Source organism: Mercenaria mercenaria, chromosome 17 (genome assembly GCF_021730395.1).
Source record: "Mercenaria mercenaria strain notata chromosome 17, MADL_Memer_1, whole genome shotgun sequence".
In the NCBI taxonomy this organism is placed as follows: Eukaryota; Metazoa; Mollusca; class Bivalvia; order Venerida; family Veneridae; genus Mercenaria; species Mercenaria mercenaria.
The window spans coordinates 58,104,056-58,176,144 of record NC_069377.1 but is presented as its reverse complement, the minus strand read 5'-3'; the positions used below and the strand labels follow the sequence as shown (position 1 = coordinate 58,176,144).

The following is a 72,089-nucleotide window of genomic DNA, read 5'->3' as shown; positions in this document are numbered from 1 at the left end:
TACTAAAAGAAAATAACAAATGATTATTCAGTCGAACAGACTGACACATAATTTATACTCAATGTAACTTTGATATTTCGTTCTATCAAAATACTATGGCTGTTTAAACGTTTCATTAATTTTACTTTTCATTCCTTTTTATCGATTTATATACCATTTCAGGCTTATATTTCTCCGCACATTGGTGTCCACCCTGCAAAGGTTTTACACCTAGACTAGCGGAATACTATCAAAAGTATAATAGTAAAAGCAGTCATGGAAAGCTGGAGATAGTGTTTGTCAGTTCTGATCAAAACGAAAAAGAATTCAACACGTATTTTGCAGAAATGCCTTGGATAGCACTGAGGTTTGAGGACAGGGATACAAAGGTAAGATCACATTTATTTCACGTGGCATTGGAACATGGTAAGGGTTAAGACTGAGGTTTATGTCGCCATTTACCAGTTTAAACTTTCTGTATGTGTTTTGCCACTGACCGTTCCAAGGATGTGTCCTAGTGTGTTCCTGTTCTCTATGTTTTTACCTTTTGTACGTATTTATATGTAAATTTATTCATTCACACGTCCATATGTGCACGGATGTATGGTTGCATTTTTGCACACTGCGATCTTGGGATATAGCTATACCTGCCTATTTTTGACCAACAAATCATATTCACTTGAGGATAAAAAACAAGTGTCGTAGAGCTGTTTCTGTAGATTTAAAATAATCAACGATTTCTGTTGTGTTATGTCTAATGATTAATTGTAGTGAATACATATACGGGAAAATGTACATGTGAAGAAATATCTGTTGCAGATTCTGTTACTCAAAACAAACGTTTGTTATCGCTATTTCAAAATAAAACAATATGACTATTTAGCTACAACAGATTACGAAATTAATCGAACTCTGACGTGGATACATGTTTTACATACGTATTCCGGGGCCTATGGTAAATGTAAAATGTTGACTAGGATTTATCCTGCATTTCTTTAAATGAATTGATTTATTTTATCAGAACAGAACAGAACAGAAAGTTTATTAACGAGTACACTACAGGTACATTGTTAAACATGATTTACATAATACAATTTTAGAGGTCACGCATACAATGAAATTGGCTAATATTATGACAACACATATGGAAAACTTTTGCAATATAAAATATAGACATAATTCCATCAAAGCAATACAAATGTGCTGAGCTGAAAAAGAAGAAGTATTTAGAAGTTATTAACTTAATCCTTAATTCATCATACAAAGTGTATCAATGTTCAAAAGTATATTTTAATGATTGTATGGACTTGATAATGCACATCTGTGATTTTATGCGTTAATAATGTCAAGAAGCTAATAACCAAGACCGTTTATCACTGGTGAAATTTCATACTGATATTTTGGTATGTCAGAACTCCAGCTATATTTGTCGTACCATTCGTTGAAAATTTATTTGTCACATGACGACTCCCTGTAACTCAACCCTGTATCCTAATGTTTTAATACAAACGTTATATACTAAGACGTGAGTCTTACTTTATCGAACTGTCATTCAAATATTATTTCAGGGCATGCTGGCAAAAAAGTATGGTATTTCAGGAATACCTACACTCGTCATTCTGGACAAGAATGGAAAACTAATTACCAATAATGGACGAGGACGGGTGGCAGAAGATCCAAATGGTGAAAAATCATGGAATTAAGAACAATTTCCGGACAAGCATCGTGTGCAAAAGATTATTATTTCCTGTTGCAAGTGAAATAAAGTGTGCTAAATTGTATTTGTTTCCCTATTAAAACAAACACTCACTTTGAATTAAATTGATTTCCGTTATATACCAGACATTACGACAAACTAGCATAACAATTAAACAAATGGAAAACAAACAAACAATGAATATTACATGTTTATTGTATTGTGCTGATAACATGCTGTACATTGGCAAACACTTCTCATATATTTTTGTCTATTTTCTATACAATTCAAATTGTGAATTACATATTTCGAAATTGACATTCATACGAGAGATATTCTAAGAACAATTAAGGTTTAATTACATTTCGTATTGTACTTGGATTCATTTACAATTTCACTTCATATTGGTTTTGTTGTATTGTTTCCTTTTTTATAAATCAAATATATGTATTCAAAAGTGAAATGATTTTGTCTTACTTTAAACTTTAATTTTTCTGACAGGTGTGCTTACTTTGGCTCATAAATATTCTATCATCAACTAGTTCACTTTATATTTCTGATAAAAAATATACAAATGAAAAGTCACCAATCTTTATGCCTCCATCAGTAACACATTAGGCGCTATGTGTGTCTGCGACCGTCAATTCGTTTGTCTGTTTATCTGTCCGTCTCTCTATGTGTGTGTTTGAAAAAGATCATGTCCGGCAGAAAACTTTGTCGTGTATGGTCAGATTTTGAAGTACCAATAAACACTTGACCTACATGTTAAGACAAGGTCCTAGATCCTTAATTTAAAGGTTAATATAACATTTATGAGTTCAAATGCTTAAGGTCATTTTTCTTGTCATATTTATACTTGTCTTATATATGGATGTATATTCTTTTTTTACAAGCATTCGCCAATTTAGAAAACGTCTGACGTTTAAACCCATACCCTCAGCTCATAAGTCAATGTCACACTTAGTTTAAAAGAATTTACATCAGTTTTCTTTTCCGGACGGTCTAAAAATTCTATATGCAGGGTTGTATATTGAAATACGTGGGCACAGCCTTGTATTATAATACCAAGGCCTGTAGCTCCAAGGTCAATGTCACATTTGGAGATCAAATATTAAAAGTCTTATTTATTGTCCGGTCTAAGACTTTTGTATACAAAGATGGATATTCAAATAGTTTGGCATGAACATTAACCTTAACTCCAAGGCATGTCTCATGCAACACCCACATCCATAGTTTAAAGGTGAAGGCTATACATACAGGTCAAATAGTTGAGGTTATTTTCCTGATTCTGTCCATGATGTCTGCATGGGTGTTCAAATAATTTAGCAAAACTTTCATCATGCTTTCACAAGACCCTTAATTCATATGTCAAAACTATAAACAAATCCAACATTAGTTTGTCAATTTTATTGTCCTATCTATATTTTTTTATACATGGATGAATATTTAAATAGCTTGGCATAAGCAGTCATTATAGAAAGGCAAGACTTTGAACACTACTCCAAACATCAAGGCCACGCTTTGGTTGAGTAAAAATGTTCTATGTTCAAAATACCATTACTCTCATGACACCCTATTCTGTGTGTCACATAACACGGGTACATGGACATATTTCTAGTTTCAGTGAAATCAATAGAAGACGCGGCTTTCACCTAGAATTCTGAACAGCTAATCTTTGTAAAACAATGCTTACCTTAGATTAACAATTCTGCACTGGTGTAATGGGTTTGTTTGATTTATCAAAGTTTGCATTTTAAAGATAAAAGTGTGCATTTGACATTAGTGACCAGAGAGCATCATAATGACATAACAACAGAAAACAAACATCTATACTTTTCCACAGTTCCAGTATTTCCAAATGATGTAACGTTCTGCTCACACTTTGTTGTTCTGCGCAATCATCGGTTTTGGATTGTGGTGTCTCTTTACAGAGAGTGTTTTATAACTTATAACAACAATTGTGGGTTTGAGACCTAAATGGTGGAGAAAGACCACAGGCACTAATTCTGGCACCAACATAGAACCAGTGCCTTATATGGCTTCCGCAAGTGATCCGATTGTGGCATGAACCTACAGACGTGAGAAATAAGTAAAACATTTTTTATCTGTTAGAACTATTATTGGTTTTATCAAAAAAAGTTGTCTACTATTTTTGTACTTTGTAGTTGGAAGGGTTAGTTCTGCATTATTTCCTGTGAGCCTACTTCTTTTATGGAAAAACATGAGGTCTTCAATCCAGAATGAATTTATTAAAATGATCAATACTATTTCGCAACTGTATAAACGTTTACCGTAATCAAAATGATATCGGCACAAATGATATTTAAGTTCATTATTTAAACATAAAAGTAAATATTAACCGAAATTTATTGTGGCTGTTTTGTGCCATTTCTTTATATCGTTCTGACGCAGCAACACAACGACAAACGCCGCCCCGCTTAATATAGCCCCGTCAAACGTCACCCCATCGGACGTCGATATGGCGGCCCGACGAACGATATATGACCATTTTGTGTCGATTCGCCGTAAAACCCAACTCACTCACTCACCCGACGAACGTCACCCCGCCGAATGTCGCCCCGCAAAACGTCGCCCAGCGAGTTCCCCCGCCCGGGCTTTGCATGCATTAGCTGTATTGGGGAAATAAAGAGCTATTCCTGCAAATAAAGAACTATAGCCTGTTAAAATAACTTCTTAGATAAGATCTTACATGACCCTTGCCAACCCTCTCAGCCAAGTGTGACAGTGACCTTTCAGATAGAGATCTGATGTTTGCTCACATTTCACTGAGGCAAGCATAAGGTACTTTACCGATATACTCATGCATATTGTCCCTCTATCTATCTATGTGTTATAAAAAATTCTTGCACTGATAGACTCACTGATGTATTGAGATTGAGGACGGGGTTAAGGGGGCGGCGGTAAAAGTGAGCAGTTTCCGTTGGTAAAACGTCGTTGGAGACTAATAAATATATCATAACTATTAAATCTTACTAACTTTTATCTCCAATTTACTTATACATAATACTATCAGATCATTCCGGAAGGCTAAATGACACCGTTTGGCGGGGCGACATTCGGCGGGGTGACGTTTGGCGGCGACGTTTGGCGGGGCGAAATTTGGCAGGGCAGCGTTTGGTTGGGTGAAATTCGGCGGGGCAACGTTAGTCGGCGCGCCATTCAGCGGGGCGACGTTCGGTGGGGCGCCATAATGACGTTTATCCGTAGACCTTAATAACAAAATCACACATTAATAAAGAAACAGCTAGAATCTGGTATAAAACTTTTTATTTATTTATTTATGTTGTTTTAATTATATTTGGATGGCATTTGGTTTGGCCATGACTGACTGTTAATTGAATATATGAGATATACGATGTATGCTTTAAATGCAAATTACTGACATATCTATAACTATGACAAATATCTATATACAATAGCGTAATTCGTTAATATAATGTAAAACAATTTGATAATATCAGCACTAGAATGCCCACTGAACTATAAGTGTCCGATAGTAAGTAGTATGCACATAATATAACATTACACTGTTTCACATAAAGTAAATGTCTGCACACATACGCACAACTTATTAATGTCCGTCAGCATAACACTACTGACCTCTGTTGTATTATTTAACTAACGTCAACCATAGTTCCGTGTATAACACGAGGCGTTGTGTGCGAGTCTCAAACTGTTGACATGGTAAACCAAACATTGTATCAGTGGGCTCTTTGCAGTCAGTCATGACGATTCCCTCTAACCTGTAACGAGAATCAAACCCAGAAGCACAGAAAAAGTACTGTAATAAACACATTATCTATCTATATAGTTATTCAGGAGCGGGTGGGTGGGTTTTGTCTTTTAAAAAGTTTGTAAAAGCTATAACAAAACGTGACCTGTTTCGCTGAAATCCAATTCAACAAGAAAGTTATCGTCTGCTACCATTATGACGTATAGCTGATGATGTCAAAGTAGCGTGGCTGGCCAAACCAATGCCCCAAAGAGTTGTCTCCCATCTAAGTCTCCGGATAAAGTCACTATTTGAAGACAAGCCTCAAATAACTGTACTTATCCGTAGACCTTAATAACAAAATCACACATTAATAAAGAAACAGCTAGAATCTGGTATAAAACTTTTTATTTATTTATGTTGTTTTAATTATATTTGGATGGCATTTGGTTTGGCCATGACTGACTGTTAATTGAATATATGAGATATACGATGTATGCTTTAAATGCAAATTACTGACATATCTATAACTATGACAAATATCTATATACAATAGCGTAATTCGTTAATATAATGTAAAACAATTTGATAAAATCAGCACTAGAATGCCATAGCTCGGACAGAGGTTCGAAAGACACCGCGGATCGAGCCCTGCCAAAAGGACTAGGGCTATTTTATCAAATACCCCCAAAACAACCCTAATTAATGTGTATTTTTTTCTCGATAATTTACTAAACATTTTGTATATGATGGCGCCCCAACATAAAGGGACCCTCCCAAAAGTCTTGTGGAGAAAAGAATATGCAACATATTTTAAGCCTCCGGATATCGGAAGTTTTCCTCTGGATATCAGAAAGCCTAGCCTCTGGATATCAGAAAGCTAGCTAACTCCGGACTTCGGGAGCTGGGCCGGATATCGGACTCCGTGGTTCGCTAAGATGGCCGACCAACAGGTTATGGCTCATCTTCAATCATTCATATATATCACTAAATAAATTTAAAGAATTTCGGATTTCGAAAGACTGCGTAACTCCGGATTTCGAAAGCTGGACCGGATATCGGACCCCGTAAATCACTTAGATGGCTAACCAATAGGCTCATCCTCAATCATTTATTTATTAGCATTAGATAAAAAATACTCCGGATTTCGAAAGGACTGAGCATCTCCGGATGTCGGGAGCGGAGCCGGATATCGGACTCTGTAATTTATTGAGATGACCGACCTGTAGCCTCATATTCAATGATTTGATAACTAGCACTAGATAAAAAATAAGACTTCGGATTTCGAAAGGATAGAGTAACTCCGGATTTCGTGAGCTGGGCCGGATATCGGACTTTTGTAAGTTGCTAAGATGGTTAAATGGAAAGACCGCACATTATACTTCAATTCAATTTTATTATTATCCTATAGTAATTTCGCAAAAATCGATACTGATGTACAGAATTCTTAAATATCTAAGTCATGGATTTTCAGATACATAATAAAAGTGCTTGGCAAATAGATAATTATCTAAATGTTAATATTCCACGATCTTTAGTACTATGACTCACATGAACTTATATGTGAAACACGAAGTTTTACACTCTCTCTTCAGGAAAACATGTTGCATTATTGTATAAGACCGAGTACAGTCCGTGCCTAAGATTACTAATAAAAATATCGTTCCTATTTCTGAGAGATGAACATTGTCTCTGAACAAATATGCTTTCTCAGTAATCTGAGGATATCTGATGTATGCACCACCACGTTGTATACAATGTTTTGCCAGTGTGGTATTGAAACGACGCCGACACTTATTCAATTTAAAATGATTAATCTCGTTGCGATATACTAATCTGGGCAGTATCTGAGACCAAATTATTCTAGTATTAGTCGCAGACTGGATTTCTTGTAACATGTTGATGGCTAACAGTTCTGTTTCGTTTAATGGACTTTGACCTATATCATTTCCTCCACAATGAACGACTAAATATTGAGGTGGTTTATATAAAGCTAACAATTCATAAATTGAAAATCCCAAAAGATGTCTACACCCGGCAGTTGAAAATTCCCACTGTGAACACGATAGAAGGCGTCCCGGACAATCGAAGACCCAACTATCCGTACTTGAATATTATCTGAAAGTATTTAACAAACTCATAATCTGATGTAATTTTTATAAACACTTGACCTCCAACGTCCAAAAGTTTGAATTGCGTGTTCGGGGACAACTGCACGGTATAAATGAGTTGCACCGCCTATCCGAAAGGAATGTGTTTGAAAGTAATCATTCGAATGTCCGAGAGACGCCAATGCTTTACGCAGAATTTGTCTGAATTGGTACTGTGTCAAAGGACTGCCATTAGAATGACATAAATATTGCCCTTGTATGTTTGGTCTAATAGCTGCATATTGTAAAAGATTCGCTTTTAGCATTGCGGATTCTGCTGAATAATATATTTTTATGGTTGTGCCATTTCTAAATTGATCGGTTTTTGAGGAGGCTAAATAGAGTTGAACATAGTTTGGGTGTATGATAATTTCCTTATTTGTGAATCTCAATTCACTTACTCTCAACAAGCCAAAAAATGCTATCTGAAATGCTGTTTTGAAAAGTAAAGTTTCATAAAAAGAAGTACAAATAAAACGCAAACTGTTTAAAAGATCTAGTAATAATTGGAAACTGATCGGTTTTCGAGCGTCTGATCTATTTTGCAATCGTTTCATCCCCTAACATTTTTCTTATTTTAAAATGTTGGGTTGTGTCGAGTAACCCGTTAATATTACATGTAAATGCGATAGCGGCAATGTGACAACCTACTGTTCTATGTGCGTATCCTCTTTGGGACAAACACGCAATATACTCTTGTAACTGTTGCACCGTTGGAGGCCATTGCTTAACATAATTCATATTGTCTCTAAAATTTTCGAAAGAACGTAATCCTGAATTGTAAGTCTTATGTGTACTATCAGCTAGAGAACCGTGTATTAGCCGGTTAATTTCGTGCTGAGAAGATGCTGAAATTCAAGAGGAATCATGAGAGGGGTTTTACATGCAAAATTTGGTAGTAATGTCTGCACTCTATGAAATTGTAAACGGCTTATTGCATCACAAATGCCGTTATTTTTTGAAATAATGTGAACAGCCTTAAGCTGGATATTATTATGCAGCAGAACTAACACCAAGTGCCTTAATAAAATCAGAACTCTCTTATTTTTTGACGATTTCTTATTGATAATGTGAACTAAAGCCATATTGTCACAGTGCAATACTATTTTCTTCCCCTTTAATTTGACACCCACATTAAAAACGCGAGCATGATTGGAACCATTTCTAGCAATGTGATGTCTCTATATATTTCTTCAGGCCGGCAGACAGGCCATTTAAAAACAAACCACTCCCCATTTAGATATGCACCACAGCCTAAACGTCTACCTCCGGCCGCGTCTGTGTACATATTGAGAAGTCGGTCGGATACCCAATTTCCTTCAGGCATTATGGAAGTTCCATTGAAAGAATTTAAAAACATTAGCTACGTTTTTAAATCTTCTTTTAATTCGTATGTAAGACGGATAAAGTGATAGGGCAACTTTGCTTGGGACTGGGCTTGATATAATCTGCAACTGAATGTTGTACCAGTAGGGATAGCTTTAGTAAAGAAATTCAGGTTTCCGAGTATAGACTGTAATGCACTTAAAGTAATTTTCTTTTTTAAAAGAGCCTCTGAAATTTGCGCTTTTGCTTTAAATTTTTTTTCCTCTGGAACACGGATTTCCATGCGAATTGTGTCTATCTCTAAACCTAAATATATTAAAATTGTTGTCGGACCTTCTGATTTTTCATGATTTATTGGAACTTTAATGTCATTGCAGATATATTCAAATGATGTCATCAAGTCTGCACAATCGTTTGTGCCAGCTAAACCGGCGAAGAAAAAATTATCCAGATAATGATCAATATTATTTGATTTTGTGTGATTTTCTACGGTAAACTGTAAAAATGTTGAAAATTTTTCAAAAATTGCTGGACTGATTGAGCAGCCTTGAGGAAGCATTTTCTGTATCCAATACTTGTCGTTATGACTGATTCCTAAAATATCAAAATCATCCGGGTGAACTGGACACAAATTAAAAGCAGACTTTACATCACGTTTGCCTATTAATGCACCTGGGCCTAATCGCTGAATGATTTGAATCACATTCTCGAATTTTGAGTACTGAACAGACGTCAAGCGTTCGTCAATGTAATCATTTACACTGTTACCATAGGGATACGATAGATGTGTTATTAGGCGCAGACCCCCAGAGCTCTTCGGTATTAAACCAACCGGGTTAATACGAAGGTTCGAATACGGTTTGTCTTTAAATGGACCTATCATCCGACCAAGCTCTACTTCCTTATCTAGTTTTGCTAAGAGTATGTCTGGATTGAGTATTGCTGATTTGAGATTTTTTTGAATGAATAAGTGATCGTGGACCACTGTATTCGAGCCGAAACCCCTCTCTGAAACCCTTCAACAAATATATCTTATCACTGTGGTCGTAATCTTGGAGCCATGTTTCTAAACGCGATATGTCTATTGGCGTATTGCCGAGGTCCCCTAATTGGGCATGTAAAGTCAGGTCGATGTTGGGGTCTAGGGAACCTTGTGATATTTGTTGGAACGCCTCTATGTTTATATGGTTCGTTTGCGTCTGCAAACAATAGAAGAATGTGGACCGTAACAGTTTTTACACTTATGCAAGTACTGGCATCCATATTTTGAACAATAACCATTGTTATTAAATTCATAACATTGCTTATCGAGTGATGGTGTAGTATGATTGCTAGTCATAGTTCGAAGCCACAACTCGGAGTCAACCATTGACCATCTCATACATGAATATTTTGACAATTTTTGACGGAAAAGCCTATCGTATTTTACCCAGCCCGTCGAGTTCTGCTTTGAAGCGGAACGAATTGTATTACAATACTGTAACAGTTCTCTAGCAAGCAACGGTGATTTTTCTACAAGTATATTCATATAAATCATAATAGCATCCGTCCATTTTTCAATGGTTAATATTTCTCGTTTTTTCATCTCAGATGAAGTTATTTGTAATTGACCGTTAACAATTTTGATACAGTGAGAATCTGACTCTTGTTTATCAAGTAATGAAGCTAATTCTATAAATTCCCCTTTCAAAATTTTTTCTCTCAAACCTTGACTAACATGTAGTGAAAAATCTGTACAAACAGAAGTCATAAAAATATTACCTGACAGTTGAGGCTCGTTACTAATGTTCGTGCCTGTGGTTGCCTGAACTGTCTGTTGGGTTCCGCTATGTGCTATGTTGACAGGTATGTTACCATCGGTTGAACCAGTACCGATACTGTACGGCTGGAATTCATTGCCATAACTGTTAGGAACCATTGGAGTTTGTTGATGCACAGATTGTTGCGTAGAAATTTGCTGGTGCACAGATTGTTGCGTAGGAATTTGCTGATGCACAGATTGCTGCGTAGGAATTTGCTGGTGCACAGAGTGTTGCGTAGGAATTTGCTGGTGTACAAATTGTTGCGTAGGAATTCGCTGGTGCACAGAGTGTTGCGTAGGAATTTGTTGATACACAGATTGTTGCATAGGAGTTTGTTGATACACATATTGTTGCGTAGAAGTTTGCGTAGGGTACGGCTGGAATGTATTGCCATAACTGGAATTATCTCCATTGTCCGAATATTGCGTAACTACTGGATTATTCCAATAAGGAGCTGCTAGATTTTGTCCATCTATGACTTGCATATTCGAGTACGCTGCTTGCTTACGTTTATCGTTGTGTAGATACGACAGACCAAAGTAACGAAATGGCACAAATCAGCCACCATACAGGTGAATTCTAATTTTAACTACCTTGTTTTCTGAATGCTCGAGTTAAGATACTAAAACAAAATTTAGATATATCATTCAAATAATTTTGGGTTACTTTTTAGAAAAGATTATGAATGAACTCTGCTTTGCATATTGCACGTTTTAAGCTGAAACACGTTTTAGTGGAAAATGAGATTTTTACCGAGATGATACAGCGAAAAAATGATAGTTTCTGTGTTTAATGTTTTACTAGTTTCAGTTTTGTTTGCTTCATTGCGTTATATGCTTCGAAGTGATCTTCTTATATTTTTGAATACACATTGAAAGAAACATATAGTTACCCATCAAACATCTACGTTAGAAGTATATTGTAAGGTTCGTACTACTATGTTTGTAAACGTACCTCGTTAATAATTAAATGTTTTCTACAAGAAACATATGTGTTAGGAGTGAGTCAAAAATAAACGGACATACTCTTGAAAGGTTTGAATTTAGAATAAATAGAACGGAATAACTGCAAAAAATAAGGGATTAAAATGTCACATATATTTATAGGAGTTTAATCAGTGTCTTATTTTCTTTCTTTCTTTCTTTCTTTTTTTCAGATAATTTCTGTTTCAGTTGTGTACTATATCAAAGTACATTAAATGATAGTTATTTCATCGGCACTGGAGATGATATGTTGGTACATATAGCGGTCAACAATGTACGAATATTTTACGAATATAACTGTTTATTTCTTTGACTACTCCGAACAGACATAATTATGACAGTAAGCCTAAGAAATGAAAATGTTCACAGTTCTTCTATGCTAACCAGCCCTATTGAAATCCTCCCGTCAATGGATTTGTCCCAAAATCTGTGTTTCCATTGTTAGCTCACCTGAGCACAAAGTGCTCATGGTAATCTTTTGTGATCGCTCACCGTTCGGCGTCCGTCCACACTTTCCTTTAAAGAACATCTTCTCCTAAACCACCTGGCCAATTTTGATGAAACTTCACATGGATATTCCTTTGATGGTCTTCTTTAAAAATTGTTCAAGAATTGAATTCCTTACAGAACTCTGGTTGCCATGGCAACCGAAAGGAAAAATTTAAAAAAATTCTTGTCCAAAACCACAGGTCATAGGGCTTATATATTTTGTATGTAGCATTATCTAGTGGTCCTCAACCAAGATTGTTCAAATTATCCACCTAGGGTCAAATATGGATCCACCCTAGGGGTCACATGGTTAACATAAACATATACATGTATAGGGAAAACCTTTGAAAACCTTCTTGTCTGAAAACACAGGGCCTAGGGCTTTGATATTTGGTATGTAGCATCATCTAGTAGTCCTCTACCAAGAGTGTTGAAATTATTCCCCTAGGGTCAAATATAGTTCCGCCCCGTCACATTGTTTATATAGACTTTTATAGGAAAACAAGAGGGCCAAGATGGCCCTAGGTCGCTCACCTGAGAAACACACCATCATATACATATATATGTATATACCATAACAGTGTAAACATGTTTGACCTAGTGATTTCATGGGGAAAAAAATTCTGACAATTATCATTAAAATTGGAGAAAAAACAAGTATTTTCTTTGATTTGACCTAGTGACCTAGTTTTTGAACCCAGGTGACCCATATTCGAACGTGACCTAGATTTTATCAAAGCTATCATTTTGTCCAAATTTCATGAAGATCAATTGAAAAATACAGCCTCTATCGCATACACAAGGTTTTTCTTTGATTTGACCTAGTGACCTAGTTTTTGAACCCAGATAATCCATATTCGAACTTGACCTAGATTTCATCAAGGCTATCATTCTGACAAAATTTTATGAAGATCAGTTGAAAAGTACAGCCTCTATCACATACACGAGATTTTTCTTTGATTTAACCTAGTGACCTAGTTTTTGATTACAGATGACCAATATTCAAATTCTACCTAGATTTCATCAAGGTAATCATTCTGACCAAATTTCATGAAGATCAATTGAAAAATACAGCCTCTATTGCATACACAAGGTTTTTCTTTGATTTGACCTAGTGACCTACTTTTTGACCCCAAATGACCAATAATCAAAAGCAACCTAGATTTTATCAAGGCAATCATTCTGACCATATTTCATAAAGATCAATTGAAAAATACATCCTCTACCGCGTACACAAGGGTTTTCTTTGATTTGACCTAGTGACCTAATTTTTGATCCAAGATGACCCATATTCAAACTTGGTCTAGATTTCATCAAGGCAATCATTCTGACTTAATTTAATGAAGATCAGTTGAAAAATATAGCCTCTATCGCATACACAAAGTTTTTCTTTGATTTGACATAATGACCTACTTTTTGACTCCAGATAACCCATATTCAACTTTGACCTAGATTTCATCAAGGCAATCATTCTGACCAAAATTCATGAAGATTAATTGAAAAATGCAGCCTCTATCGCATACACAAGATTTTTCTTTTGATTTGATCTAGTGACCTAGTTTTTGACCCCAGATAACCCATTTTCGAACTCGACCTAGATTTTATCAAGATAATCATTCTGACCAAAATTCATGAAGATTAATTGAAAAATACAGCCTCTATTGCATACACAAGGTTTTTCTTAAATTTGACCTAGTGACCTAGTTTTTGATCTCAGATGACCCATTTTCAAACTCTGCCTAGAATTCATCAAGTTGATCATTCTGACAAAATTTCACCAAGATCAGTTGAAAAATACAGCTTTTATCGCATACACAAGCTAAATGTTGACAAACAGACGACAGACGACGGACGCCGAACATCGACTGATCACAAAAACTCACCTGAGCATTGCTCAGGTGAGCTCAAAGTGAAAATCATTTTGTCCAAAACCACAGGGCCTAGGGCTTTGGTATTTAGTATGTAGCATCATCTAATGGTCCTCTACCAACTTTGCGGGGGTCACATGATTTATATAGACTTATACAGGGAAAACATTTGAAAATCGTCTTCTCCAAAACCACAGGGCCTGGGGCTTTGATATTTGGTATGCATCATCATTTAATGGTCTTCTACCAAGGTTGTTCAAATTGTTTCCCTAGGGTCAAATATGGCCCCGCTCCGGGGGTCACGTGGTTTATATAGACTTATATAGGGAAAAAATTGAAAATCTTTTTGTCCAAAACCACATGGCTTAGGGCTTTGATATTTGGTATGCTGCATCATCTAATGGTTCTCTACCAAGTTTATTCAAATTATTTCCCTAGGGTCATATATGGCCCCGCCCTGGGGGTCACATTATTTATATAGACTGATATATGGAAAAACTCTTCTTATCCAAAACCGCAGGGCCTAACGCTTTGATATTTGGTATGTAGCATCATCTAGTGGTCCTCTACCAAGATTATTCAAATTATCCCCCTAGGGTGAAATTTGACCCCGCCCCGGGGGTCACATGGTCTATATAGACTTGTATAGGGATTTTTTTTTGAAAATCTTCTTGTCCAAAACCACAGGGCCTAGGGCTTTGATATTTGGTATGTAGCATCATCTAGTGATCCTCTACCAAAATATTTCAAATTATCCCCCTAGGGTCAAATGTGGCCCCGACCGGGGTGGGGGGCACATGGGTTAAATAGACTTGTATAGGGAAAAAAACTTTTAAAAAATTATTGTCTTAAACCATAAGGCCCAGAGCTTAGATATTTAGTATGCGTTATGCTCTAGTGGTTCTCTACCAATATTGTTCAAATCATGACCCTGGGATCAATATAAGCCATGCCCGGGTGGCCCCTTGTTTTACATAGACTTATTTTTTGAAGCAGTGGCAAAGAAATTTGGACCACAAGCATGATGTTTGATACAGATTTCAATATTCATTTTTAATTGTCTTAATCATGACCTAATGACTTACTTTCTTGTATTTGAAGGTACAGGATAGAAATTTGGACCACGTTTATAACTTTTGATACTGATTTCAATACTCATCTTTGATATTCTTAACCCTGAAATACTGACCTACTTTCAGCTACAGCAAAGAAATTTGGACCACCAGTTTAATTTTTAAACAGATTTCAGTAGTTATCTTGAATAATCTTTACCATGACCTACTCACCTAGCTTTTGTTAGTGAAGCTTAAGCAAAGAAATCAGTTCAAGCAAGCAGCTAAACTAGGGCCATCATGGCCCTCTTGTCGTAATTATTCATCACTCGACTGTTCCATCTGCACCAGGCATCATCTTGAACTGTCGACACACATTCTAAACATTCCAGAACAGAACACTGATGTTCGTAATTGTCAAAGGAATGCGACCCATGATAGTAAAACGATCGACATACAATTTTTTGACGTGCGCGATGCTCAATTTCTATAAATATTTACGGCGCCCGATATAAATGGACAAAAGATCCTTAATTATTATAGAAAAAAATATCGTTTTGACGATAGCATCTAACAATTCATCGAAAATTTTGAGTCAGCCGTTTTACTTTATGAATATGATACAACTTAATTCGTCACCTTCAGTTAACAAGAAATCTGAGTCTTTATAGAAAATTCATGATTTCTGTGAAAACCAAAAATAGATTGACTTAAACATAATTTGTATTTATAGCGTTCAAAATTAAGACATATAGGGGAAGTGTAAAATGTTTTTAAAGCGACTCATTCATACTTTTTTGGCGAACTTTTTTCTCTCCAATTTATAAAATGTAGGTAGTGAGAAAACAACCAGTAGTACAAACATATTGACATACGATTTTTGCAAAACATCTAAATTAATTACCAAACACTTTTTGCAGAAGGGAGTAAACCGTTTGTTACGCTTTTGAAATTCATGTAATTGAGAAAATCAACATTCTTCTTGCTTTTTAGAAATATCTCACACTCATTCTCATTTTAGGATTTCTCAGAGTTTGACATGTATTTATATTTAATGCCAAGCTTGGTGGAAATTGTATGCATGTTGCAAAAAAAATCACCCTAACTGTGAACGTGAAGCTTTAATACACCTGATTTTGTTAAGTTTTGTTAAATACATAAAAACAGGGAGCGGACTGCATATTTTACGAAACTAACCATGCGCTTATCATGAATTATTTGTATGGGCCACCCGATACGTTCGTGCGCTTTGTCAAAAATAGTTAGTTTATCTAGACCTATTTGGAAATGGTTAACCTCCGTTGACTTGTTCATAGGTTGACAAAACATTACTAAAAAGAAACAATACTTTGCCTTATTGAATGAGCAAACGTGCCTTATCTGTAAAGATTATTGTTTCATGTAATTGAAATACACAACCAACTCTACCTCTTTTTTGTTTGTTTGTTTTTGTGAAACTAATTTAGTATAAAGCTATTTCTATGAAACTACCTGGATAGATTTCAATGAATTATTGCTAAATGAACTTCCGGGATTTAACATTACATTTAAATAGATATAATGCACTCGCGACAGGGACAACTGACATCAACTAATATTCTTGCTACTACCGACTAGATTATCTTTCTTTATTTAAAATTTGCTTTAAAAAATACTTTTTTGTTAGTTTTCTTTTTTTTTCAAAATATCTATGCCTTTGTTTCAAGGTGCGATAGGTATTTCAACAACAACACGTATTATGTATAGTTTTTTTTATCTCATCAACGTTTCGGCTAACGCCTTCATCAGGATAATACACATACAAATATAAACAACGGACGTGACGTAAAACTGATAACGTAACGTCAAATGGCGGGAAAACGTTAATCAAAATATCAAAATGCAAATACATATAATTGTATACATATAATTAGTACAAGGTACTATCCCGGATATGAAAATACCAAAAATTTCCTATAGTAAGATTATATAAAAAAGCGGCGATAGGAAAAAGCGGAATAGTACCCAGAGTATGTGTAAATGCACAACTGCACATGCATAATATTCATGAATTTAATCTATTGTAAATAGCAGTTTTGAATTTAATCCTTCCGGACTTTTTGTTTTTAGTTTATGGATCCAGAAAGTTTCTTTACAGAGACGGTCAATATTATTTTTCACAATATCAGTCGGCATAAATGAGAAGTCATTCATACAATGATTATTTGCATTAAAGTGTGTTTCAAGGTGAAAATTTGACATAATGTATACAATTTGTTTAGCTTTGTGAGTTATCTCCTTTGAATTACACATGGGGTCTGAGTACAAATTAAGCTTTGAAAACAACTGATTTCAATATGCCCGATAAAATAGGACGACATTATAAAAAAACAAGACATCAGAAATAAACTCACTTGATGGTTATCATGCAATTTGACATCAATTATTGCGTCAATAATAATGTATCTCAGCTAATATATAATGTTCCCCGTCCCAAATAAATAAAGGCAACAATCCAGTCTTTATCGCCCACGGCTGACAAAGGGAGACTGTAACCTACTTTAGCTAGACAATTTGATCCACAAGCTTAATGTGTTTTATACATATTTCTTTTGATTTTTGCTCCCTTTAAGGTGTCAAGAATAACCAATTTACTAAACATTCAATATGGAAAAGAGATTGTGATTGACTTAATGTTTAAAGTAAAATATTCGCAAAACCAAAACACTCGCCCCCCCCCCCCCCCCCCCCCCCCCCCCCCCCCCCCCTTTATTTAGACTTTACAAACGTTTTACAGGTTTTACGTACTAAATCGCTGAATAAATGGAGTACTACGGACAGTAATGTTGAGAGAGGGATGAAAAGTTATGTTCATTCTGTTTGTCCTCGAGTACTGGTCAGTTATCAAAATTTAATTGGCGTATTTGGTTTAAGCAAACAAATACGAAATGAGAGGGAAGAAAACAAGCTTTTCTAAAGATTCTCAGAAAAAAATTTCAAGTACACATTACTGAAGGAAAAACGCGTTCAGTTAAAACAGAAACATAACAAGACAAGCCTACATGCGTAATTACAATACTAAATGCTGTCGGACCTTTATGTTAAGTCCACAGCGGGGAGATAAACTATGTAATTGTAAGATATGTAACTACAGATAGGTTATTCCCCTTTAGCTCAGCACGGTAATTAATTAATAACATTTGCTGACAAGTGTTTTATAACATGCACACCAAACTCACACCTAGTGTAACTGGCTTTTAGAATTTTAGATGAAGTTATTTACATGGCATACTCGCAAAAATATTCCTAGTAGGAATGAACACAATGATGAAGTAAAGTAATACTATTATTAGATACATTATAGTTTTAGAAGTCGCTGTCTCACTCCGTTCATTCATTGAATAGTGATAATGGGACAAGCCTTTACGAGGTTATTCCAGTGTATACTTAAATAGCGCAATTACAGTTCTATTTGCAGCACTACAGAATGCATATTATATCTAACCTGTACTATGACATGACCAAATACTTTATAGGATCCATCGTATACATTGAAGTGATGGGGATTTAAGAGATCATATTATTATGTTCCTCATAGTGCTGTTGAAACATTTTGTATATAGTTATACAAATGTATTTCGATTTCAACGCCTCGGATATACGTTTTGACGGGTCAGAGTTTCTTTGCCCCGTGAATATTTTATGCCAATCCGGAAACATGTTTTTTACTAAATGCATGTTTACTTGCAAATATGCAGGTAATTTTCATTGTACATTTTTGGCCCCTTACCTTTCTCTATTAACTATGTAATCCAGTCACAGTGCATCTCTAATCTCACGTGGGTAATCTCTTAAACATTGTGCCATTTAGTTTGAATGCATTTAAGCTACAGTCATACATACGGATATGTTCGTGCGTTGAGGTACGTTGCGGATGGAATTGGTCTGTGGGGGAGAAGTACGGAGCAGTACGTCTTAGTACGGGAAAAATGGTGAGAAACGGGGAACAAAAGAAAAAGATACAGGACGCGAATAAGTACGGATGGGTACGGGGTACTACTTTGAAGTACGTTTTACTGCGCCTGGCAACTTGCCCAGCGCTTCGACGGGTCTGCGGTGAATTACGTTGAACTACGCTTAAGTACGGGCAGCCCAGGATAACTACCGGTTCAGCTACGGCAAGGTACGTTTCAGCACGGATGACTATGTTTTAGTACGTTTAACTACGGATGAATAAGTTTCAGTCAAGTTGGACTAAAGTCACGCTCAAATGGCTACGGATCGCTCAAACTTTTGTGCATGTTCAAAAGTTGGAGAAACTTGCAAGTTTGGGATAAGTCTTGAATACATTTTGACCAAGTGTCGGTACGGATTGATACGGATTACTTCTTTGAGGTACGGCTCAGGTACGGATAGATACAGATTACTACGTTTTTATCCGTAGCTAGCCGTAGCTATATCCGCGCCGTATGGGTGACTGGGGTATTAGTCATCATACGTTGAGTGTCATCCTCAGCAACATTACCAAATGTTACAAAAATACTACACTGTTTCGGCTGTTGATATGCGGCCAAGTCTTTCAGGATGCAAGACACGGATGGTAGTTCTAACCGTTTTTCAAAAATATCATTAACAGATTAGACATAGTCTTCATCTCTGTGCTCTGCTACACCAGAAATTATCAAATTATACTCCCTGTTACTGTCCTCCAGTTAAAAGTGATTTATATTCCAATAATCTTATACGGTTTTTGGGTGGCCTCATGTGTTACACATTTTACATACATTTAGGCGTATTCGGTCTCGGTCACAAACATTCCCGCGGTCTTCTGCAGACGTTAATACAAAAAAAATGTGTATTATCCGTTCATAGACAAATGTAATGGACTACAATGTTTACAATTTTGATGATGCAAGCACGGTACCAAGTACATGTCAAATTTTATATGTCTGTGTTTCATGATACCTACACAATAAAAACGACACCATTTAAGGAGTATATTGTCCTCTGTATACTTTATATTACGTCAAACGTTTTCATTTTTTCATTTAACTTTCAGTATTGTATACGTTCGGAGGAGTATTTATGTTAGTGGTTTAGATTACATGTGCTTGCATTTTGTGTGCTGCTTTTGAACAGTTAAACACAAAAACTGGTTGGGACATCTTAAACTGAATAATCATAGGTAGTAACATGAATAATGCTACAAAAAAATTAAGAAGAAATCATTTAAAAAACATTATAGATATGCATGTGCAAATTATGTAATTTTGCACGTGCACCCCAAATTTTGGTTATTTAGATAGCAATCTCTCTAATGTTAAAATTATTTGATAGGTACTGATGTAATTAAATTGTATGTCAAGTTTCACTTAAAATATTCAATCGTTTTAGTTTAAAATCGTTCTTTTTTTTCTTCAATCTGAATTTTCGAACATGACCAGCAGTTGCCATGGTAACGTACATCGCTACATTTCTATGACAGATCTTACAAGTCAGTTACTACTTTACTCAATTGTTTTAACATAGTAGAAAAGTGTTGTATGATGGGTAAATTTAATAAGTATGGCAGATATTATGAAAGACTCCCCATATATATTGTTAGACCTCTTCTGAAGAAATTTGGACTTAACTTTGCAAAATATAGACCAGAGAGTAACCTACCATTTCTTTAATTGTTATAATAAGTTAATTGAGAAAGCTGTCCTTTTCAGACTTAACGTTCATGTGAATGATAATGATACCCTTCTCAAGGATCAATCCACGTTTAGGTGTTTTCATTTATTTGAGCAAGATTTCAAATGTCTGAAGATTCTCTGATTGTCAAACTGTTAAAAAACACAGTTAAGTTCTTAGTTATATAGTTTAATATTTATGGATCCCTTTGCAAGAAGAGTGGGTATATTATTTTGTTTATTCCTCGTGGTCGGTTCGTCGGTCTGTCCGGCCGTCGGTAGTCGCTTTTGTTTCTGATCAATAACTGGGGAATGTCTTAGGGTACAGTAGTCAATCCTCTAAGGATGATTGTCCTTGGTCAGTACATGACCCCTATTTTCTTAGGACCAGTAAGTGAAATATCTAGGTCAAAGTGCTATTTTGGGTGAAAACGGTTTCGCTCAATGACTAAAGGAGACGTAAATATATAATAGTCGCAGTATTTTCACAGAACGAATAGCTTGTGGTCGATTGCACGACTGCTGCAGTTTTGTGGGTCAGTAGGTCCAAGATCAAGGTGACAGTGACTTTCGAACTAAAACCGGTTTCTGCCAATCAATGGAGAAGGCTTATGCCTTCAGTGGGGCAACTGCCTTACGTCAGCAGACCCTTATTGTTTCTGAGGTTAGAAGGTAAAAAGGAAAATTCGCAGTGACCTTCTGACTGAAAACGGATTCCGCTCCATAACTGAAGAAGGGTAGGTTCTGCAGTGGTCAAACTTAATAGGACGATTAAACTTGTTTTATTAGTAGTAGTATCATTATTATTATTATTATTATTATTATTAGGGGGAGGTCAATAGGTCAAAGATCAAAATCACACTGGGCATAAAAGGCAAAATAGGTTTACACTTAAACCGTTTCCAATTAATAAGTGAAAAGGGCATGTGCTTATGTGTATCAAACTGTTGTTCAATTAATGACTTGATCATAGGTTCAGTGGGCTAAAGTTCAAGGTCAGAGTTTAAAAGTTGTTATTGATCAATGGCTGGTGAATATTTAAGCCAAGGGTGATATCAAACTTCATAGCGTGATTATCTACTGTCAGCAGAGTATCCTTACAATATTGTTATTAAGTAAAAGGTCAAGGTCACAGAAAAGATTAGACTTAAAATTACATACGCATTTACCTCCGACAGGATATAATGAGGGCATATGTGTTTTACAAATAGATCTAGTTTACAACACATTATACACACGAAATATAACCAGTCAAAAGTTACACAAAAGTAAAGTTACAGAAGTCATGTCAGTCTCTCTTATCATATCAGTAAACATACGTGCCCGCGCCAACATAATGATATTGTGAAATACTTCTGTTTACATGCATTGAGTTTTAGGTCACCATAATTATTTCATAGATATTGTTTTAATGACACGATACATTGAAACATATCTTTTTTGAAATCTGAATATTTGACTAGGAGCATTCAGGCTGTCATTGTGGTCAATGAGGGCAGACTTCGTTACACTTCTTTTATCAAAAAGGTATATATAAACGCGATAGTAAATAATACATAGCTTAATATATTTCTATAATCTATAAGTTACGCATACTTACTCTCGATTCATTTATCCAATGTGTTTTGGATTACGTAACTAAACAGAATTAAGACTTTACATACATTGGGTAGATACAATTTTAAAATATTTATAGGATCACAGTTAATCATTAATTACCAGCAGCTTTAAGCAAGAGTTATTATTACATTCAACACAACAACCACTGAAACATCTTTAAAGTGCTACTGTAAACATATTCAAATTGCAGTCATTGTAAAAGTCATTTGTCCCCGTTACAGCGGAATAGAAAGATGCCTTTTATCAACTTTAATTACCCTCAAGTGTGATCGTTCATAGTTTTAACATATTTTTATTCAGAAAATCATGAAACATTTACAATATAAGAATTCAGAAATTGGACAGAAAGCTATATTTGCTTGCGGTTGTCCACTCCTTATTATATAAATTTACATATTATATGTAAAACATGGAAATATAGCATATTTCAACAAGGCAAAAAGTGATTTGGTAAAGTACCTTTAAAGTTTAAATAAGGAAATATACTTCAGACATTACAACAACGACTTATAGCGATGAATTGAATAGTACGATTAAGAATCACTGGATATGAAATAACACGCAAGTGTCATTGAAAGAGATATTTGATACTGATTTAAATTGTAAATGTAAAATGTAATAACTATGCACTAAACTAAATATAAAGTAGTAAAAACGTAAACACGTAAAAAAGAAAAGATACAGGGATGAACGATATAGTCTATGTGAAAAATAGTTGAATCAGTTAAATAATCATAAGCAAATAATCAAAATGTTTAGTTAAGGTCTAGGGAGGAATATGGCGTGTGTGTATAATTTTGTAATTTATACAAAATCGCATCATATCAATTTCTAAAATCGTTTTTGCTTCCTTAATGTACTTTTGAACGGCGTTAACGAATCGGACGATAATGAAATATTACCGTTTAAGATAACATTGATAGAAGGGTTACAAAATTGAGAAATGGTGGTAAATATTTCAGGTCGTGACTTGTGTATTTTGGACAAATAAGAAATAGTGATAAGAATTAACAACAGAAAGGAGGGTCAATAATATTCTTCTCAAATAAATCCGAGGATAGTGAGCTGCACTGGGTGCCTAATTTTGTATGAGGGATCATCTGCAGTTTGCAGTCACCTGAAAAGAAGAAGCTGGAATATTTGGAAGGTCAATATTTAGCTATCGCTAAAATGATGCAACCTTTGGAGTAATTTGTGTCTGATGTGCAAGCGCATTGAAATCTCTGATAACAGACGGCAAATAATGATTTGTAATAAAAGTCAGTAAGCGTGAAAATGTTTTGCGTGTCGTTTGTATTTTTAAGTTGAAGAAGCGACGAGATCGGAAAGATACTGTGAAGTATGATTGCTTTACATTTCAAAGAAAAGAATGAGTTTGTTTGTATCGCCTTTTTTCCACGGATTCTAAGCTAGCTTCTGTCATGAGTTTATCAATGAATACAAGTTTCGTTGTTCCGGGTAATTATTCCTGCCGCTTCCTGTTGAATTTGCCCAAGCTCCCGTTTTTCATTTAGTGTGCAGTAATCAAATAATACATTCCCATACTCTAGGATTGTTCTAATAAAACTATATAGATAACTTCAATTGATTATCTATCAAGTTAAAACTTTATCTTTTTTCATAATACGATTTCAATTCTTTCCAAGCTTTACTTTTTATGTATTGTATGTGTGCGGACCGGCGCAAATCATACAATGTACGAGGGATTGATACCTAAGTGTTTATGATTACATACTTCATTTATGTATGCCCTGATCCTGATAGAATGATGATTGGTATTTTTGTGGGTTTTACGGGGTATCAATAAAGATTCGGTTTTAGAAAGTTTGAATTTTACCAACCATTTTTCTGCCAATGAAAGTATTTTCTGCAAGTACGAGTTTAAATTATAGTTGAAGCAGCGACAGGGTCTTCCACTACAATCGTTCTTAGTGCGTCACAAATGCTCCAGTTGTTACCAACATGAAAATGAAACTTTGAGGCCGACCAGCTAACCTCACATTGTATGCGTAGTCTATGCAGGGTTCTTTGTTGTTACGGCCAATGACTTCGAAAAATTTGCTGTTGGTTCGAAATCTCAGTCGTCTTGCAACACTCCGGAAGGTCAGCGGTTCAACCAAGGTGACCACCCATATTTGAAATGTTTGAATGAGTGTTTTTAAGAAGTGTTTATTCGCAAAACTTTATGTTTCATAAGATATACACTCTAAAATGAAAGTGGCAGAATGACACAAAATTTGGACTTTCATTTCATATGCTAAAGTAAGCGAGTATTTTTCATCAAATTGATTTTCATTGTATTTTTATTGCCTATTAAACATTTTTTTAAGATCAAAACAGTCTTTATACGTGCTTATCAACATTCAGTTTCAGATGTAAACTTCGAATGCTTTGAAATATTTCACCAAAATACATGTCGTTTCAAGTTAAATTTGAAATCAACTAATTAGAAGTTGGTGCTTCGAAATTTGCCTTGACATGGAAAAAGGTGGACATTACCTATGTCAAAATCTTTAAAAGACAAAATGTTATTTAGGACAGAGACTAATGTAGGTTGACGACATTCGATATGACGATCGTCACATGATACAACGGTCGACAATACGATACGTCATCAAGACATTAATGTCGTGTGCCATGTTGGTTAGTGGTTCGTCGTGTCGCCTCTCGTGTCGTCTTGTCGTGCGTCGTATGGTATGTCGTGCGTCGACCTAAAAGATAACACAAAAATGCAATTCAACGCGCGACATCAATGTTGCGATGTCGTGTCGTATTTAAACCCGTCATATCGCGTGTCGAGCGTCATGTTGCATTGTCGTGCGTCGTGTCGTTTCGAATTGTTGCGCGTCTTATTGCATATCAACCTAGAAAGGAAGACGGTCGACACACAACACGACGCGCGACAATGAAACACGACGCTACAAACGATACGACAAGCAATGAGCGATATGAAATCGCGACATCATTGTATTGCGTCGTGTCGCATTATCGTACATCGTGTCTCGTGTCGTAACGTATTGTTGCGCACAGTGTCGTACACGACGGATGACATGCGACATGAGTCAAACAGGATTTCATGTTTTGTCTCGCATTTATAGATAAACCACAATTCTCCTTTCATTATTATATTGAAGAGATATTTTAATTGAAAATGGTGACTTTTTGAATGATATTTTGTAGCAGATCAGTTTAAATCAAAAGGTAGAGATGTGCATCTGCCATGAGTGATCAGATATACGAATATGATATTCTACAATAGTTAAGTACTTCCCAGTAACTTTCTGTTCCTAGGCGGTAATATTTAGGTCATTTGTATCGTACTTTATTCAATAATGTCATTGTTCTATCTTTTGTAACTATTTCAGTCAATTACTTAGAAACTATATAATAACTATAAATATAACGCTGTGAGTCATTTAACTTTTACATATTTCATTTCTTTTTCGTTTGTGTAAACAGTTTGACAGTGTTAATTGAGGAACAAAAATAAAAACGATAAATGTCAGTTATTTTTGGATTTTACATTTTTCATTTCTATTTGGATATAGATAGATTCTTTTCCTGGGACATACACTCCGGCAGTTTTACGTAGAAAGAACGCCTCGTTATGAAAATGGCTTTAGACATTCCTAACACATTTGGATATGGAAAACTTATTAGCAAAGGAGGGAAACTTTGTGGCCCAGAAGAGCTGAAAGAGAAGGAACGTATTGGTAAGATTATTTCTGAATATCTTTGAAAGATATATATTGCTTCAGTGATCGTACATATACCAATAAGAATTGTTCTTGTTGTGCAAACTATAGGATTAAAAGTGTGTAAACAAATTACAAGTAGTATTGATGTTGAAAGATGATATATGTCTACACTTAACAAAATTCTAGAGTCTATCAAATACAGTCGACAAAGACTTACGTCTTACGAAGGCCGGTCGTTCAACCAAGGTGCCCGCCCGCGATGAAATAATGCACGGAGGGGCACTTGGTGTCTTCCTCACCATCAGAACTGGAAAGTCGCCACGTTAAACCCAGCAAAAAAACAAACAAAGAGACTAACTGTAACTATGGGACAATGTATTTAACTACCCGGCAACAATACATAAGAAGACAGTGGTATTAAATTGCTGTTACTGCAACAAATCAATATATTCCATATCCGTTCCTTATTATATACCTACTATAAATAGTAAAAATGTTTAATTTTAATCATATTTTATTGCTTATATATACATGAAACAAATGTGCAGGGCATAATCTTGCTATTGATACTAAACAACTGGAAATGTGTACAATATCAGTGACAATAAACTGCAATAACCGGAAGTTACGTTTAATTGCCTACTAAACAACTAATACAACAATAATAGCGTGTTTGAAGTACTTTCTGACACTAACTTCCTCAATAAACAGTATGATCTTACTAAAATATTTATCAACACAGATAACATATAAACGCATTTCATTTGTTAAATGATTATCAAATGATTATCTCACATATAACACTGGAGATGTGATAAAATTGAACAATATTTGCTTTAGTCACGGGAAGGTAACAGTTATTAAAAGAATACACTATCTGTCCTGGTTTTATGGGAATTACACCCTCTGTCAAATCATTACAAACATGGTGAAAACATTAAAATGCAGAGTGGTAACATAACAAAATGCGTTTCTTATATACCAAGGACACATAACTCTAGACTGGGTCCCAAACGGTACCATTTAACATTGTTCAGATTAAGTGGAAAACAAAGGTGATGGATTGTTTGTATTGTGAAATGTGGTATGCTTAACACAACTGTTGACATGCTACATCGTATTCTAATCTGGTCGAAATCTTAAAAGTATTAACATGCTGGATTATAAGAACTGTGACATACATCAGGACCAATTATGACAAAAAAGGCACTAAAAGAAAATATCAAAATATTATTCTATCAGTTGACTGGCTAGTTTAGCAGGTGTTTATATTTGAACATCATGCAAGTCAGATTGACAGATAATCTCTATTCAATGTAAGTTTGAAATTTCATGCTATCAAAGTACTATCATCATGGCTGTTTTAACATTTCATTATTTTAACTATTCATTCTTTTTTATTGATTTATAAACCATTTTCAGGCTTATATTTCTCGGCACATTGGTGTCCTCCCTGCAGAGGTTTTACACCTAGACTAGCGGAATACTATCAAATGTATAATAGTAAAAGCAGTCATGGAAAGCTGGAGATAGTGTTTGTCAGTTCTGATCAAAATGAAAGAGAATTCAACGAATATTTTGCAGAAATGCCTTGGATAGCACTGAAGTTTAAGGAGCGTGATACAAAGGTGAGATCGGATTTATTTCACTTTGCGGTGATAACTTTTATTTATACTATTTGTTACACTTGAACATGGTAAGGGTTAAGAGTGCCGGTTACGGTACCACTCCCCATTGATGTTTTTGCCACTTACCGTTCTAGTGCGCTGTCATACTGTATTCCTGTGCTCGCACTCTTAATTTCTATTGTGTTTGCCTTTTGTGTAGATTTATTCATGTATGTATAGTGATGTAGGGTTTCATTGTTTGTCAGAAGGACGCGACCGTTTGACGTGGCTATACCTACCTAGTTGTATGACCAACAAATCATATCCACTTAAATATTTAAAAAGTGTCAGAGATCTGTTTCAGTAGAATTAAAATAATTAACTTTTTTCCGTTGTGTTATGTCTTATGATTGATTTCATCATCTGAAGTAGGTTCGCATCACTTATCATATAATGTTTAAACAATTAGAATTAACATATTTAACGCAAGTATTTTTGTTTGCAACAATTTATGCGGAATATCAAGAGGTTGGTTGGCGCGATCCCCTATGCGCGCGCCAGGTTATATTTTTATTTTAAATTCTTACTTTATCGACCTGTTGTATATGTATAATTTCAGGTCATGCTGGATAAAAAGTATGGTATTTCAGGAATACCAACATTCGTCATTCTGGATAATAATGGAAATCTTATTACCAAAAATGGGCGAGGGCAAGTGCTAGAATATCTAAATGGTGACTAACCATGGAATTAAGAATAATTTCCGGACAAGTATTGTGTGCAAAATGTTATTATTTCCTGTTGCAAACAAAACAGGAAACTAACAAACAATGAATATTACATGTTTATTGTATTGTGCTAATAATATACTGTACATTGGCTTACACTTATCTTTCATATTTTTGTCAATTTCCTGTGCAATTCAAATTTTGAATTTGATATGCCGAAGCTGACATTCATACGAGAAATATTATAAGAACAACTGAGGTTTAATTACATTTTGTATTTACTTAGATTCATTTACATTTTCACTTCATATTATTATTGATATACTTTTTCCTGTTTTCTATAAAAAAGAAAAAAGTGTTGAGTATTTTAGAGCCGGACGCTACGCCTTTCTCTATGAGTGTGTCTAACGGAACAGGTGGAAGATTATGTTGTAGTAAAACGCAAACGGAATAAACTTTTCTTACATTTAGTTTATAAAACATGTATACTGTATGAAAGGATGAACAGCTAAACAATTAAAAGAAAAAATGGCAAAAAATCAAACCAAAACATTTTTTCAACATTTCAAAAGCTGAACTATGAAAATAATATCATTTTGAAAAGGTTAAACTGGAGAATTCCCAGGCATCCGTCTCCTGTGTATACTGACCAAACAAAAGCAAAACTATAAAGAAATATACATGTATATCAAATATTTAAAAAAAACACCTATATACAACTAAAATGCAGAAACAGTACTAATCTAAGAATAGTCTCAATCAAACAAGCCTACTATTTATTTGCTTGGCCACGACATCTTCCTATAGATCGTAATTACAATCACAACAGAAGACTTTTTAATGCCGCGTGGTGGCTGCAAAAGGTCTCCGCGTTCGTAGATTCATCCTTGTTATATTTTCTTGTCCTTTGGGATCATAGAGTCCATTCGATTTTACTGTACTAGAATTCCGCTTGAACCGATGCTAGCTGGTGTGAGGGGTGTTGTACATTTCATTACATCTCATTTACAGACTCCAATGACTCCAATGCTTCCAATGGATCGTCTAATAGATTTTTGATAAGCATTGACAGAAAATATAGTAAGCCGTTCAATCAAATTATACATTATCCAACGTGTTCGAAATCGTCAAAGAAATGTGACCGAGTAGCGCATGATAATAAAACGATCGGCATACACTTTATTTGACTTGCATGAAGATCAAACTATATTAATATTAACGGTGGTCAATACAAACATAATTATACCCTTAATTAACGAAAATAAAGCAACTGACAATTCATAGAAAACGTGTCAGCCTTTTTACTTTGTGAATATGATACTTTTTACATAATTTGACACTTTCAGGTAAAAAGAAATCTGAGTCTTTTTAGTAATTCTTGATTCCTGATTAACTTAACATAATTTGTATTCATCGCATTCAAAACGAAGTGAAAATTTTAGTTAAAGTGAATCGTTCATACTTTTCAGTTAAACTTGTTTCTCTCAAAACTAATGTGTAAGTACTGAGAAAGCAATCAGTGTTACTAACGAACTGACATACGATTTTGCAAAACATCTTAATACATTACCGAAGAAGGTAAACCGTTTGTAATGCTTTTGAAATAACTGAGGAAATCAACAGTCTTCTTGCTTTTCTAGCAATATGTTATACTAACTTTGACTTATTTTATGATTTCTCAGAATCATTTTATTCAAAGCTTGTTGCTGAAACTTTTCAACATAACTGTGAGCGAGAAGCTTTAGTACACCCGATTAATAATTATGTCTCCCACCACACAGTGGTGTGGGAGACATATTGACTTACTCCAGTCTGTCTGTGTGTCTGTCTGTCTGTCACAAATCTTGTCCGCACTCTAAGTCGATCATTTCTCATCCGATCTTCACCAAACTTGAACAAAATGTGTTTGACCATAAGACCTCGGCCAAGTTCGATAACTAACTAAATCGGTCTAGGCACTTCGTTATGTCCCTTGAATTACAGAAAATCGGTCTTTTTACTCTTGTCCGCGCTCTAAGTGGAACATTTCTCATCCGATCATCACTAACCTTGAAAAAAATGTGTTTGAACATAAGTCCTTGGCCAAGTTCGATAACTAGCCAAATCGGCCTAGGCACTTTGGAATTATGGCCCTTGAATTACCGAAAATCAGCCATTTTACTCTTGTCCGTGCTCTAAGTCGAATATTTCTCATCTGATCTTCACCAAACTTGTACCAAATGCTTTTGACCATAACTCCTCGGCCAAGTTCATTAACTAGCCAAATCTCACTTCAGAATTATGGCCCTTGAATTACCCAAAATCGGCCTTTTTACTCTTCAAAGGTATATTTGTAGTGAGTAAACAGTATATAAATACTGACTTGCTATTTAGATGATTAGGCAGTTGTGGGAAACATGCGCTTTTCTCAAAAGCAGCTCTAGTTTCCAAGTGAAGTTAAATATTTATTTTAAGAAGTTAATCATGCGCTTGGTTACGTTGTTTTATGAACATAATTATGTGAGAGTAATTTGTATGCACCACCAAGCACTTGCATGCGCCTAGATAAAAATGATGAAATAATTTACACTTAGATTAAAACAATACAGGCAGCTCACAAGTGACAACATGTTATATTAGCAATTGTATTTATAGATTTTTCACCAAAAGCTAATAACTTCCTGCGTTAGAAAACCATTAAGGTTATTTAGGAATGTAAAATGTAACAAATATTTATTTAAAAAGACAATATCTATATATATTTATAGTATGTCAGAATTAATGCATTGCAAATGGTTAACCTCTGTTGACTTGTTGCAAGCTTGACCATAAATTATTTTAAAAAGCGTAACTGAAACACACAATCCTCTAAGTTACCCAACTTACCTGATTTTTTGGGCTATGAGACCAATCTAATCTTAGTAATAAGCTAATTCAACGTATTAACATGGATAGGTTTCACTGAATTGTAAATACCTGTAAAGAAACTTCCGGGATTTAATATTTTATTTTTTAAGACACATGTCTGTGTTTCAAGATGAAAATTGGACATGAATATATAAGATTTATTTAACTTTATGGATTAAACAAGGGGTCTGAACACAAATTAAGATTTGAAAACAACTGATTTCAATTTGCCGATAAAATATGACAAAACAAGACATTAGAATTAAACTCACTTCATGGTTATCATACAATTTGACATGAGATATTGCGTCAATAATTATGTATCATGTTGCGGAGGTTTCCACCGTCCCTAATAAATAAAGGTAACAGTCCAGTCTTTATCGTCCAGCGCTGAAAATAAGAGAGGCTGTAACCTTTTTTGCTCCCCTGTACGTGTCAAGAATAACCAATTAACTAAGCATTCAATATGGAAAAGAGACTGTGAGTGATTTAATGTTAAAAGTAAAAAATTTACGCTCTCTCAAATACTATTTCAAGTAGAAGACACTAGTTATTTATTCGTCCTAAAATTGTTTTTTTTTTTTACAAACGTGGGAGAAAGAGGTTTTACAGTTTTTCTGTTTGTCTATTTAGTACTAACTGAATGCATCGCTGAATAAACTGAGTACTAAAGACAGTAAGGTGGTCCCATTTTTGAATTATCTCCTTTTTAAAAACATAAATCTTGTCCTGGGCATAACTCGACTAATATGTAGGTAACTTTACATATTGATAGAGGTCAGTGAGAGGGAGTGTAGTGTTAAAGAACCACAGCTCATGCCGACAACATTTCTCCTTAACACAACCTCCGTGACAGAAAAGCCTCTAATGCTACAGTAATTTCGAGGAGCATATATCGGTGTTACCGATCGCCTTGTTTTAATTAAGCAAAAGATGTGAAATGCGAGAAAAAATAGACTTTTCGAAGACCATTACAAAAGGTGTTACATTTACAATAAAGATTCTCAGAAAAAAAGTTGTTCAAATAAAATTTACTGAAGGAAAGACCAGTTACAGCAGAACATAAAAAAGACAAGCCTTCATGCATAATCATATCAATAATATTCCTATACTAAATGTTGTCTTTAAGAGAAGCCCGCAGCGGGGAAATAACTATATAACTATAAGACATGTAATTATATATATATGTTATTTCCCTTTAGCTACGTACAATACTGTAGCCCAACCAATAAGACGGTAATAAACAAGTTAAAGCATAGCAAAAATTCCTTCTAGGGCACATCTACATAAACATATAATTATCATTTTGGTCTGTTTTAATTATTGGTCATCAGTGTGTGGAACCCCAGAATTGGACGCACGGACAAGACCATTGTACCTTACTGACATATATTCTCTTTATGTTTTTTTAACATCCTAATGTAGTGATCTGATGCGCTCACAGTCTACGTCCTCGCACACAACAAACTTAATGGCCATTGATCAAGTAATTTATGGCTATAATTTAGTAGTGTCTGTCCTAAAACTCGTCAGTGTGACATCCGGACATTCGATGCGCGAATGCGTTGCACACAATAAGAGGGTCGCAATGGGGTTTGTTTTGACATATTGACATGTATTCGAAGGTAACGACGTATGTTAACGTTTGTGACAAATAAGATGTTTGGATTGTTTCAACAACGGGGCTGGCCACTTTTCGATCCTCTGGTTTAATAATATGTAATCAGCCAGAGAGTCGCCTCAATTTGGAAAATAATTTTAACGTCAGAGGTTATTTCTAAGGTTACGGAGTTTGACTGGCCAGCTTGTAATGACAACAGCTTTCGAGGTCAGTTGCTCAGTCAAGTGTGACTTACCAATTCTAAGTGTTCATTCTCAAGAGAAGAAGGAAAAATAACATTTACTGACAAGTGCTTTATAACATGCAACTCAAACAGCACACCTAGTGTAATTTGGCTTTTGGAATAGTAGACGTTGTTTACATGGCATACACTCGCAAAAATATTCTTAGTAGGAATGAACACAATGAAGTAAATTTTGAATAATGCGAATGATTATAGTATCGCTGTCATCCCGTGCATTCATTGAATATTGAGCGAGAAGCCATTTCGATGTTATTTCTAGTGCAATAGCGTACTTAGCACATTACAGTTCTATTTGCAGTAGCATACAATGAATATTATATCTAAACTGTTATAACATTATTAACCAAACGCTATATAGGACACATCGTACGACTGAAGTGATAATTTGATCATTTGGTGATTTAAGAGATCACCTTATAATGTTCAAGCGATTTTTGCCATTTCAATGGTTTGTGCATTTGACACTATTCATTTGTGACATTTCTGACTGACATATTCACATTCTTTCAATATATCAGAGCTATCTATAGAAAGAGTAATAGAGAGTGATCGTCTGAAAAAAAGAGGGAATAACTCTTTTATCTCAGTATCAGATACATATTCCAAAAAGTAATTGTACGATATAACATAGTCCATTAATATGTATTTCGGAAGGTAAAACTATTATTCTATTCTGTACCTTTTCTTTCGTCAATAATTAGTATGCTATTTTTATATCACATGTCCATTATTCTTTTCCTATGGCATTCACCTTTTTATCTCTAAAAACTATATACAGTGGAATATACAAAGCTGATGGTAACTAAATCATAATCATCTTATTAACAATAATTTATAAAAAAATAAATCTACATAGAATTCGAATTGTTTTGAAATGAAATTATCCAATATAACATTATTGGGCTTATCAGTCGCATGCCTGTTACAGTTTCCATTATCAAAAAAAAAAAAAAAACAAAGACAAAGATCAAACAGAGAACGCCACGTACCAAAATCGCTGCCTCCCCAAAACGAAACCTACAACACGCAGACATGTACACCACAAACACACACACACATACACACACACACATACACGCGCACACACACAAAGCCAACACATGAGGACAAAACGAACGAACAAACAAAGGAACACTGTGGGGCACCGCCTTGGAACGGTCAGTGGCAAAAACACCACTGGGGAGCTTAAACCGGTTTATGGTGTGCACCCAACCTCACTCTTACCCCCACCATGTTCCAAAGACACGGGACAGTGTAAATAAAAGTAATCCCCTCCAGGTGAATCTCTAACACACGTAATGGAAACAAAAAGGCAGGGCATGTAAAGCACAAAAATGCTCGTGTATAAATATATAAAAAGCAAACCTTTAGAACCCAAAACGTATGTACTCAATGCCTTTTTAGAAGACAGAGCAACAAGAGAAACATCCTTAAGGGCCCGACGAAACAGGCCAGAAGACAGATATCAAAACAGTTCAGTCCTGGTAGGATTTAAAAACTGCTTATCATAGAGTCCTCCCCCTCTTCCGTCAGACACAATCAAAGAGGGAAGCGTAGTGTCCAACTGTAAACGGGTTGAACACTAAACATGCGGTATGCCTCAAAACAGTTGGGTCGTAACCTCTTTTAATAAAACGTTTTATAATTTTACCAAATACATTTGGAAAATTACCATGACCCACGATCTTACGAAGTTTGTAAACCACATCCCCATAAAAAACGGGTTTAGAAATACCTTTTCGCAGAAGTGTCTTTTAATTACTATTGAATTTTAAAACTAAATCAGAATTACTATAGTAAAATTTAGCAAAATATTTATGCAATTTGAAATAACGGTAGCCTTGCTGAAGAAGTTTACTTGTAATATATAGATTACGTTCATTGAAATGCTTGACATGACTACACGCTCTGGCAAACCGAATTAATTGAGAAATATATACCCCATAAGATGTAGCCTGAGGTACATCCCCATCCAAATGGGGAAAATTTACAATACTAAAGTTAAAATCATCCCTCTTGTCATAAATTTTGGTATGTATAATATTGTCATAAATAGAGATATGTAAATCTAAAAACGAAGCATCAGTATCCGAATTGTTAGTTTTAATTAACTGAAGCTTCCTAGGATAAATAGTACCCACCAATTGACCAAAAAAGGGATTATCCATATTAAGAATATCATCCAGATAGCGTGATGTATTATTAAATGCAGTTATAATATCTGCCTGCGTATCTGGAGAAAGGCTCAACATTAAGTCTCTTTCATAACAATATAAAAACAAATCTGCGACAAGGGGTGCACATTTTATTCCCATGGGAATACCAACTACTTGTCTAAAAACTGCATTCCCAAACCTGATGTAAATGTTGTTCAATAAAAAGGAAAGGGCTTTACAGACTTCGTAACAGGTCCACATTGTATAATGTTAAATAATATTGCTAGTAAAAAAAGCTTTATCAAAACTGCAAGCGAGAAATGTAGCATTCTCTCTGGCAAAAGTATTTTGAATTAGGGCAGTTAGTTTGTCATTTATTAAGTTATGTGGTAAAGTGGTATAAAAGTCGAAAAATCGTATGTACTGACTGTAGATACCTTGTAATTATTAATTTTAAACTTATCCAGGATTTCGCCAGAATTTTTAATCGACCAAAATAAATGTTTACCAGAGTTTTCGTTTACTTTATCGCAGTATCTTTCCACGTGGGCTTTCACAGCAGTTAGACATGATGTTAATAGTTTTGAAATATTTGTAGTTGTACAAGAGCTTGAATTAGCGATGAAGCGGGCTTTATATGGTTGTTTATGCGATTGAGGAATCCAGTACATGGTTGATAGTTTAATTTGTTGATCGTTTATACGAACTTTTAAATTAGAAACTTCAGTGATGTGATCAGTGACCAAATCATCTTCAACAGAAGGACTCAGTGTATAAGTTTCAGTGCTATTTAGTTCGTTTTGTAAAACATTAATAAAATGAAGGCGTCAAATGATGATAATATTGTTGTCCGCCTTGTCTGCTGGAACTAAGACATACTTAGAATGAAATTCTTGGATTTCCTTTTTCAAATGTCTTAAAGTAAACTTGGGTTTAGGTGGAAGTAGGTGTTCATTAGTTTGATAAAATTTTATTCGAGAATCAACAATGTTAAAAATATTTCGTTTCCAAGACGTTAAAGCGTTGGGATTAGTATTCTCACGACGACACTATTTAACACAAAAAGTTTCGATGGATTCCGTAATCTGACCACGACAAGCATCAAAATCAATAGTTGAAGAAATTCTATATTTAGGTCCTTTAAAGAATAAATTACGAAGACGTTTGTCTTTGATAATATCAAAATTACCAGTGATGACATGACCGGCATCTGAATAGCAAAATTTTGAGTTTTTACATTCGCAGTAAGAAGAGGTATTTGTTTGAACATCTAAGTCGGAAACAATTTTATTGTAATTGAATATAACATTTCTTACAGGTGTTTTATATTTATAACAGATAATAGGAACTTCGGAGTTTCTGAAATATTTAGGCACAGAATCAATGACACGTGTATCACGAAATATACTTGGTACATCGATGAAGTCAATACCTTTATTCATGAAATAAATTTTAAGAAAATGTCTCTCATGGTCAGATTGGGTGTCAATATGTGGACGGAGAACGTGTTGTGTGTAACTTTGAATAAGATATGATACAGTGTAAAACGGATCTGTTTGAATAACATACTGGTCCGCTTCCTCGTCTAGCTTTTAAGGGACTGAACAGATAAAGATGTGAGACGAGAAAACATTGAATGTCTACCAGAGTTTGAAAGAATTAAATCGAGGTCTGCAACAGATATACTGACTTTAGATTTGCGCTTAACATTACCATTTCGTCTAATTCCATGGACCTAGATTTACGTTTCCTAATATTTAAAATAGAAAAGATATCGATATCAGTGTTTTTAGAGATACTACCTTCCTGATAAATATTATCATTTAAGCCCAACGGAAACGGTGACTGTAAATTTTTTATCCATTTGAATTCTGCTACATGTCTGGCTTTAACAGCGGGTGTTAAGTGCTGTGTGGCGGCCGTAAAAAGTCATCCCGACTTCATCTCAGTGTTGTTATATTTTCTGGTCCTTCAGGATCATTGATTTCAATTCATTTAGATTTGAAGATTGAATACTGCTTAAGCCGGTGCTAGGGGGCGTGGGCAGTGTTGCATTTTCCATTACTGATCATGAACAGACTCAGTCAAACCGAGTCTGCAATTTTCACTGTTTGCATTGTTCTCGGTGCTTCCGAGGGATCTACTTTCCAGATTTTATTTAATTTTAAAACTAGATGTGGAATTTATATCTTATACGATTTGCTCTACTGGCTGCATTGTTGCCTGATCAAATGTATGGCCAGATTTACGACAGTGTTGGTATAAAAATGTAGTAAACTTTTTATGACTACGCATTTTGTATGAATGCTCACGGAAACGAATTTTTAAAGAACGCCCAGTTTGGCCAACATACTGAATACCACAATTGGGTGCGTTTCAAGTCAGTACATATATCATGTGGGACGTATTTCAATCAACGTCAGAATTAAGTACCACATTAAAAGTTCTGCCTTTAACGTTTGAGGTAATTGTAGACCTGTGCGATAAATTATTGCAACAACCGCACCTCTTAGAATTGCACTTGTTTATAGAACGGTACTCTCTACCTCTCTGTGGAAAATGTGTATGTTTTATTTTATATTTCTTCAGTATAGTAGAAGTTAAAGGTGATAGACAAATACGTAGATTATTACGAAAAACAGCTGGAGAATTTAAACTAGTACGTGGAATATAAATTGACTGTACAGAATGTAGCTTTAGTGGAGAAAGGCTGATTGATGGTGTATGTCTTTAAAAAGTACTGTTATCTTTAGGCAGATAAACAGAAGATGCAGAATGTAACCGAAGAGGTGAAAGAATTAATTTAGGGACTCTATTATATGTACTCATGAAATGTAATTATGTAATACCATTCTGTGAAAAGTGGCGTTCGGGTAGAACAGTCATCCGTTTCAATTCGTTAAGAGAAAATGTTAAGCGACAGTTCAACATAACCTAGTAAAAAAGCGCTGGAGGTCCCAGAATACAATAGGACGGGATAACTGGCATGGACCCGAATGTCAGTGAACACAGAACCTTCAACGCGGTATAAAATACTTCTCAGCTTGAATACTTTTACCCAATCAGGCATTATGGCAGAGTTAGTGTTCCTATACTAGATCTCCTACAATTAGACGTAAGTCACTGAGAACTTCTTTTAGAAATTAATTTTGTAAGAATCCTAATTAGAATGACCATGAATACAATTAAGCTTTATTCAACATGTGGTTAGATAGTTTAAACCACACATCTGTAAGGTGTATATTTACAATATAAATATGTTCCCTCGCCATAGAAAGGTACATAAAACGCATTGCAAAACAAATGTTCGAGACCCGATAAGAGCATTTCACATGCAAACGGTATTTGCAACCAACCACAGAAAGACCTAGTACCTTAAATGTGTTTGATCTCCAAAGGTAATTTTAAGAACATTTGAGAAAGAGAAGTCACGAGACATTATCAAGAAGTATTTATCTAAAACACGGGAGCCGCTACAGAAACCACTGGATCATACTGGTATTAAAGTGTGCATCGTTTGGTCAGTACTGAAAGAATATACAGAATTACAGAACCATCGTTTTGTTTACTTTTTGTAACAAACTTTAGTAACAAAAGAAAGGTCTTTTATACTGAAAGAATGTAATATTTCTCCGGGTGTCATGAAACTGGAAAAGATAATATGTGAAAAAGGCAATGAATGTTTTGTTGTCATATTTCGATGCTTTCAACTACTAGTAAACGAAACTAAAACATACGGAGTCAGTATGTGGTTCAACACACTGGATAACCGGCTATCCTGACGCCCGCTGGAAATGTAAACCAGCTGGAAATGTAACCCAGCTGTAAATCGGTAGGTAAAGTTTTTCATTTATTTCTATTTAAACGAAACCAATTATTGCAAATCAACTTGACAGTTTTGTCAAGGAATGACAGTGGCTTACATTTACAATTTCTGGGCCAAAAACGATCGTTATGTTTTGAGATATGCGCTAACAATTTCTTCAGTTTGAAAAATCGAGCAAAAATCCAAAGTTTTGCGTAAATTGTTTTGTTTATGAACAACCAGTGAAAACTTATATCATCTGGTTTAATAGATGTGTCCTTTCGGAACACCTGTGTGAAGTTTCCGGGTTCTACGTTATTCCTGAAAAAGTATATTAGCCGTTAAATAGGCACGGTCGGAAAAAAAAGACTGTCGAAAACGGCCGCTAGTGCTTTCGTTGAACTCGGATGTTAACATTTATAGACTATCCATTAACTCCGATGATTTTGAATACTTTTGTATGTAAAAAGTATAACTGGCAGTGATTTGACGGAAACGTAATTGTTTTAAAATGGCACTTTCATTTTAAGAGGCTTTAGGACTATATTCCTTCACATCCGGGCTGAATTTTAACCTAGTTCACGCGTTCTTGCCATTTTTCCGCTATGCGAAAGCCGACCATATATCTTTTGCATTTACACCGAAGCAATATAGTACATATTGCCATTTTGCCAGCTTTTGATGGTGGAGGAAAACCACTACATGTGCCTCCGGGCTACTACAGAAAGTAATTTCACCTCGGGTTTTGCAAGTGCAAATGATTGCTTCTGGTCGTCAGTCCTTTGTATTTCGTTTGAAGAATTCAGTATCTTTAAAGAATCTCAATTGCCCGTTCTTGTTTTGAAAAGTGTTCTTAGTGCGGTGCTAGATAGGTGAATAATCTTATTTGCTCATACATAATTATTTAATTGCTCCTAATGTAAATCTGCCATTTTGTTTTATTCATAAATACCATTTTAACAAATACCAGTTTATTCATGGTCTGAAACTGCAAGTTGTTGATGTAAAGAGGCAAACGACTGAAAACGATTGTTTCAAATCTAAATAAGCAGAACTTTGCAAAATCTCACATGACTGTTAATCAGTTATTTCTTAACATGACAGCCACATGTAGCTTTAATCAACATATAACAAGGTAGATCGGAACTCTTCTTTGCTTGTGTACGATCTTACGATCCCGGATCCCAGAATTTATGTCACAAATGTTATCCCCCTTTTTACGCATTTGCTGTTTCTGTCTTACTCTGTTACGTATGTTGTACAACGCTAGGTATTGTACATTGTTTCACATATGTAATGTCTTTTTGTATAAAAATAAATGCTTTACGCATACACAGTATTATTGTATGCTGCCATAAAACACAGACTTTTAGTGTATTCGTGTATACAAAGATTCGTGTATAATTGTGACTCAGAGGGAAAAGTGATACCGCTTTGTACTGCTAATCCCGTACTTCAAAACATGATAGAGGTCACTTGGATATCTTAGATCCAAAACACGATTAGAGGACAAGTTCAGGTTCTGCACACGAGGAAAGTGTTCACGTGTACTGGGTACCAAATCCTCTTGCACTAATTATGTCTATGCATGTAGGAATTGCCAGTCTATCACAAAATACATATAAATAGCTCTGTGTTAAAGATTTTATTTTTTGTTATACTCACATTGTTGGTGGTAATTAATGAATGGGCCTCACTAATACTTGTATCATTGGTAACACATGTTTGAAGTTTAAAAATCAATACTTAAAAATCAGTCCATGCATGTAGAATCAGAGCCCGGACAAGACACTGCGGACGGACGGACGGACGGACGGATAAAAGGAACAAAGCAACTTTTAGACCCTAAACCAAAAGGACAATGAAAACGAAATCAACCAGAATTACTCGACATGGCAATAAGGACCATACGTAAGTATATACAAACTGTTTACTGACTGCAAGTATACACATTTTACACAAATGAAAGTCGAAAGAAATCGCAGAAACACAGACAGACTAAACAGTTACAAAATATACATAAAGAAGAGACACTACGGGGCATATAATATGTCTATAAGCAGTTTTTTTTTACTTTTATACAGCTGTATTCTCGATAACCGACAGCTGACTTCAACGACTGTCTATTACAAATACAGCGGCCGTTTTTCGAGTATTTTTTTCTCGACCATGCCTATTTAACAGCTAATATACGTTTTCATGAATAACGTAGAACCCGGAAACTTCACACAGGTGTTCCGAAAGGCCACATCTGTTAAACCAGATGATAAATGTTTTCACAGGTTGTTCAAAAACAAAACAATTTGCGCAAAACTTTGGATTTTTGCTCGATTTTTCAAACTGAAGAAATTGTTGGCGAATATCTCAAAACATAACGATCGTTTTTGGCCCAGAAACTGTAAATGTAAGCCACGGTCATTCCTTGACAAAACTGTCAAGTTGATTTGCAACAAATGGCTTCGTTTAAATAGAAATAAATGAAAAACTTTACCTACCGATTTACAGCTGGGCTACATTTCCAGCTGGTTTACATTTCCAGCGGGCGTCAGGATAGCCGGTTATCCAGTGTGTTCAAGGGCTCATTCAAAAATAGATATGCGATATTTGATAATGATGTAGAATGTAGGAGTCGTGCATGTGGTGCCGTTTTACTATTTAGTTTTTAATCACTGTTATGTAATATCCTAAATTCGTTTTATGATAATCTTAATTCATTTTATGGTATCATTACGAGTAAATCTATTTTGTGACCTCTTAAAATACTGTGTATTTAGTAATATCGCTAATTATATTTTGATGTATCTGATTCATTAAATGTATTATTTCCTGATATCCAAAATGATTTGAGGATATCATAAAATATAAAATTGGATCTCTAAAAACGGATTTTCTTATCGTTAATTCGATTTAATGATATCCTAAATGCATTTTAGTATATCACAAATTTCATATAATGATATCTGTAGATCATTTAAGGATGTGTAGATCATTTAAGGATATCTTAAAATGAGCCGTGCCACGGGAAAACCAACATAGTGGCTTTGCGACCAGCATGGATCCAGACCAGCCTGCGCATCCGCGCAGTCTGGTCAGGATCCATGCTGTTCGCTAACAGTTTCTCCAATTCCAATAGGCTTTAAAAGAGAACAGCATGGAGCCTGACCAGACTGCGCGGATGCGCAGGCTGGTCTGGATCCATGCTGGTCGCAAACCCACTATGCTGGTTTTCTCATGGCACGGCTCAAATATATTTGATTTTATGATATCCTAAATTAGATTTATGGATATAAATAATTGTTATATTGTACGATTTTAACTTATTTAATGATATTATAAAATCGATTTTAATATATCGAGATATAGTCATCATTTCTGAATATCAACAGTTCATTTAATGATAACCTAAAATCGAATTTAAGACATCTGTAATTGATCAATATGTTCCTAAAATCTATCTAACTGATTTATTTTATATTATCCTTAATATTTCTGAACAACAAGAAATTGCTTATTAAATGAGAAAAATCTACTTTTTCACAATAAATCAATATTATATCTTGAAAAAGGTAAAAACTTTGGTCACTGTGGGGCTTGAACCTACGCCCCCTGAAAAATTTCAGTCAAAGTAGGTTTATTGTAGGAATTGAACACTGTTCAAAAAGGAGGTACTCTATTACGGGTCTAATACCTTAAATTGTATTTTACAAACACTTTCTCTATCATCTATAAAAGTTATAGTAACGTCAACAACATAAGGGGACTATTTTCGTTCAGATAATGACACTTAGACGTCATTACCCCTTCAGCCAATCTAAACATTTGTGTTGCACTTTTTACAGGGTTTAGTGTCTTATAAAAATTTTAGGATGTATTTATCTTATTTATCATTCATGCACCATCATGTACACATAACAACAATTGATTAAAGGAAACTGCGGCTTCATAAAAAGAAATCTGAATGATGCTTAAAATAGCCGCAATATAGCAATCATACTGTAGTGCAGATCTTATTGTACACCGCTTATCGATTTATATTTAGGGTGTGTACATATCTTGATTGGATGTTATTATTTTTACACCGGACGTCATGAAACATTATTACGCATTAAATTCACTTTAGAGCTAAGTATATTGAAAACTGTAAGACAACAATTACAATATAGTTGTACAGTGTGCAGGCAAAAAGGAATTGCAATGTTTTGTAAAATCGAAAGTAGGAAACTCATCAAAAGCTAAACCGAAAGTAGGACAAATAGTATATTGCCGGAATGCGAGGCTAGAATTTGAAAATTCATGCAACAGTAGTCAAATTATGGAGGTAGCAGGGAGAAAATCCAATCTTGATACTAATTGTCAAGGATCAAATGAAGACGATGACGACTTCTACTGTGATCCATGTGAGAACGAAGGGGAACGACAACCAGCGGAAGGGTTCTGTGTAGACTGCCAGGAGTATCTGTGTTCTTCCTGCTTTAAAATACACCGACGTCCTTCACTGTGGCGTCACCACGTTCTCCTAGATAAATACGCGATGCCTAAAACAAAGACGAAAGAACAGTTAAATTATGAATGTACCGAACCATGTGTTCAGCATTCTACAAAGATTTTAGAATATTATTGTCAGACGCATGATCAGCTAGGCTGTCCAGTCTGTGTAACCGGAAACCACAGAACTTGCAACGATGTAGATTATATTCCACATATAGCAGGACAATATAAGGAAAGTTCAGAGATAAATGAAATATTTAACTCCCTTGAAAGTTTACAAGAAAAGACCGATGAATATATATCTACACCGAACGATGACAAATTAAAGGTCGCTGCGTACGAAAAGAATGCAAAAGCACGCGTATTGCAACTGAGAGATGAATTCAATAGCATATGTGATAGGCTAGAAGAAGATATCGACACAATAAAAGAATCTGACGAAACGAAAATTGAATCCTGTATCAAGACTTACGAGGACATTTCAAAGAAAATCAAAACACGCGTAGCTGTCATGGAAAAGAAACGAACAGAGATGAAGGTGTCTCAGCTGTTTACTGAAGCTAAACTGTCTAAATTATCAGTGGACGAACTCACCAAAGAGATGGCATCAGCAAGAGATAATGCAAAAATTCGACACTATGAGATTGACTTTAATGTAGAGGAATTAAGTGAAGGTCTTAAGCTGAGTTTCCATGACAACCGAATAGAAGCAGTCAGGTCAGAATTAAAGCACCATAGTCCATCAAATTCTCAGAATAAACTGGCAAGAAATTCAAAACGGCGTGACACCACAGTAAGTATACTTACATGTACTACTTGCTGCTGAGAGCTACTTCGTAAACATAATAAATACAGTTTGTCGCTGTCATTGATTAAATTCGAAACACAGAATACAATTATTTCATGAGACTGGCAATCATCAAACAGGCAGTTTTTCAAAAACATATCATAGCGAAAAAGAGAGTTTAGGGGTTTTAAGAAGTGTGTAAAATAACAAATCTATAGATGCGAATTTTCTGAAGAGTCGTATATTTTATTACATCTGTTACAATAGCGAATATAATTTTTTTATTAATTATAGTAAATTAGTACAGTCATGTAGTAAATTTTTTAGCCTTGTTCCTACCACGTTTAGAATATACAGTTTATGACGTTTAAAGGTTGAAGATGATCCGGAAGCAAAGGGCAGCAATATTTCAGCGTTGTTAGATGATATCATGAAGCTGCAGTCAAATAAAACAGCAAATGCACCTGGTCAAAGTGAAAATGGGAGCAAACGAAATGTTAAGGGTCCTACACTGACATCCTTTGAATATTCACCTGGTCTCTCTTACTCAGGTATTTGATAAAAGCATTTCAAGATAATGAATATTGATATTATAAAAACCCGTTTATTTTTAAAATACCTTTTTGATAACGTATATAACGTATCAAAATTTGTTTACTTGATAAATAAATCAGGTTATCGCAATATGTATTGAATAACGTTATTGTTGATATTAAAGGTGTATTAGGTCCAAATTTCATATTTAAAAACAGTAACAATTATTTCATATAGTTTATGTAAACATAATGTTTACAGGTTTATGTGTATTAACAGTATTGTGCATCAGGTTTTGAATAGTACACAGTGTATACATGTAAAGATAAATTTGTACTACACTAAAACAATGGCAGATTTTTTTTAATAATAAACTGTTACTATATGAAAATTATGAATATAGCTCTATATGCAAGCTTAATTCATATATTTAGCGAGGTTTAATAAATCTGATGATGATCTTATGCATTTGAAGTAAATATCTGAAGATAACATGTTTTAGTGAAAGATGGCCATCTGATATCTTTAAAGGGTAGACAAAAAGTTTCAATTACGGTTTCTTAAGCTGAAGGCGCACAGCCAGTTCTCGGATAAACGTCGTTGTCGTTTCGAATCGAAACAACACAAACAAATGATAAAATATCTTGTTTCGAATCCAAACAAAACAAACAAAATTAACAAATCATAAAAAAATCTTGTTTCGAATCCAAACAACACAAACAAATCATAAAAAATCTTGTTTCGAATCCAGACAACACAAATAAATCATTAAAAAATCTTGCTTCGAATCCAAACAACACAAAAAATCTTTAAAATGTGTTTTTTCTATTTTTGTAGCTGCTGATATGTTTGTGTTTCTCTCTAAAATGGCAGTGAACAAATAGTAACAAGTCATGTGGTTTTAAAATCCTTTGTACATATTATTGGTTTAACCTACTCACCCATCAATTTCAAAGGGGTAAAATGTACAGAAATAGCTTTTATGCATGACTTTCATGAACTTCCTTGAAGATAATTAATGAACGTATGCTATGAATTTCTGGCGAATAAATAATGCCTGAAGCACATACAGTAGCTATAGTGAAAAATGATATTGACCTCACTCTTTTTGTTCAATATATTCATCCAAAGAAACTCAACCGTAAAGCAGTCCAGAATTAAAAAATGTCATTCAAAGTTCGTATGTATTTCAGGTGTCTCTCAGACATGTAAAGCTATGTCACTTTAATTCAAATATATTTAATTTCCAGTTTTTCAATTCAAATGAGAAAAAGACAAATCATTGCACAAACATGCCCTTTATATTAGTCACAAATATTACTACGCTGATTTAGTACGCCAAACAAAAAACACGACAGGACCATTAACACAAATTTATCCTGAGCACCTTATCAGATACTACTCATGAAAACAATATTTATGTTTATTTCAGATGTTCGGAATACTCAGGACACTAAAGGAATATTAAAGTATGACCGAGAGTTTCTGTTGCAGTTTCGTACTTGCGCCTACGCCCTGCGGAAACCAGAACATCTTCTTGATGATCCAGATATCATTCTGGATACGGTATATATAGTAGCTTAGTTTTGTATAATTATATTATGTGTTAAGTATTATCTGGCATCATTTTTTCTATGGACATGTATGCATATTGGCAATTCAAATATGCACAATAATTCGTTTTTATCTTCGAAGGTCCTTGGAAATTTTTAAATGAAAATATCTTACCATATGTGTTTTTATAATCACAGATAATCGATAGAAGTGGCTGCATGCTGTCGATTTTGTTTATATAATGTACTTCTCTTATAATATTGTTGTTCCCTGACAAGGAATTGAACTGAATTTACTCACAACATGAAGGAAAAATGTATGAGGCATTAATTCTGAAAGTTTGGAAGTGTAACAATTATTGCAGTTTCAGCAGTTTACTGTCTCATTCTATACACGCTATTTCAGCCGAATGAAGCCTCTTCTAATGACATACAAAATGATTTCAATTCAAAATATGCATGGACAGCTACTGCACGCAAGGTATTGATGTCAATCTTTTTGTCACCTTTTTCACAAGAAGAATGGCACGTAGGAACATATCTCTTCAAATAATCTCTATAAACCATAATCTGCAATTTACTTTTCATATTTGTCTTTCACTACATGTATGACGCAATATAAAGTTTGATCACAGTAGTCATAAATAGCCTTCCGCATTCCTAACACATTGCAACACGAAACGAAAACAAAGTACTTTGTTTATGGGTTACAGACTTTGCTCTTACATGTCCACCTGCACAAATGACCCTGTTTCTGAAACATGTGTATTATAAACTTAACTATTGTCCAGTATTCCAAGCATCATCATATTATTACTGATATTATTTAAATACGTCATATTACAGTAATTGTGATGTTATAAATATCAAACTGATTACAAGCATAATTACGTTGGAAGTCTATATGACCACTGACACCAGACCAGAACATACACCCTTAAATGTTGTAACCTACCCCAAGGTATACGATAAGGAACCATGGCCATGAACGGGAAAATGTGATAACCCATTTCAGTTTCACGTTTCTCACCTAAAACAAACAGTTCGGTAAATGGATACTATGCATATTGAACCAGTGGTAATTTATCTTCCCTCGTGCACCAGCCACATTGTCTCAATAACTCATATTGCAGACACTCTCCGCATATGTTATGCTCTTTCGTCAACGTTACAGAAAAAAAAATTGGATGAACTACCCTATTGAAATGATGGTCTAAACGACACGGCCGCGTGCACATGTTAGGCGAAATGTCAGTAAACAAAAACAGAATGAAAGTCACCTAAAAAATGATTTTGAATTTGATATCATAGTGGTACATATTTGTATTGTTTATTTAATTCATATTGCACATTTATGTTGATTCTATAAATTTAGGCGTACACGTGTAGTTAAAAGACGACTGACATAAATTTCCATATCAGTCAGTCAGAATAAGATTGTTATCTAAACCGGAACTTCATTAGGGAAGCTTAGTTCATCCAAGTATTTTTCTGTAACTTTGATTTTATGTTGCGATGATTATCAAATTATGAGTACTTATGTTTTTCATTCCGTTATTGAAAATTGGTGTTAAAGTTTATTATGGACTGTTTTGTATTCGTTATAGCAAAACACAATTTGCTAAAACGTATTATTTTGAATCTTTTAATTTTCATTTGAATGAGAGCTACTTTGATGTTGTAGATATGACCTTTAAAAGAATCGCAAAAGTACCAGGTTGACAAGTATGATAGTTATTATAATTTATTATTTGCAGAAACAATCAAAATCGAAGGTTTCTAGCTCTGAATTGGGTGCCTCTGAACTGAGTACACCAAGTAAGTCTAATGCTGACCTGAGAGAGCAATCACCAGTAAATGTATCACAGCCGCAGCAAACTCTGGGACACGTTATAAGACCAGCTACTGTAAGTATAAACGCACTAATAGCAGCGTTATTTCATCCGTATTTAACCGCCATTTCCTTAAACGAATGTATTTCCTTCTGTTTCATCTGATTTAATTGTCTCGCAAAAAAAAAATACTTCTTGAATGCTGCTGTTCAGTACGCAGAATATGTGATCTGAACCAACATGAGCATTAAAATATATTTTCTGCAAAACATGTTACACTGTTAAAATTGTCACTGTGATTTGTATATGGACTAAATGCGTATTCATTATGTTGGAAACAATTTGTATATATTATATGCTTCTTTTTCGGTCGTGATTCTTGATTCATTCTGTACGTTTACAACAATTTTCCAGTCCAGTCAGCAGAACATGTATGCTATGCCACCACCACTGCTACCTTACCATGTGCCTTTGACATATCCGCAGTCTAGTGCAGCACAATTAACATATCCCGGGCTACAAAATGTTATGAACCCAAATATGGTAAATTATTTACTTTTAAATTACATATTTGCCATAGCTGAAACAACTACAGACCGATAAACAATGATCTGTTAACATTTTTTTTTCAGATGGTATGTAAAATATATTTCAAAATTTAATATTGAAATATTCTTGTTCTTTATTCAAGATTCTAACACTTTTAAGATTTTCTTTTATATAAACAAAGAAGGATTTTACCGTGTATTGTCTTGTTAATTTAAACACGTTTCGAAAAATGACCTACTTTTGGCTATTCCGCCTAAAAATGGATTCCAGATTAGTATCCCTACCCGGTGTAATTCGAACGTTTTAGAATGGAAGTAGATTTTAGTTTTGCGTGCTTTGTTAGCCTTCGGCCTTCATGATTACATTACTACACATCTAAATTCAAATACATGTTTTATTTGCCAACAAAGCACGCAAAATTAAAATCCATTTCCCAATTTTAACAGCAAGTCAAGACTTGTGAATAAACTTCAACACACAGACAAAAAGTTAATGACAAAAATGACTTAAATACATCAAAAGACATTAAAAGAAGTAAAACTGGTCAGTTTCAAATAGGGTAAAGTGCCTTTTGATTTAAACATTATCTACTTTTCACCGAGTGAAGCTATAGCACAACCTTGCCAATGAAATGCTAGAACTTTTATATTACATTTGTATTTTTATTAGCTAACGTAACGCTTATACAGTATGTAAGTAGGTACACCATTCTGGACCAAATTTCACCATACTTCATGGAAATACGGATACGTTTTAATTAAAATGTATATTGATTGGAGTCTTTCAGTCGTATCTCAAACGTAACGTACTTTAACATTTATATGTGATGTAGCTTCTTCCTTTCTGACATTACAGCAGGGAATGCCGTATCCTCTGCCTCCTGGTATACCCTACAGTCCTCAAGGACCTCCGCAGATTCCTCGCCCATCGTTTACTCCGTTTGGTTTTGAGCAACAGTTTATGGGTATACATGCCAATGATGATCAACAATCACAAAAGGTCCGTCCAAGCAACAGAAACACCTCGGCTGAAATTTCAAAGGTAGATAATCCGTCTAAATCCCAGTGAATGATTGGTTTACTGGATATATTTTACATTTATCGAGTTTTTCTTCTCGAAGTTAGAATTTGTGCCAAGCTATAGCGACGGTACCTAACGACAAAATCTAAAAATAATTACAAAACTGAAGCACATACCGCTTATCTCATGATAGTAAGATTTTAACATAGCACTATATAGTAAATATAGTACGGTTTGACAGTGACAACGCCTTCGTTGTTTTAGAGGATTTGCAAAATTTCCATTTGACATTTATTTTTAACTCGCATATTTTTTATACTTGAGAATGCATTGCATTCGTTGCAGTTTTGCAGATAACTGCGATTCATAACACCACGGTCAGTATAAATATCAGGCGCATATGTAAACACAAAGTCTGTGACATAAAAAGTGGAATAACTTCTTTTGTACAATTTTTGGTATGGTTTTGGTATAGACTTAAGACGGAAAATAATTTTTCATATCGCTTTCACTTACATCTTTGAACATTTGATTATTCTTTTAAAACAATTTCAATGTTGTCTATGATTTTTTTCTGATGATGTTTTCTAACATTCGATGATACCATACTATTATCGACAGTAATAAATACGGTTCTCTGTTTGAATACTTTTGTTTGAAAATTAAATGATAACCTATAGATTTTGAAGTAGACTATAGTTTCGGAAAGACAACACGAATCTACGCGTATTTTTTTCGGATTGAATAAGCATGAGAAATGATTTATGGAAGCTTAGTACTGAGGAACAAAATGTCAACATAAATCAATATTAGAAGCTTAGTACTGAGGAACAAAATGTCAACATCAATCAGTATTAAAAGCTTAGTACTGAGGAACAAAATGTCAACATAAATCAATATTAGAAGCTTAGTACTGAGGAACAAAATGTCAACATAAATCAATATTAGAAGCTTAGTACTGAGGAACAAAATGTCAACATCAATCAATATAAGAAGCTTAGTATTGAGGAACAAAATGTCAACATATATCAATATTAAATGCAGTTTAAATTGTTAGTTACCATCTCTGCAAAGTGTTCTGCAATTATAGAAATAAGATGTTGAGGATATGAAGATATCCCCGATAAAAATATCTTTTTGTCGTAAGTAGATATACGATAAAACATAAATAAGGAAAAGGTTTGTTAATCTAAACGGTGAATATCGATGTACATGCATGCTATCACGGTAACAAATATAAATAAAATCTGTAAGAATATTTGTTGGAAGCATATAATACAACCAAGAAAAATAATACAACAGACTTCGTTTGACTTAGTCTACTCATGAGCAATGTTCTGCAACCCTCATGCCATCCATGAAACAAATATACTGAACTGATTCCATGATTCCAATGGACGGGAAAATATAACTAAAAACAATTAAAATATCTGCACAGTTTGATATCAAACGCTGTTTCATAACGTTAAGTTGAATGCAAGTATATCTGAATTTATCACGTAGCTTGACTGACACATTTAAAAGCAAAATTGCCTTGTTTTTGTTTAAAAAGCAAAATACTAGTAAAACAATATTCTTAATTAATGTTTACATTTATCCAAATCTTATTTCTTCTCTCTTGTTGTCTATCAGTGTAAAGTATGCATTTGATGTCAAACTAATTGTATATGAAGATTTTTTCGCCATATATGTACGAGGTACGTTACTCTTGGCAATGACATTTATTATCAAATTATTTACACAGGTAGGAGCTCAGTTGAACGACTTTATCCTGAAGGATAAAAAGGATAATGAAATGGTTATTGAATGGATCGACAGTAATGTTGATGTTTCAACTAGAAAACAGCCTCGATTCATACGTGCTCTTATGACCGTGATATGTAATAGCGCAATTAAAGGTTCGTTTGATTATATCCCTTATCAATTGTGCTCATCAAGTGTGAAAGAATTCCAGATGGTCAATCAATATATAAGGCATCCATTACTATAAATCCTTTACATTCGTTGATAAATCGATTACTGAATGCATATCTCAAATTATGCAGGTGTATTTCCGTTAGTCACATGTTCCTGCAATTCTTGACAGATTTTGGCCACACTTTCTCAAATGTATAGGCATAACAAAATGTCATGTTACTTGTACTTTTGCATGTACGTGCCTTGTTGACTATTTTTAGTACCACAAGAACAATGAATATATTTTAGAAATGAATATGAATGTATTATTTTTAGTACCACAAGAACAATGAATATATTTAGAAATTAATATGAATTTTCTGCTTTTAGTACCACAAGAACAATGAATATATTTTAAAAAGGTATATGAATGTATTATTTTTAGTACCACAAGAACAATGAATATATTTTAGACTCTAACATAAATGTTTGTTTAAAATTAAGTAAATATTTGCATACTAGTATATAATTTTGTAAACTTCTAGGAAACAAGGGCCATGAGAAATTAGAGCCAAAGGAAATCAGCGCTAGGAATGATTTAATACAGCGGTATATCAATCATGAAAGTGAGCTGGAACTACAAGCTCTTTACGCTGTACAGGCATTTATAACTCATCTTGGACACCCTAAAGGTATATTCCTACATATATGTTTTGGTTACTGTATTTGTATTGTATTTTATGTCCCCTTTAGAAGAAGGAGGGGTATATTGTTTTGCAGATGTCCGTCGGTCGGTCCATAGACCAATTGGTTTCCAGAAGATAACTCAAGAATGCTCCGGCCTAGGATCATGAAAGTTAATGGGAAGGTTGGTCATGACCAGCAAATGACCCCTATTGATTTCTAGGTCAGTAGGTCAAAGGCCAAGATCAAAGTGACCCGGAACAGATAAACGGTTTCCGGATGATAACTCAAGAACGTTTAGGCCTAGGATCATGACAGTTAGTAGGAAGGTTGGTCATGACTAGAAAATAATCTTTATTATGCCCCCTTCGAAGAAGGAGGGGTATATTGTTTTGCAGATGTCGGTCGGTCGGTCGGTCTGTCGGTCGGTCGGTCGGTCGGTCGGAATGTAGACCAATCCGTTTCCGGATGATAACTCAAGAACGCTTGGATCTAGGATCATGAAAGTTGATAGGATGGTTGGTCATTACCAGCAGATGACCCCTATTGATTTTGAGGTCTGTATGTCAAAGGTCAAGGTCACAGTGACCCTAAATAGTAAAACGGTTTCCGGATGATAACTCAAGAACACTTGGGCCTAGGATCATGAAAGTTGATAGGGAGATTGGTAATGACCAGCAGATGACCCCTATTGATTTTGAGGTCAGTATGTTAAAGGTCAAGGTCACAGTGACTCTGAACAGTAAAACGGTTTCCGGATGATAACTCAAGAAGGCTTAAGTCTAGGGTCACGAAAGTTGATAGGGAGGTTGATTATGACCAGCAGATGACCCCTTTTGATTTTGAGGTCATTAGGTCAAAGGTCAAGGTCACATTGGCCGAGAACAGTTAAACGGTTTCTGATCTTCTTGTCCAAAACCATGGGGCCTAGGGCTTTGATATTTGGTATGTAGCAAAATCTAGTGGTCCTCTACTAAGATTGATTAGATTATTTCCCTGGGGTCAAATATGGCCCCACCCCGGGGGTCACATGGTTTATATAGACTTATATAAGAAAAAACTTTGAAAAACATCTTGTCCAAAACCACAAGGCCTAGGGCTTTGATATTTTGTATATGACATCATCTAGTGGTCCTCTACTAAGATTGTTCAAATTATTCCCCAAGGGTCAAATATGGCTCCGCCCTGGGGGTCACATGGTTTGCATAGACTTATATAGGGAAAAACTTTGAAAATCTTCTTGTCCAAACCACAGGGCCTAGGGCTTTGATATTTGGTGTGTAGCATCATTTAGTGGTCCTCTACTAAGATTGTTCAATTTATTTCCCTAGAGTCAAATATGACCCCTCCCTGGGGGTCACATGGTTTACATAGTCTTATATAGGGAAAATCTTTGAAAATCTTCTTGTCCAAAACCACAAGGCCTAGGGCTTTGATATCTGGTATGTAGCATCATCTAGTGGTCCTCTACTAAGATTGTTCAATTATTTTCCCTAGGGTCAAATATGGCCCCGCCCTGGGGGTCACTTGGTTTACATAGACTTATATAGGGAAAAACTTTGAAAATCTTCTTGTCCAAACCACAAAGACTATGGCTTTGATATTTAGTAATGTAGCATCATTTAGTGGTTCTCTACCAAGTTTGTTCAAAGTATCCCTCTAGGGTCAAATATGCCCCCCCCCCACCCCCAGGGGTCATATGGTTCATATAGACTTAGATAGGGAAAAACTTCGAATCTTCATGTCCATAACTTACATCATTCAAATTTGGACCACATGTATAGTTTTGAATGGCAAGATGAACCTTGACATGAGTTGACCTTGATCTTGACCTAGTGACCTACTTTCACATTTCTGTAGCTACAGCCTTCAAATTTGGACCACATGCGTAGGTTTGTGTACTGAAATGAACTTTGATCTTGAAATTGACGTAGTGACCTACTTTCACATTTCTGAAGGTACAGGCTTCAAATTTGGACCATTTGCATAGTTTTGTGTTCCGAAATACAATTTGACCTTGATTTTGACCTAGTGACCTACTTTCACATTTCTCAAGCTACAGGCTTCAAATTTGAACCACATGCATAGTTTTGTGTACCGAAATGAACTTTGATCTTGAGATTGACCTAGTGACCTACTTTTACATTTCTGAAGCTACAGGCTTCAAATTTGGACCGCATGCATATTTTTGTGTTCTGAATTGAAATTTGATATTGATTTTTACCTATTACCTACTTTCACATTTCTGAAGCTACAGCCTCCAAATCTGAAGCACATGCATAGTTCTGTCTACCGAAATGAACTTTGACCTTGAAATTGATCTAGTGACCTGCTTTCACATTTCTCAAGCCACAGCTTTCAGATTTTGACCACATACACATTGTTTTGTACCAAAATGAAATTTGACCTTGATTTTGATCTTGAGCTAGTCTTGAAATTTGGAACATTCAAAAATGGCTCAGTGGATGGCGCCAAGATAACTCTGTAATCTCTTGTTAGGTTAATAGGCTAATGGTCAAGGTCAGATTAAACCAGAATGGTAGAACTTTTGTTTACAGTGAGCATATAATTTCTGTTCCTTGTGCAATTACTGAATGCATCAAGGGGGCATTTCGTGTTCGACGAGCTCTTGTTGATTTTGAGGTTGGTAGGTCAAAGTTCAAAGTCACAGTGACCCTGAACAGTTTAACGGTTTCCGGTTGATAACTCAAGATCGCTTAGGCCTAGGATTATGAAAATAAATAGGGAGGTTGGTCATGACCAGCAAATGACTCTTATTGATTTGAAATTAGTAGATTAAAGGTCAAGGTCACTGTGATTCGGAACAGTTAAACAGTTTCTGGACGATAACCTGAGAACGCTTAGCCCTAGGATCATGAAAGTTTATTGATTTTGAGATCAATAGATCAAAGATCAAGGTCACAGTGACCCGGAACAGTTAAACCGTTTCCGGATGATAACTCAAGAACGCTTAGGCCTAGGATCACAAAACTTTATAAGGAGGTTGATCATGACCAGCATATGATTCACATTGATTTTGAGGTCAGTAGGTTTAAGGTCAATGTCACAGTGACCTGGCACAGTTAAAACGTTTCCGGACGATATCTTGAGAACGCTTGGGCCTAGGATCACGAAACTTAATAAGGAGTAATAAGGAGGTTGATCATGACCAGCAGATGACTCTTATTGATTTTGAGGTCAGAAGGTCAAAAGTCAAGATCATATTGACCCGGAACAGTAGAACTTTTTTGCCAAATAACTAGAGAATGCTTTGGTCTAAGATCCAATTTGATACGGAGGTCACTTATGACTGGTAAATGATCCATAATTATTGATTTGTGATCAGTACGTCAAACGTCCAGAGCACAGTGACCAAAAAACTTCTGTTCCTTGTGCAGTTACTGAATGCATCAAGGGGGACATTTCGTGTTCTAGGAGCACTTATTATAAATGACTTGAAATAGCGTTATTTCAAAAGATTGTAAAATTTTGATTCTTTTCAAACATTTTGTGGAAAAAAACTAGCAAATTTGCATTTCTTGTTTTATATCAGTTTAACTCATGCCTATCTGTCAAAATATTTACTGTAAATGAACTATTCAGTTTAATCCAAAGTCTTGTAACACAAATTCAATATGTTGACAATAAATGCTACTGCTATATTCTGTTAAAACATATTCTAGTTGAACTGATTTGCTCTAACAAATTTCTGCAGGAGCTGTTCATTTATTTCTTTATTGCGATCATGTTTCTAATGATACATTTTAGCATAGAATAGCTCCTAGACTATGATAAATCATTTTTTTATCTTTAAAAGTATGAATGTAGTCAGTCTATATCCTGTGTCAGATATCATACAGTCATAATATTACAATCAGCTCTCTGAGAATATCTCTAAAATGTCATAAAATAAAAGAAAATGACAAAAGTTGATTTTTTTACAAAGTGTTTATTGTCAGTCTAGCGGCTAAGATTGTCGCGTACACACAGTGATAACACACCTTTTGACATATACGTTTTCCGAGGCCAAACTTAAACATGTTACGGCCCATAAGGAAATGACATCAACGTGATCAAACAACGCTGACATGCCTGTGCATTACATATATGTTTAATAACGTTGATAGATATTATTTCATTGTTTTAGCTTTTACACGTTATATGCTAGATTAGCATTTTATGTTAGAACATCTGCAGAATCCATCGGGATATGTTGGCAGCCTCGTCCTGCAAGGCTCTGACACCAACCAGTCCCTCGCGATTCTTCAGATGTTAAAATACGAAAAAACATATGTTTTCCCTTTAACGTAATCAGTCTGAGAAACTGTACAAGTCTGATTTTTAGGGATATTGCGGGGATTGTTCGACACATTGTATGACGAGGATCTTATCGGTGAAGATGCATTTTTTCAGGTACGTTAATTAAATCTTTGAATTGGTTTTATGTCAGCCACCATGTTATAAGAATTTACGTTTCTGTTCCAAGTTTATTCGATTTGGTCTTAATTGATTAGTTACTGTCACCATCACCGTATTTTATGTAACTACAACATAAACTGAAATTTTAATATGTTGATGTGTTTGTGACAATTATAGAAGTTATTACTATAATTACAGAACGTTGATGTGAGTTTGTCTGATAGATCAAATATCTACATCAAAAGTAGTTCTTTTAATGTCGGCTCACTATTTACATTTTATTCAGTGGGAAGGATCGAAAGATGAGCCAGAAGGAAAGGAAGAATGCCTGAAACAGACAATACAGTTCTTAACTTGGTTAAAGGAGGAAGATGAGGATAGTTGATTGGATCGATTGCTGGTGTTCATCATTAGTAACGTCAAAATAATTCAAAAATAATATAGACTTTAATTAGGTGATTTTATAAAATTGTTGCAAGGCTACAATAGGAAGGAAATTTTGTACATATCAAATAAACTTACGTCTAAAAAACCTACCATTTATCATACACAACGCATACATAAGATAATATAACGTTAGTCGATGACCATTTCAGACCAAATAGATCTTTATCTGTATGTGAGTTGTTCCTGTTCTACTTGTTTTGAAATAACAAGCCCGACTACGGGTATTATTGACCAAAGGCATATGTATACCGCCTTTTGTTAGTTTTATTCTCAGACTGACAGTAAAAGTTTCATTCGTTTTAATTATAAAAATATATTTGAAATCAGTCAGTCTTCTGTCTAACAAAAACAGTTCATCGGTAACCGTCAATGTAAACAGCTACACAAACGATTTGTCTACCGATATCTTTCAAAAACCTTTGTTAAATGATGTAACCATTCATTTGTAATTGCTGCTAACGGCATGTGTGGTGAAACAGTATAGTTCTTCAATATTTATATTAATAGCTAGAATGTAATTGCAGTAGGGAGAAAATAAAACTGTCATTCCATAAGTCTCATGTTCGGTCCTTGGCCGAGCCGAATGTTCGCTATAGAGATTTTGCAGAGAAAAAAGTAGGTATTGTTTACTAGTAAAAAGATAATAATTATTTATCGACAGTGTGTTTTCTGATTGGTTTCTAACGTGGTATATCGATTTTTCAGCTTTATTGTTGAGTAAAACGATCCTGGACTAACATTTTTTCAAACATATCCACACTGGATAACCGGCTATGAGTGTCCCGACGCCCACTCGACAAAACAATAACCCCGCTGTCAATGGGTAGGTAGAGTTTTTTCATTTATTTCTATTGATACGAAGCAAATCCTTGAAATTCAACTTGGCGGTTTTGTTAATGAATGGACATACTTCTGATCTGAAAACGATCTTTATATTTTTTAAATTTCCTAACAATTTCTTCAGTCTGAAAAATCTTACAAAATTATGTGTGAAATGTCCGTGTTCTACATTCTTTCTGAAAATAATATAAGCCGTTAAATCAAATACGGCTGTATGCATACCTTTGTGTTACTGGGAACTGGTGATTTCATCAGTTTCATTTCATACGGCTTTGTCAAATATGACTATATTCCTTTACACCCTGACTGAATTTTTCTAAGAGCTCGCGTAATTGCCATTTCTTCACCTTGCGAAAGATACCATAAAAAGTTTAGTTTAGTTTGTTGGATTTACTGTCACACTGACGTATAGCGATTAGTTCATATAGCGATTTTTCCAGCTTTTGAAAGTGGAGGAAGAACTCAGGTGTCTCTCCAGGATACTATAAAAAGTACTTTTACCGCGGGTTTTGCAAGTGTAAATGATTGCTTTTGGTAGTTACTCCTTTGAATATCGTTTGATAAATTAAGTATTTAATTTATAATGTCGTACATTTGATATTACGATTCATTTCAATTATGCTAATGAGAGAGGATCACATTTTAAATGCATTTCTACCTTTAATAATGATATTTCCTCTGACGAATTTTATAAGAGAATTTGTTTTACAAGTTCAAGTTTTCTGTACTTTATCACTTCATTTGAATGAACGTGCAATAAATGTTGTATAATCTCTTCGAATGTTTTAAATCCACATATGCATTAATAACAGTTATGCAGTTCTTTATATTTTTCTTTTTTACAGTAATTATTTGTGATTCTTTTACTGTATACCAATCCTCGTTCACCCCTGTAGGTATTAGACTACTATTTTCTGTTGTAACGGATATAATACTTGTAACACCTGTATCAAACTCGTACTGAATTACACACTCCAAACATTTCAGTCGTGTATCCAACTTTTCCCTTTTTAAAATTCAATTCTTTCTCCTTATACCTAACGCGTTTGTCATCATGTTTTTATTAGATGATGTATAATCTCTTTGAACCCTTCAAACACTGCTGAACAATAGTAGCAGATGTACAAAGGAAACTGTGTGTGTACAATATCCCGAAACAACTGGCAACTTAATAGTATTTAAATAGTACAGCATTTAACTGATTTTAAGACTAGAATTCATTTATTACGTGAACCAAGTTATTTAACCCTTAATGTTAATGCTTAGCAATATTTGTAATTCAGCCACTTAATCCTTAATATGTTTTATTAAAAAAAAACAGGTCCAAGAGTCCCAAAGGAAAGGCCACATTAAAACAAGTTAAATTGTCGTGTAATACAAAGTCAATTTGAATCGAAAATGCAGCATTGACCTTGGTCTTATTCTATATAGCCCTATGGAATTTCTGAAAATATAACGATCATTTTCAGACCAGAAGTTGTAAATGTAAGCCATATTCATGCCGAGTTGAATTGCAAGAATTTGTTTCGTACCAATAGAAATAAATGAAAAACTCTACCTACACATTTACAGTTGGTTACTTTTCCAGCGGGTTTTTTTGTCCAGGGGCGTATGGATAGTCCGGTATCCAGTGTGATATCATTTGCAATAATATTTATGACACTTAGAATTACATTTTTATTCTTTTCACTTTTTAACAATGCGTTCAAATGATTTGTTCTGATATCGTATTCACATAAATCATATCTTATTATCTCATTTGAAAAGTATATTTATAGCACAGACAAAGAAGAGTTATAGTTATAATTGAAAAATAATAAATGATTTAAGTAGCAGCGTTTTAACTCATTATAGTGATTATGCTTGAACATTTTCGCTTTCGTCGAGTATGATTTATTCCCTGTTGTCATAAATTTTGAGAAATGTATTTTACACATGTCTATTGTAGTATTTGCTCTTATTCGCGCGCCTTCCTACGGAATTGAACTACGATTCTCAGAAAACACGGACTTGACAAAATGTTCTGTGAAGTACACATTCTCGTAGATATAATAGATAACCCTGACAATATCAAAAACGGAAGTGACTGTAATTTATACAAATGACACTGTCATTGAAAAATTGATAAGTCACTGCTTATTTTATTTTGGTACCAATTACACGTTAACTAAATAATTGAAGCGAAACATTTTTTTCAAAATATTACTTTTCAATGTATGTAAGACTTGTCTATCAACACGAGATTTTTAGCTGGCCCAAACTTCGAAAACAAATGCACTAAACATGGTTATGTATGTAGGTTCCGCCTTTTGGGTTAAGCCCAAGAAATACCACTCCATTGCCAGTTCTCACAATATCATGTTGGGGAGAGAACTTGTTTTGTTTGTTTGTTTTGGGTTTAACGCCGTTTTTCAACAGTATTTCAGTCATGTAACGGCGGGCAGTTAACCTAACCGTGTTCCTGGATTCTGTACCAGTACAAACCTGTTCTCCGCAAGTAACTGCCAACTTCCCCACATGAATTATCAGAGGTGGAGGACTAATGATTTCAGACACAATGTCGTTTATCAAATAGTCACGGAGAACATACGCCCCGCCCGAGGATCGAACTCGCGACCCCGCGGTCCGTAGACCAACGCTCTTACCTACTGAGCTAAGCGGGCGGGCGCGGAGAGAACTTGTGTCCGTCCTAACAACATGCATGGTCAAAGTAAGGAGGGGTCGGAAGGATCTTGGCTATTGCACTTTCATTTACATGTAGTAGTTCAAGCAATTGAAATTGTGTAATTATGACTTAAAAGGTCTGATGCCGAGAGAGGTCAACATTGGCCATAAATACCATACTTTCACGCACAATTAACTATATATTATTTCGATTAGTCGTATATATCACAAAATTGCAATTTGCAGTGCAGTATGTTGACGAATGAATACGGCGGTTTTTCATAGGTCCAGCGTTCAAGAAGAACGCTAAGCACAATGCCCCTGCAAATGGTCCTGGAAATATGCTTTAAAAGTGTATTTTGCATCTAGGAATTGCTATGGCTTGGAGGTTTATGTTGCTTGCCTTCACAGCAAAATGGTTGAGGTTCTATGCCTGCTGGAGCCACTGTGTTATATATATTTAGATAAAGCACTTTATCACTTCTGCTTTAGTCAAGTTGAAAATTGGTACCAGCAGGTTGCTTTTAGGAAATGTAAATCCGATAGTATTTGATGTATCAGTTCATGTAACGGATTTTAATACTCATCACCGTACCATAAGTGATAGAACCCATTATACTGCCTTGGTGAATTGACCTTGGCTCGAACCAGCAACCCAAGCTTGCAATTCAGACGATCCTGATACCGACTAATCTGTTCTCTATCTAAATCCACTTACTAATAACTGTTTTATATTATACTTAAATACATAATGTATGTACATCTCTACATGGGCAGTCGAATGGATGCTGATATTTAAAGCAGGAACCTAGAAGCCAGTACATATTTGGCTGGATGATAAGTTCAAAAGTTTAGATGCTAAGCCAGGCTAGTGAGAAGCTTGTGCAGTCTAGATCCAAATTTCGAGGACTGCTGACAGAGCAACTTAAACTTTTAGCATGGCTGTGTTAGTTGTAACAGCTGGCGTGAGGGAAAGCATGTCCTGTTGCAGTATATTTATTTTACTAATCTCAGCAGATTTGGACTCGACTCCTTGATTTTCTTGTTTCAGGAGCCGATATGGGCCGTGTATATAAATCAGTCTGCAATAAAAAAAATCATCTACTTGTAAAACATTCATTTGCTATTACACAAGAACTTACTCTAGGGGTTTTAATCGACAAAGTTGTATGTTAAGAATTCATGCACAGGTATTGTGTCCTAGCAATACCAGTGTATGAAAATTGCAAAATACAGAACAAAGCAAAGTGATGCGACCAATCAACAAACAGGGATTTCGAAGTGTAACTTACATTATAATGTAGATCAAAATCATACAAACCTTTTTCGCTTTTTCTCAGTTTATTTCTTGATAGTTTTTATTGATATTCTCGTACAATTCCGTGACTCTTACTTGAAAGAATTATGCATGATGACAGAACTCTCCATATGGAATTTCTTTCATATTGCATAATTCTTTCCTCGCCGCTAGTGCTATACGGAAAGTCACTACTAGGTACGATATATTTCTTGCTCTGTTATTCTATACCACACTCTTGCACACTTCCATGCATAAATTATCAATCATATTAATGTTTGGCCATTTCCCCTTTCTTGAAAACAAAATATCTCCTAGCCAACCTACGTACCTTAATTTGTTTGGCAAATTGTACCGAAACACATATCATTGTGGCCTTATGATACATATAGTTGATACATATAGTAACTCTTTTCAGAGTGTTCAACAACCATATTTTTGTGATTCTAGTTTTAGTCGCATAAATCTTTGGCGCGTCATTTGAATGCTTTTGTTGTATGACAACAGTAGAAACCAGTTTATAATTGTAAAGAAGAGAATTAATTATTAACGCGAGAGGGCTAAAATCAATAAACACGTCGCTTAAAATTGGTCACGTGACACCCACTATCATACATATCGAGAAATGTTCCCAGCTAATGCAAAAAAAACCAGTTGTAGTATTAACCTTATACGAGTGTCCATACTATATATCGAGATCCAGTTAACTTTCAGAGAGAGAAAATATAGCTTCTCTGGTCCCAATCAGTTATAAAGACTAAAAAGTCACTACTGATTTGTGAGACATGAAAACAGAGATTTGAGTATATATATGCAAATGTTGAACCAGTACGAATGTGTAGTACAATTCGGGCTCGTATATAAAGCAGTGTCGAAACTAATCTTATTGGGTTAGTGGACTTGCTGTGGCATGTGCGTGTTTGTTTGTACTGCTAGGCGCTTTGCCGTAATTGGTCTGGTATATTGTGGTGGTGATTTAGTTCGTATTAATTAATTCTCTCTACTATATATAATATATATATATATATATATTTTTTTTTTTTTTTTTTTGTAGAAAATGAACCATTTCCGTAGCAAATGTTGGTATGTTAAAGAAAATAAAGACATGCAAAACATATTTTCTCGGAATTATGTTAAATAACGCTGGTATGGTCAGAAAAAAAACATCAGCAATAAACACTATTTTAATGTTATTTATACAAATTAGACTGCATGGGCCTCCGCGGCCGAGTAGTTAAGATCGCTGACTTCAAATCACTTGTCCCCTCCAACCACCGATGTGGGTTCGAGCCTAACTCGGGGCGTTGAATTCTGCATGCGAGAAAGCTATCCAGCTGGCTTAAGGAAGCTTGGTGGTTCTACCAAGGTGCCCGCCCGTGATGAAATAATGCATGGAGGGTCACCTGTTTTTTTTTTTCCTTCACTTTCACAGTTGGAGTCGCAGTATGACCTAAATGGTGTCGGTGCGACCTGAAACCTAAAAAGAACTGCCATCTAAATAATTAAGCAATTCTTGAAACCTTTTGAAGTTCTTCTTTTCGAGATATTTTATTAGGCAAAATCATACAATATGTTTATTGCCGAGCAGTGAATAATACATTGTAATATGACGATTTGAGAACAAAGTTTCAAAAAGATGATATAAGAGAAAAGTATAAAATTTATGACAAGGTATAAGTTACGTAGTACGATAATAAATACAATATTTGGTGAGCGACATAAACAGTATTATGATGTGGAGTTCATAATGGCCATGCCTCTACTATGGTTATAGAATACGATTATGTTGCTTGAACAAGAAGAATTTTGTTTTTGTTATTAATACTATAATAGTTATGATGACTAACAGAACAGTAATAACGCACGTAATACAGTTATACATGTCGATGATATTTCAGGAGATACCGGTGTCTTCCGCGAATATCTAATTTTACATGATGCCAATGGTTGTCGACATAATAAACATTTAGAAAAAGTTGGTATATGCGATATATGTCTTCAGTATCCTAAAAAGGAAGCATCGTCTTCCCACCAGGGAATTCACCCTACTTCCATCTTTCGGAAAGCAAGTTTTAACTTGAATGAGACTCATTACATATTGCTTCGCCTGCTATTCAGCGCACGTAAAACAAACAGTATGGTATAGCACTAAACTTTGAGCTCAATAATTCTTCCACAACAATGATTCTCTTTACATTTTTAAAACGTAAAACTCTATTTATACCTAAACATAGCAACCGGGACTTGTAAAACTAATGCTTACATATTGAAAAAATGTCATTTTTATAAAATCATTGACATTGTTAAAGAAACAAAGGAAATTAAAATATGGAATGCAGGAATGTTTCGTTGTGGCTGTGTTTTGCTTTAACTTCTATGTTGCTTGAAATTTCCCTTGCACAAACTTGGACACCATATAAGAAAAGAAACAACTGTGGAATTAAAGCGGACTTCATAATAGAGCGCCAGATCTCCGGATCATTACTGGTCTGCGTATTAATCTGTACTAAGACGGTAGGATGTATCAGCGTCTCCTGGAACGCTGGGACAAATAGCTGTCTTCTGTCAGGTCATGATACCATATCAGAGGAAAATGATCCCACCTATAGGGCTTATGAGATGGCGTCGGGCTCGGTGTGTGCATCAGAAGTGAAATTCCCAGGTAGGTGCTCAAGTCGTCTTAAAAGTTGATTCAAACAGCTTTTATTTCAAAGTAAGAGATTTTGTCTCACGATAGAGCTGATACCTTTTGATATTGATTGTTCGTCATTGAATATTATCGACTGCTGCGTTGTAATATTTTAATATTTCTTGATAAAGATTTTTTTTATTTACAGTCATTGGTATAAAAATAGACATGCATAGTTATGCTTCGCTATTGACCGGCATTTCATCTTTTCTAACCTTGATACTATTGTAGGGAAACCTATTTGACGAGTATGCCAAAAATATAGATCGACGTTTTAAAAAGGCATAAAACTGTCAATAGAACTGAGATCGGATGCATGAAACTTGATGAAATTAACGAAAAAAGCACTCCAAACATGCGACAAATTAAGAACCATCAGTAAATTCCATGAAAATCTTATGTAAGATGTTAGGATACCAAAACAGAACTTAGTAAATTAAAACTTAAAACATTTCCTTTTAATACGTTTTCTTTTTTTCATTTTTAGTCAACAAATAGTTTTCTTTAAAATAACAAGTTTTAAAAAAAGTATATGAAATATATGTTTAACCGCCTCGATAGCCTAGTGGTAGAGCGTCCGCTTCAAGTGCGGGAGGTCGTGGGTTTGATCCCCGGCCGTGTCATACCAAAGACGTGAAACATGGAACCAGTAGCTCCCTTGCTTGGCCCTCAGCATTAAAAGGGAAACTGGCCTCTTCTCTCATATCCCCGTAGCGATGGATTCCATCATGAATGAGGTGTCGAGAGTGATTAATATAAGTTGTAGAACTTCCTTCACAATCGACCTAAAATAATGTATAAACTAAATATATGTTGAATACGTTTCATTATAAATCACACTGTTTAATCAAATTAAAACCACTTTGACGCACTTACATGATCAATTGTTATTCTATAAAGAATAACTGCTATTAATTGGGACCATACTTTGAAAGTTATTAGTCCCCAGCTGTACTTTTGATGACAGAAATCCCTTGACCTACTGCCAAGATCTTTAGCTAAAGTAGAACCAAAAGTTCAACGTCAAGACCAGTTTTCAAGACAAAATTCTATTGAAACTTGTGGGGGATACATAATCATTTGGTAGTACTGAAATTATTTATTTTCAGTTTTCATTGCAAAGAAAACTACCTATGGAACAGCCAGATATGAGATGACATACCAAGAAGCCGAAAAGCGTTGTGCAGAACTAGGAACCAGCATGGCAACTGAGGATGACGTCACACAAGCACAGAGTCTAGGACTGCACTATTGTGTTTGTGGTTGGTTATCAAACGGAAAGAATGCCCTTATATTGTCTTACTATGACGGCAATTGTTGGGGGAGTTTTTACACTGGACCAATTTATTGTGACTGGGCTTTAACAGATGTTTGGTGCAAAAACTAACATTCGAGCACTATATGGCAGAGCACCGCTTTTCATCAATGCCTCTTCGCAAAAAACGATGATTATATAAAATTCTATTATGAAAACAATGCATGAACATTTCCGTTAAAACACGACAATAGTGTTTCCCAGAACCACAATGATCATTCAGATTCTAAGCAGTCTTTATAAACACAAAACAAAAAACTGCCTTCTTTGAAAAAGATAATCACATTGATAATGTTCATATTAAATGCATACAATGCTTCAAAATATAATGTTATTTTCATAAATGAGCTTTGTATGGTTTTATTTATCAAAGCGTGTTACATTACCATTCTTTTGAATAACTTAACAAATCAATCAACGGATAGCCTTATTTCTATATGTTCTATAAACAGAAAAACTTCCCATTTGACAAAGCTGATGCTATTGAAAATAAATAAATAAATGATGTGTCATGTCTTCCTCACTGGCATGTGGTATTTATGTTGTTAAAATGGCTAACTAAATAAAGAATATGGGATTTAAAATGAGCCACGCCATGAGAAAACCAACATAGTGGCTTTGCGACCAGCATGGATCCAGACCAGCCTGCGCATCCGCGCAGTCTGGTCAGGATCCATGCTGTTCGCTTTCAAGGCCTATTGTAATTAGAGAAACCGTTAGCGAACAGCATGGATCCTGACCAGACTGCGCGCGCGAATGCGCCGGCTGGTCTGGATCCATGCTGGTCGCAAATGCACTATGTTGGTTTTCTCATGGTGCGGCTCATTTCTTGAATTATAAATATTTTCTCTGGAACCTAAAGTGAAGTAACTGGGACGTTTTCAAATATGTTGAATAGCCTTGATTTTATCATCTAACAGTCGATACTTTAAAAAGATGAACGGGTATATGAAGTACCTAAGCGCATCAATGATGCCACTGTTTTACATGTAACATTTTGCAAATATATGCTATCTTGTAATATATCTTTGGATATGTTAGAATCACTTGGACTAAACAAGCGGACACCTAGCCATATTATGCCATTACGATGTTCCGTGTGACAGAATGAAAACAATGCAGCCAGACCAAAACTGAAAGCTAAAACCTGTTGGTCTAACAGTCACGCTTAATAAGATAAACCTTTAGTGGTCTCATTTCATACAAAATTCTTTTTGAAACAGTCATTTTGTCTTTTCTTTACATTGCATTGTAAAAAATTGAGTTTATTCTCGCTGTTATATGAATCTGCTTCCAACAAAAAGAAGACAACGGTAAACATGTACAATAACAGTCACGTATGGCGAGCTACATATTTATGTCATATTGAGGACAACAGTCCATATATTGATTAACTTATTTTATTACTTAAATAAATAATTCACAAACACAATGTTCAAACTTGTGTTTTACCAATGCCCAGGACGATGCGCATAAACAAATAGTAAATGACACTTTAAAACAATAAAAAGACAATTTTACATAGAAAATATGGAATAATTTCGTGTAATTTGCTATTTTAGTGTACAGTAAATTGTAATTTAGAATTTTATGGAAAAATGAAATTAACAATGTATGTTGGATAATATTGTTTTCTTGCCTCGGTAATTTTCGCGAACAGAGCAAACCGAAAAACGAAACTAACTAAATAACCTAACTACGGAGAACGAATTCTTGACGCCACGAGTATGTCTGGTGTCTTTAAAACTGCAGGCTAAATTTTGCGTAAAACGTATTTAACCTACACTGTCTGTTTGTAAACGGGAATACACAAGAACCTTTTAATACAGGTTATATAGTTGCTGGTTTTTTTCTTGGGAATTGTTTTATGTGCAGGCTTGATTATATTTTAATGAATTGCACAAACAATGTTATTATACCCCATTACTATTCATGAAAACTTGAGTCGTTTTGATTTTCATAAAATAGATGTGATAATTCTTCAAAGTAGTACTTATTCATGTTTTAGTCATGAAGCGGCTTTAAATCTTAATTTTACATGTTATATGAACACCCGTAACAATTTCAATTTTATCCGTTTAAAAAGCGTCTAGAGATCTTTGGGTTTGCAAGCGACTGCTGAGCTGTGTTAATATTTCACATATGAATAAAGTAAGTACAGACTTTAAGTTAACTTCACTGTAAACTGCAATATTTTGATAAATATCCGATGTTTGAATAATGGCTTTATGTTGTTATATGTTGTAGTCCTTTGGTGTCATGGAGTTCATTTAAAGCCGGCTCTATGTGACATGCATACCTCTTATGAACAGATTCATTGAAACCGAATCTGCTATTGTTTTGCTTGGTTGTGTTCTATGCCTAAAGATCCAATGAGCCGTGCCATGAGAAAACCAACATAGTGGCTTTGCGACCAACATGGATCCAGACCAGCCTGCACATCCGCGCAGTCTGGTCAGGCTCCATGCTGTTCGCTTTTAAAGCCTGTTGGAATTGGAGAAACTGTCAGCGAACAGCATGGAGCCTGACCAGACTGTGCGGATGCGCAGGATGGTCTGGATCCATGCTGGTCGCAAACCCACTATGTTGGTTTTCTCATGGCACGGCTCCAATATTTTAAATCCCATATTCTTTATTTAGTTAGCCATTTTTCTGTTAATCAACATAAATACCACATGCCAGTGAGGAAGACATGACACATCATTTATTTATTTATTTTCAATAGCATCAGCTTTGTCAAATGGGAAGTTTTTCTGTTTATAGAACATATAGAAATAAGGCTATCCGTTGATTGATTTGTTGAGTTATTCAAAAGAATGGTAATGTAAACGTTTTGATAAATAAAACCATACAAAGCTCATTTCTGAAAATACCATTATATTTTGAAGCATTGTATGCATTTAATATGAACATTATCAATGTGATTATCTTTTTCAGAGACGGCAGTTTTTTGTTTTGTGTTTATAAAGACTGCTTAGAATCTAAATGATCATTGTGGTTCTGGTGATCGAGATTTTCACATATTTGTCACGTGTTTTGTGTACAGATATTATTCCACTCTTCGTTTGGAATTATGGAACCACAAGATTTGAAAGCTCGAATCGGCTGATTACAGAAGTCTGTTTTCATATCTTAATGACATAGACACTTGACATACAAAAGTATTTTTAATGTGTGTATCGCCGATATATGAGCCGTGCCATAAGAAAACCAACATAGTGGCTTTGCGACCAGCATGGATCCAGACCAGCCTGCGCATCCGCGCAGTCTGGTCAGGATCCATGCTGTTCGCTTTTAAAGCCTATTGCAATTGGAGAAACTGTTAGCGAACAGCATGGATCCTGACCAGACTGCGCGGATGCGCAGGCTGGTCTGGATCCATGCTGGTCGCAAAGCCACTATGGTGGTTTTCTCATGGCACGGCTCATACATGAATGAAATTTAAGATACCACTCATGCGCTGCATTTCTTGCTTATTTATCTATTCAAGATATAATTTATTAAGAAAGATGAAAAATTATTTATGTTCGTCCGAATGAAATGAAAGAGAATATGAAATAACACATGGTTGGCTTTTGACCTCGTGAGTGTACTGTAAAGTTCTAATAATTCACGTATATTGTAATCATTTGTCTCTCATTCTTATCACGTGCGTGTGTGTTTCTATGTATGTGCGTTTATGCAAATTGTAAACATATGCTGCTTCTTTATGACATTGTAAAAAAGAGCGTAATGTTAAGAATTTGCTTTCACTGCTGTGCTGTTGATATTCACATTGTCTTACTGTGTGTTGCTGAATGACTGTATAATTGCCTGATGCACAAAAATACAGTTTCATCATGTCGATATTTGTTTCGTCATTTGTTACATCCTGCATTATAGAAGATCAAGGAAACATAATGTGTTTGAACTGTCCATTCGTTACTTCGTCAGCCCGTTCGTCTGCGAAAAGGATATGTCAGAAATTCTTGGACTTTGACAAAAGGTGAAGTGCAAATTTTAATTTAATCTGGTGAGAATGTGCCGACACAAAAAAAAAATCTAAATGCGACTGGACACAACGGCACAAGTTCAACACAAGTGCAGTTTCTTTTTAATAAAAAAGGCAATTACTTGTATTATGATTTAGATTCTGGCCGCATTTACTGGAAACCATCGTCCTGTTAATATAAATATTTCTCATATGTATAAAAATTACATACTTTGACGATTTATAATTCTAGTCATTCGACATAACAAATAACAACTGAGTTTCATTCACGTTTACAAACTCTAAAATACTGTCAATGTACAAGGCTGAAACATGCATAAATCATAACAAGTAATTCGATTTAGTGAGTGAATGTGAGATGTAGAATTTAAGGAAGGTGTTGTTTAAGCCTTGGCATATCACTTAAACTGCATTTCACATACACAATCTTTATCAGAATTAGTACTCGACAGAAAAAGGTAAAGAAAAAGAATTTTCAAAATAATACATTGTACAGTTTTTGTAACAGCAGTTCCTTTCTTAATATACATATTGCCATATCATACGAATCTTTCTCTGGTTCGAGGGTAACGTAAACTCTGTCGAGTTGCCGCAAAACAGTTACCGGAGAGCCAGGTATTTCCATCCGCACCTTCAACTAGTGACAGATTCTTTTTCTTGCATTCCGTATTCTAAAATAAACAGAAGAAATAAAGTTAAACGAATGCCTTTCTTTAAGCACTATTTTATTATAGTAGCGTTTTAATTGACACATTCATACATGAACTACAGCACGTGAGTCATCTTACACCCTGGGGTGTAAGACGAGTTTTCTAGCACCGGCAAAAACACGGGAAATCCTGTCTAACATGCAAGAAATTGTTTTCTCTTCCCTCTCTGACTGACACAGCATCGTGGGAAAATTTCATTAAAGATGTTTGCGCGCGAGCGATGATTAGACAATGAACAACCTACAAGAATAGGCGATTTTATTTCAGAACGTTTAATGACTTCCCAGGCAAAACATGTTTAATATAAGAAATCGAAATTGTTTTGTTATCACTTGACCCGTTTAGTCATTAAGCCTACAGTCAATCACTCTCAATGCTGTATTCCTCGGAACTGACGCCCAGTTCTCTCAAAACCTTTCGCAAAGTTTCCTTCGCAACTTTATTTTATCGACTTCCCAAAAAAACCATATGAAAATATTTATCAAAATTTATACCAATTTTATACCAATAAAATACTAATTATAGCGTTAAATTTTATGCAAATGGGAAACAGTTTTGAATTGTTATTTCATTACCCTTCAGCTGTTAGAAAATATCATATTAGTGCAGCATTGAAAATTGTTTTATATGAAAAGTACAAAATTGTTACTTTATTACATTTCATCATGTTCTGCAGCACAGTCTCAATTATTTCCGTTTTATTTTCTGTCATGTTTATAGCAAACATATAATGTCCCCTGCCAAAGCGTTTAAAAAATAAAAATCATGTATCAACAGCACGTGAACTGCCTTGTTTGCACATTTATTTTCAGACCGTTTCTTATTAATTTCAATTTATCCTTGATTTAATTAAACACAAGGATTTAATAGAAATATATCATATATTAAGTTCTACATTTCATCTTCAAGCCATAATGATACTTTCCGCAGAATGTTTAAGATCTATCTCAGTTTGTAAATGGTCCAATAAGTTTATATACATAAAGTTTTGAAAGAGCCTTCCTCTACTTTGGAATGACGGAATCAACAATAAATCTTTTGGCCAGTTCTTCGTAGATTAAGTATTTTGACATAACGTAATTAAGTTTCAAAGTGTATTCTGGTTGCTATACATAAAATAGATAAATTAAGCAAGCAAAAATGAAAATTGTCATAATCTGGACATTTTATCAACTATGTTTTTTCCGCATATTTGTTTGATTTAAACATATTGATGCTTTCCTTTTTATGACAACACATGCAATGTACACATATAGAACATACACAATTTCATCTAA

The 72,089-nt window shown here is 34.9% G+C and overlaps 3 protein-coding genes across 3 annotated transcripts in view; all 3 read left to right on the top strand.

Annotated features, from left to right (window-relative positions):
• The window catches only part of LOC123535689 (uncharacterized), a 25,332-nt gene extending 23,194 nt beyond the window's left edge, over positions 1-2,138 (top strand). Inside the window, exons 6-7 of the mRNA XM_053527864.1 lie at positions 163-368; positions 1,548-2,138. Of these exons, the coding sequence (XP_053383839.1) occupies positions 163-368; positions 1,548-1,682 (341 nt within the window). The 3' untranslated portion in view covers positions 1,683-2,138. The remainder of the gene's footprint in view (positions 1-162; positions 369-1,547) is intronic.
• Positions 2,139-25,654: 23,516 nt separating this feature from the next.
• LOC123537310 (nucleoredoxin-like) lies at positions 25,655-31,523 on the top strand. The gene is made up of 3 exons (XM_053528286.1): positions 25,655-26,065; positions 27,473-27,678; positions 28,277-31,523. The coding sequence occupies exons 1-3, from the start codon at positions 25,960-25,962 to the stop codon at positions 28,397-28,399; spliced, it is 435 nt and encodes a 144-aa protein (XP_053384261.1). The 5' UTR covers positions 25,655-25,959; the 3' UTR covers positions 28,400-31,523.
• Positions 31,524-43,409: 11,886 nt separating this feature from the next.
• On the top strand, positions 43,410-59,981 carry LOC123537351 (uncharacterized). Its single transcript, XM_053527863.1, has 11 exons — positions 43,410-44,378; positions 44,746-44,923; positions 46,339-46,472; positions 46,866-46,940; positions 48,217-48,366; positions 48,706-48,834; positions 49,696-49,881; positions 51,605-51,758; positions 52,302-52,448; positions 56,786-56,853; positions 57,146-59,981. Exons 1-11 carry the CDS (start codon positions 43,410-43,412, stop codon positions 57,242-57,244), a joined length of 2,289 nt encoding a protein of 762 aa, XP_053383838.1. The 3' UTR covers positions 57,245-59,981.
• The last annotated feature ends 12,108 nt before the right edge of the window (positions 59,982-72,089 follow it).

Bases quoted from the DNA above. Each gene is read 5' to 3' on its own strand.
- LOC123537310 (XM_053528286.1), top strand. From the start codon at position 25,960: ATGAAAATGGCTTTAGACATTCCTAACACATTTGGATATGGAAAACTT. The intron at 26,066-27,472 runs GTAAGATTATTT...AACCATTTTCAG, and splicing joins GAAAGAGAAGGAACGTATTG to GCTTATATTTCTCGGCACAT. The intron at 27,679-28,276 runs GTGAGATCGGAT...GTATAATTTCAG, and splicing joins TTAAGGAGCGTGATACAAAG to GTCATGCTGGATAAAAAGTA.
- LOC123537351 (XM_053527863.1), top strand. From the start codon at position 43,410: ATGGAGGTAGCAGGGAGAAAATCCAATCTTGATACTAATTGTCAAGGA. The intron at 46,473-46,865 runs GTATATATAGTA...ACGCTATTTCAG, and splicing joins CAGATATCATTCTGGATACG to CCGAATGAAGCCTCTTCTAA. The intron at 48,367-48,705 runs GTAAGTATAAAC...ACAATTTTCCAG, and splicing joins ACGTTATAAGACCAGCTACT to TCCAGTCAGCAGAACATGTA.